General features: G+C 38.7%; 10 protein-coding genes and 1 pseudogene across 10 annotated transcripts; 2 read left to right on the top strand and 9 right to left on the bottom strand.

Annotated features, from left to right (window-relative positions):
• Positions 1-8,859: 8,859 nt before the first annotated feature.
• Positions 8,860-9,507, bottom strand: LOC131299893 (uncharacterized). The gene has a single exon (XM_058325466.1). The coding sequence runs from the start codon at positions 9,505-9,507 to the stop codon at positions 8,860-8,862; it is 648 nt and encodes a 215-aa protein (XP_058181449.1).
• A 7,598-nt stretch (positions 9,508-17,105) lies between these two features.
• On the bottom strand, positions 17,106-20,460 carry LOC131299892 (uncharacterized). The gene is made up of 6 exons (XM_058325465.1): positions 19,035-20,460; positions 18,737-18,914; positions 18,636-18,668; positions 18,146-18,535; positions 17,701-17,997; positions 17,106-17,592 (listed from the first exon to the last, which is right to left on the bottom strand). The coding sequence occupies exons 1-6, from the start codon at positions 20,458-20,460 to the stop codon at positions 17,106-17,108; spliced, it is 2,811 nt and encodes a 936-aa protein (XP_058181448.1).
• Positions 20,461-31,237: 10,777 nt separating this feature from the next.
• LOC131299891 (late embryogenesis abundant protein At1g64065-like) lies at positions 31,238-31,906 on the bottom strand. The gene has a single exon (XM_058325463.1). The coding sequence runs from the start codon at positions 31,904-31,906 to the stop codon at positions 31,238-31,240; it is 669 nt and encodes a 222-aa protein (XP_058181446.1).
• A 3,369-nt stretch (positions 31,907-35,275) lies between these two features.
• LOC131299890 (late embryogenesis abundant protein At1g64065-like) lies at positions 35,276-36,168 on the top strand. Its single transcript, XM_058325462.1, has 2 exons — positions 35,276-35,872; positions 36,106-36,168. The coding sequence occupies exons 1-2, from the start codon at positions 35,276-35,278 to the stop codon at positions 36,166-36,168; spliced, it is 660 nt and encodes a 219-aa protein (XP_058181445.1).
• A 7,148-nt stretch (positions 36,169-43,316) lies between these two features.
• On the bottom strand, positions 43,317-43,985 carry LOC131299889 (late embryogenesis abundant protein At1g64065-like). Its single transcript, XM_058325461.1, has one exon. The coding sequence runs from the start codon at positions 43,983-43,985 to the stop codon at positions 43,317-43,319; it is 669 nt and encodes a 222-aa protein (XP_058181444.1).
• A 1,245-nt stretch (positions 43,986-45,230) lies between these two features.
• LOC131299888 (uncharacterized) lies at positions 45,231-46,261 on the bottom strand. Its single transcript, XM_058325460.1, has 2 exons — positions 45,638-46,261; positions 45,231-45,353 (listed from the first exon to the last, which is right to left on the bottom strand). Exons 1-2 carry the CDS (start codon positions 46,259-46,261, stop codon positions 45,231-45,233), a joined length of 747 nt encoding a protein of 248 aa, XP_058181443.1.
• A 2,528-nt stretch (positions 46,262-48,789) lies between these two features.
• Positions 48,790-49,440, bottom strand: LOC131299887 (uncharacterized). Its single transcript, XM_058325459.1, has one exon. The coding sequence runs from the start codon at positions 49,438-49,440 to the stop codon at positions 48,790-48,792; it is 651 nt and encodes a 216-aa protein (XP_058181442.1).
• A 5,573-nt stretch (positions 49,441-55,013) lies between these two features.
• LOC131299886 (late embryogenesis abundant protein At1g64065-like) lies at positions 55,014-56,757 on the bottom strand. The gene is made up of 2 exons (XM_058325458.1): positions 56,156-56,757; positions 55,014-55,104 (listed from the first exon to the last, which is right to left on the bottom strand). Exons 1-2 carry the CDS (start codon positions 56,755-56,757, stop codon positions 55,014-55,016), a joined length of 693 nt encoding a protein of 230 aa, XP_058181441.1.
• Positions 56,758-58,892: 2,135 nt separating this feature from the next.
• On the bottom strand, positions 58,893-59,543 carry LOC131299885 (late embryogenesis abundant protein At1g64065-like). Its single transcript, XM_058325457.1, has one exon. The coding sequence runs from the start codon at positions 59,541-59,543 to the stop codon at positions 58,893-58,895; it is 651 nt and encodes a 216-aa protein (XP_058181440.1).
• Positions 59,544-63,554: 4,011 nt separating this feature from the next.
• LOC131300265 (late embryogenesis abundant protein At1g64065-like) lies at positions 63,555-64,558 on the bottom strand. The gene has a single exon (XM_058326003.1). The coding sequence runs from the start codon at positions 64,398-64,400 to the stop codon at positions 63,852-63,854; it is 549 nt and encodes a 182-aa protein (XP_058181986.1). The 5' UTR covers positions 64,401-64,558; the 3' UTR covers positions 63,555-63,851.
• A 948-nt stretch (positions 64,559-65,506) lies between these two features.
• LOC131299884 (glutamine synthetase cytosolic isozyme 2-like) lies at positions 65,507-66,253 on the top strand (annotated as a pseudogene).
• Positions 66,254-70,935: the final 4,682 nt, after the last annotated feature.

Raw genomic sequence — 70,935 nt, 5'->3', positions numbered from 1 at the left:
GTATTGCGATAATTTGAGATGCAAACTGATCAATTACGATATAAACATATGCCATACCCAACAAGAATATAATACGTGCTCTTTCTTCCTTCGATACATAATGAAAACTGATTTGGTCTTCAACCAAGATCTCAGGTCCTGTAGATGATCGCTGTTAACATAATATTAGGAGATATTATTATGTTACTATGGTTTGTAGATTCTATTAATTCTTCTTGCTTCATAGAAAGTTTATTATTGATGCTTCGTTGTTAGACGAGGGTGAAGATAAATGAAAAAGAAGAGAGAGAGAGTGTGTGTGGGACCCACACAGTGGATCTACACAGCCATTTCATTTTTTGGAAATTTCTGGGCTCCCCTTTTATTGGAGCGTAGGAACCAGATTAAGGAAATTAATTCACAATAAAAAAAAAGTTGCTCGTTCAGAAAACCAAAAAAAGCTTAAATTTATAATCTTAATTGCCCGTACGTGCACTGCCTGGCAACACTTAATTAGTACTCCATTATCATGAGACATATGAGTGGAGGTGGAGCCAATTCACAATGTTAGTCTATGAGTCTAGGCTCGATTCGTTTAAAACTATAGTTTGACTCAAACACAACTCCACATATCATCAATTAGATTTCATACATAAATATCCGTGTTGAACCGAACTTTAACAACCAGAGCTCTGCTAGTTTACCAAATGAGCTTAAAATCTTGGCTCGAGCTAATTTAGTAACTTAGCAAACTGAGCTACAATGAACCCTGGCCATGCAAATCAAACTACTGAAATGATCCTACAAGAGCAATGAAGGACATTGACTCCGAAATATGAAATATCCATTACAAGAAAATCATACGTTTAATGCAATCTTGTTTATTCAAAACACAACTGGAAGAATATCCATGCGTAAGTGACCAACGTACATGGGCTATAGTAGCCGATCAAAAAAAGAACAAAAAAATTATTAGTATTGAATATCAACAGAAAAATTAACACTAGCTAGCATCAGTTGCACTGGATATTCTGGAGTCCCTTCGTCGGGATATTGACATCCATGGTACAATCCAAATTAATAGCTTTCTTCTTCTTGAAAACGAACATGAGCTCCACCTTTCCGTTCAAAGTCGATTGGCCAATCAGAGGCAGAGTACCTGAATTCAAAATATTAAACATTAATTCGGTACTGTTCCCTGCAGCTGCTGGGTCAACCAGGTTTGCCGCAACATTGATTTTTTTGGTTGTTCTGAAACCAGCCTTTGAATCTGGGATTTCAGCGCTCCCGACTCGTGTACCGTTGTAGAAGAAGTAGATAGTGGAGTTTTCATATTTATAAGGGCCGAAATTGGTGTTCTTCACTCCTAGTACGGCGTTCAACATCAGGTTGTACGAAGGGGGGTTTGTCGTCCCGTTTGTTTGGACACTGAGAAGGCCGGACCTAACCCGGAATTGTGGCGTTCGGACTTTCATAACCGTCAGTGAGAAGAGCACGATGATTCCGGTTTGGAAAATGACAAAGGCTACGCCGTACAACAGCCATTTCTTACGTTTCTGGCTTCGGAGCTCGGATGAGGTCGGTCTGCCCGCCTCTTGGTCACTCCGGTAATAACCGTTGGCGGGTGCCAAGGGGGACCCTGCTTTGTATTCCTCTGCCATATATAGAACTTGTTCGGGAAATGGGGTTTTCTTTTTGTGTGTGAATGTGGAGGATATTGTTGGTTGGGGTAGTAGTACTGACAATGGTTTGAGAGCATACAGTTGTATACACAATATATATAGAGGTAAAGTTTCAGATGAAAAACACCGGCTTAATTTGAACTGGTCTGGGGAAATAATAGTATATGGTTGCCAAAAGCGCGTCTGAGGGCCTGTGTTTGAAGCTTGACTTTGGAGCTTAGTTTTGTTCAATTCAACATTTGTCTGCATTTATATATTAACACTTAATTTACTTATCAAAATATAGTAATGGTATGTAACCTTTTACGTACGCTGAGTTTTGTCATTGTAGTTGTAAAAATGGTTTGTCGAGTTGGGGTGAGGTACATACATAGCTTTTAATTTTGGTTATAAAAGAGAGAGTGTGACACGACTTCCCCGTGGATGAATCATAAGTTTTCTTGCCTATTCCCAATATTGTATACATCAGCGGGAATTAGCCGAATATATATTAGTAGGTTAGTTTATAAAAGATTTCAGAGGCTAATTCATAGCCTTGAATCTCAAATGCTCACGATCGGACTTGAACATATGGCCAACTGACTAGGCGCACTAGAGCCCATTGGCATACATGTAATAGTTGGCATAGCCAAAATCCGCGACGTTCTCTAGAATTTTCAAATGACTGAATGAGGTTAGCTAGGTTGTTGACCTCTTCTTACTTTCAACCTTAGAAAATTATTGTTACTTTCAACCTTAGAAAATTCCGACGTGCGATAGAGATGGCAGCTGTAGACTTACGTACACAGCTCTAAATTCAGACGTGTGTCCCGGCCCCTTGGGAAGCTAACGGAACAGAGTAAACTTAAGCCGGCCGTGTTGGTTTGGAGAATATGTTATCCGGCGTTTTAGAAACATCCTCTCTTGTAGTGTTTCAACTTTTAAGCCAATGTTAAACCAACGTATTAATTTACTAATATCCTTTTAAAAGAAATTGTGCCAATAGATTGAGACGGACCCTTTTGAACATATGCTCTCCGTTAGGATGGTATGGCAACATAAAGTCTTGGATTCGAAGGAAGATTAATTTTTTTAGTTAACAGAGTTTTGCTATATGTAGTTGAATTTTCTTTTTGTAGCTAGTCCATAATTTCACAAGCTAAACAAATAAAAAAAATTTAATGCTGTTAATTTCATGAATATGAAATTAATACATTTAGCCCATCCGCAATGGACATAGAGCACAATACCTACACCAATAAAAAAAAAATTTGTTTCTCGTAGTTTTTACACACACACACGCATATATATCTTTCAAAATGAGTGTGAGCTTTGTTCAAGTTAATATTTTTAGGTGTTCAAATATGTTTTACCTAAATTTATGGGTGTTCATAATGTATTGATTGAGTGTTCAAATAAAGCGTAAACTAAAAATATTGCTACAAAAATTCCAAAAAAAAAAAAACTTTAGGTATTCAACTGCAGCCGCAGCCGATAGTGAAAATATGAACAGAAGTAATTTTTTTTATTTGGAATATTGCATGTCTTTTCCTAATAAAGTAAATTTGTGGAATAAAGGGAGTACTATTTAAAGTTCATTTGGACTAGCTTCGAGTATCTTTATAAATAAATAAAAAAATCAAATTTAAGAAAATAACAATCTAAAACTAAATGACGTGATACTACGTAGGAACATTGATTGTAATCTACCTCATAATAAATTTATCATAAATATCTGCTCTATCGCAATCAACCCACCTTTACTCATGCAGGAACAAACACTGAATTTCCGTTGCCTAAAGTCGTATAGGATTTGGTCTAACCTTTATTCAGGAACGAATGCAAAATTTTAACGTTTAGTGGGCTAATTAACATTAAAAAACAATTATAACATATGCAAGGCCATATTATATTTTCCAATACAAATCGTAAAAATCCTAGTACAAATATGATCACACACACACAAATGTGTGTGTGTTTATATATTTGTGTGTGTGTGTATTTATTTATTTCCAATAAACCTATTCAATTACTTAAATATGCTCATCTATGATCTCAGGTGAATACAATCATGTGTATTCCTATCCACCGAAAAAGCAAAACAACATAACAAGAATACAAATATTGCTAAAAATAACAACCCTACTTCCATAAATTAAGGAGTGTTTTTCATCTGTGAAAATTTCCCTCTTTATATTCCCCTGCTCCTAAACCATTTTCACTTCCACCACCAACGTTTCCGTCACCTTCCCAAAGAAAGTATCCAAAATCCCTTCACTACTTTCTAAGCCAACCCGGGAAACAAAAATCTAGTATTTCCGAACAAGTTTATTGGCAAGGGAGTTAATCCGATCTCTGACGCCAACGAAAGAAGAAATTGTTGTTTTACTGCGTGGACTTTGTTATTTTTCTCACCGGAATCATCATACTCTTCTCAATGACGGTTCTGATCTCCGAAGTCCACAATTCCAGCTTAGATCCGCCACGGTTGATGCTATCAATGCCCGGACTTCTTTTCTCGACAACACCACCTCCATGCCTTCATTGAACGCAAGGATCAACGCCGTACTTGCAGTGCAGAACACCTATCACGGCCCTTACAAATATGAAAACTCCACTATCTACTTCTTCTTCGATGGTACGCTAGTTGGTGGGCTGAACCAGAATTACGTTGCGGTCAAGACTCACCACCCTAAAGTCATGACTGATTGTGGATTTCCTTCATTTAGGCCTTCAATTTAATATTTTTCAATTACTCTTAGCGTACAATTCCGTTTCAGTTGGGAAAGTCTAATTTTTCTTTCTAGTTTCCAATTTTCTTAGTTTACTTCATTTTTTTATGGTAGTTTTGCTAGGATATATTACGGCCTTTTTCTTATAAAAAGGATTGTAATCATATTATGCAGTCAATTTTTTATCAATAATATTCTCAGAGTTTATCTTTTAATTTCTCGAATCCCGATGCGTCACTAAGATAATATAATATATGGGCCCCCTTATGATGTACTCCAAGTCAAGGGATTGCCAAGTCCTTCCATAGTTTACCAGAAGTTCTTGGGGTCAAATTGTTGGCTCTTATTCTTTTTCCCCCTCTTTATATATAGTACCCACCTTTTATATACTATAATTGGTTTCGTTGAAAAAGAGTCACATTGTCTATTCACAAATACAATAAATAAACAAAAATATATTAGCATATAGCTAGGAAACGGTCTCCTCTAATAAAGTCTCCTTAAATATCCTTCTACACTACTAAATTAATGAAGCACGCGAGTCTTATATATGAACTGTATTAACGCATAGTAAGACTATATTTTACGAAACTGAATATTAACATACTCCTAATTTTAAAAAATAACATGCAGTCATGCACGTACATCATATTGATGTGGGTAACGTCATTCTTGCTTAATTATATATGGATAAATATGTAGGCAGCATGACCTCAGGTCCAAGCTCCTCTTTGGTAGATATGATGAATGGTTGGTGTCCTAGCCCTTCGACCTAGTTTGCACAAGCAATGCACGTCTAAAGGATCTGGCCGAAGGTTCTCCGGGAAGACCCTCCGGCGAGAGGATGAGAAAGTGTAGAGAGAGGGCAAAGTATTCTAGGGTTTTTAGTGTAAGTTATAGTGTACCTCTCTAGGGTTGCCATCACTTGATATTTATAGGGTACCTACTTGTTGCTTGCTCCCCAAGCAAGCACATGTGCCTCACACGAGTCGGTCGACGTCACTCTGACGTCAGGATTAGGGTTCCGAAAGCATCTGAAATATGAGCTGACACCCCATGTGCATTCATGATTATCTGATTGTGTAACCGCTCGGATGACGTTACGGTCGAGGCGGTTGCAACCACGTGGGTGAGCTGGCGCTTCGTTCGTACCCGATCCTATCTGTCGGGCACACTCGATCCTATCTGTCGGGCACATGGTGCCGAGCGCTAAGGATTCGTTCTCAATCATGGTGAATCAGCCCCTAGTTAGTACTGCCAAGCACGCATGTTGCCGCTTACAGCCTGTCGGACCTTTATGTTCGGCGAACCCGACCTATCTGGCAAGATGGTTCGATTGCTTCACCGAACACGGATCTATCATGCTTGATCTGTGATGTTTGGCCTACTACAAAATATATAGATGTCACATTAGCCTGTTGTACGTGCACAATAATATATCCTTGAATGATCGTTTTCCTTCCATGTGGATCCTATATATTGTCTTCACATTACGCCAACAATTGGGGTCATTTTTCTTGGTTTGTGAAACCTAATTCAATCTTGGTTTGCTACTTCACCGACAATGTCGGAGTTAAGACCTAAACACCGGTATTACGGTAATTTGAGATGCAAATGATCAATTAGGATATAAAACTATGCCATACCCAACGAATATAATTAATATGTGCTCTTTCTACATTCGATACATAATGAAAACTGATTTGAGCTTCAGCTAGCCAAGATCCAAGATCTTAGGTCGTGTAGATGATGACTGTTAACATAATATTACGAGATGCAAGTTTCTTCTGCTGCCCGTTTACTGGATTTCAATGTTGCGCGTTTGCTGGAAAGTTTATTGTTGGCCATTTGCTGGATTCAATGTTCAGGATTATCACTATCTGTTGGCCCCTGTTGTCAAATTTGCACTGAATTCTGAAAGTGTGTAGTTGCTACTGACATAACTTGTTGCTGCTACTGATATACCTACTGTTGCTGCTGCTGATCTGCTCTTGCTTTAGTAAAAGCCTAATACTACCACCATTTTGATTACCCATTCGGAAAATCCATTCTGATGCAAGGGCTGCAAAGTGCCCTTCTGCCAAGTCGATTATCTCCAATTGGGTTCAATGGAATCTTGCTTTGACATTCTGTCCTAATCTTAATGGGAAGTTTTTCAACTTCCACTTATTGCTTTGTATGCCTAACTGGGTTCTCTAATTGTGTTTTGGTTGGGTTGATTTCTTATCAATCCTTGGGCTTGAATAGCATATGATTGTTGTGGGGTAGGGTGCCAACCTCGTTGGGATGTTACTCTCACATTGTGATGCTACATTTTCTCGCCCTTTTTATCGATGTACTTCATCCATTTTAATGAAATATATCTTTTTCGCCATTCAAAAAAAAAAACATAATATTACGAGATACTCCTTCCGTCCCAAATTCTTTGTCCGGTCCGCAAAACGGAGTGTTAAAAATAATACAATTTTTGCAACAAAAAAATCAAAAGTTTTTCAACAACTTACTAGATATCAATAAGTATTTTTAATTTGTGAAAAAAGTTTGAATTTTTTCTTGAAAAAATTGTATTATTTTTAACACTCCGTTTTGCGGACCGAATAAAGAATTTGGGACGAAGGGAGTATTATGTTACCATGTTTTTTAGGTTCTATTCTTCATGCTTCTTAATTAGTACTAGTTTATTATTCACGTTTCCTATAGTTAGTCTTGGTATCTTTATAATGCATGTTTCTTAGTTGGTTCAGGTTTCTTAATCACCAAGTCATGTATGTAGTCTATATTAAGAAATGCTAGGGTTATGTTTTAAAGGCAATCAATGGAGTGATTTTTCAGTGTCGAGCGGGTATATCCTAAATAGTACCCATTTGGCACATCCGAGCCGTCTGATACATTTTTGGACAGTTCAGATTGAAACCCTCTCTCTCCTCTCATTCCAACATTTCCTCTCTCCTTTCTCTCTCTCCAAATCTAAGCCGTTTAAACATGCAATGGATGGCTCGGATGCCCGACACTACAAGAAAAATTGCATTGGGTGACGAATGAAAATCGTCGCAAATTGTATGTTTTTCGTCACAAATAATATAGGTGACGAAAAAAAATTTGTCGACTAAAGGTTATCGAGGATTCCTACCTGGTGACGAAATCTATTTTTCGTCACCTATAGTGCCTTTTGGTGACGAAAAATTTCGTCACGGAAAAATGACTTGGTGACGAAATTTTCTTCGTCACCTATTAATATTGTGCTTTTTTGATGACAAAAAATTTCGTCACAAATTATTCTCTTTGACTCGTCAAAGGTGACCCATCGGTGACGAAATTTTTCGTCGCGAAAGACATTCTTATATGTGAAAAAAATCTCACTTTCTCGCTCCTGCGGGGTTTCGAACCCGAGTCTCCAAAGTTTTGCACACAATCTTTAACCAACTACACCACACAAACTTTTCAGCATATGTTTGAAATATCTAATATATAACACATACATTGAACATTAAAATATATTTTGAACGGTATTTTGAACTATTAAACATTAAAATTAGCAATTTTAATAAACATGAAAGTCATAGCTTTTTATGTTATTGGTCAAACCCAATTTAAATTATCTCAATCGGAGTTCTGAGCAAAGAGTTATGCCCGAAATATATGTGGTGACAAAGCGTAATTCATAAATTTCGTCACCAAAGGATAAATTTTTCGTCACTGAAAATGTAAAAAGAAGACGAAAATATTTTTCGTCGCCAAATTGGTTCATTTGGCGACAAAATATTTTTTCCGTCACCGAATAGTTATCTTTGGCGACAAAAAATAATTTCGTCTCCTTTTTTACTCTTTTGGCGACGAAAATTTTATTTCGTCACCAAATAGGAGCCTTTGGTGACAAAAATATCTTTTTCGTCGCTAAATAGTTATAATTTGTGACAAATTAATTTCGTCAAGGAAATTATCAAAACAGTAACGAATTTATTTTTTTGTCGCCAAATATACTCATTTAGCGACGAAATTAAATTTTGTCGCCACTTTTTCGTCATTAAACATACTTTTTCTTGTAGTGCGAGTGGGCACCACGTGGTAACCGCTCGGCACTGAAAAATTTTCCCATTCAATGATACATGAATGAAAGCACCTTTCTTGTCAAATCACTTTTCAAACAACGATGATGAGAGTTGTGTATCGTGAAAGAAGATGTTCAACCGAACTTTAACAACTGGCGTTCTTCTAGTTTACCAAATGAGCTTAAAATCTTGGCTCAAGCTAATTTGGTAACTTAGCAAACTGAGGTACGTACAATGAACCCTGGCCAAATCAAACTTCTGAAATGATCGTACAAGAGCAATGAAGGACATTGACTCTGAAACATCCATTACCAGAAAATCATATGTATAATGCCATCTAGTTTATTCAAAACACAACTGGAAGAATATCATCCATAAGTGACCAACATACATGGGCTATAGTAGCCGATCAAAAAAGGAACAAAAAAATTAATATTATCAATTGCACTGGATATTCTGGAGTTCCTTCGTCGGGAGATTGACATCCATGGTACAATCCAAATTAATAGCTTTCTTCTTCTTGAAAACAAACATGAGCTCCACCTTTCCGTTCAAAGTCGATTGGCCAATCAGAGGCAAAGTCCCTGAATTCAAAATATTAAACATTAATTCGGTACTATTCCCTGCAGCTGCTGGGTCAACCAGGTTTGCTGCAACATTGATTTTTTTTGTTGTTCGGAAACCAGCTTTTGAATCTGGGATTTCAGCGCTCCCGACTCGTGTGCCGTTGTAGAAGAAGTAGATAGTGGAGTTTTCGTATTTGTAAGGGCCAAAATTGGTGTTCTTCACTCCCAGTACGGCGTTCAACATCAGGTTGTACGTAGCGGGGTTTGTCGTCCCGTTTGTTTGGACACTGAGAACGCCGGACCTGACGTGGAATTGAGGAGTTCGGACTTTCATAACCGTCAGTGAGAAGAGCACGATGATTCCAGTTTGGAAAATGACAAAGGCCACGCCGTACAACAACCATTTCTTGCTTTTCTGGCTTCGGAGCTCAGACGAGGTTGCTCTGCTCGCCTCTTGGTCGCTCCGGTAATAACCATTGGCAGGTGCCAAGGGAGACCCTGCTTTGTATTCCTCTCCCATTGGGCTTGTTCGGCAAATGGTGTTTTCTTTGTGTGAATGTGGAGGAAATATTGTTGGTTGAAGTAGTAGTGGCAATGGTTTGAGAGCAGTTGTATAGGAGTATATATAGAGGTAAAGTTTCAGATGAAAAACATCTTCTTTGAACTGGTCTGGGGAAATAATTTATGGTTGCCAAAAGCGCATCTGAGGGCCTTGGTTCCGAAGCTTGACTTTTGAGCTTAGTTTTGTTCAATTCAACATTTGTCTGCATTTATTAACATTATCAATGGATCCTACTTATAAAAAATGGTATGGAACCTTTTATGCTGAGTTTTGTCATTGTAGTTGTAAACATGGTTGTCGAGTTGGGGTGAGGTACATGGCCATGGGGTTCGAATCTTTTAACTCCTTATGGACCTTACCTTTGAATCTCGAATCGAAAGCTAAGTGGTTGTCGTAAGTGTTTCCTCTATCCTAAGGTCTCAGGTTCAATTCTCCTTACCAACTACTCTTGGAGCTGCCTCACCCCACACATAAGCGTGTGAAACGGCAACGGAATGGGCTATAGAGATTAGTCTGAAGTGCGCGCAAGCTGGCCGAAACATCCTACATTACCCAAAAAAAAAATTAAAAATGTAGAGCGTTTGGGAGGCTAGAATACCCACATACTCCAATAAACTTCAAGAGCCAAACTAGATTAAGGGCGAGTTTCATTTGTGGGGTGGGGGCTAGAATACCCACATACTCCAATATAAACTTCAAGAGCCAAACTACATTAAGGGCGAGTTTCATTTGGGGGGGGGGGGGGGGAGGCTATTTTTCAACTTTTAATTAAAATTTTTAATTTTTTGACTTTTTGGATTATAATCAGAATATATTATTGAATCTGTAGAGTGTTTGAAAAATATATGCATAATGCATTTTGCAACACAAGTAGTGTTTGGGAGATAGATGATGGAAATGAACGATTTTAAGGGTACTGCAGACGTCAATGGCAGCTCCAGAAATTTTCGACAGGGTGTTCGAGAATTAGCTTAACTCTTGTAGCTCAATTAACCAAAAATATATGCACAAAATCGCATACGACAGGATGAAATGTGTGGTCAAAAAATATAAGCTTCACTCCAAAGAAATTGTCTATACTACGCAAAATGAGAAAATTAGAAATACTATTTTTTTCGGTTAATAAAACCACACTTTTTTTAAGTTCTCGCCTTGCATAGTTGACAATCTTTTGGAATGAAGGGAATGTAATTCTATAGAGAAAGGAGATAGAGATGGGCAACTGTAGACTCACACAGCTGTAAACTTAGACGCATGTCCCGGCCTCTTGGGAAGCTAACGGAGTTAACTTAACCCATGTTGGTTTGGAAGATACGTTATCCAGTGTTTTAGAAACGTCATCATTGGTTGGCCTTGTGGCGCTTTGGAAAAAAATGCCGGTAAATCCATGTTTTCTTTTAGTGCAATTTTCATATTAATTGTACGTCAATATTAAACCAACGTATTAATTTACTAATACCCTTTCGAAAGAAATTGTGCCGATAGGTTGAGACGGACCTTTTTGAATATATGCTCTTCGTTAGGATGGTATGTGTTATCAAAATTCTCGCTTTCTTTCCAATCGACGGAAAAATCGTATCGTAAGCTTGCTGGAATGTGGGTGTGAAAAGTGAAGTTTGGTTCCTTGCCGTATTTCAGGACTTCTTTGGAAACAAACAATGAAGTGGGTGAAGTATGGAAGAAGATTAACAAAATGGACTTTATTAACCCTCAAAGTAGAAGAACAATCAATCGAGATGATTGAGTGAACAATTACAAGTTAATTCTACTCCTAGAAAAGAAAAGATAAAAGCCTGATTGGCGTTGTTTGTCTGTGCTTGAAACTGCTACTAACTTGTACTTAAATAGGCCTCCTTACATTACATTTGAATTCAAAACTTCGAATTCCCCCCCAAAGTGGCAGTTGAAAACTTCTCGGATTCTGATTATGAACCTCCTTCAACTGCCGATCATGCCCACGTTGAGAAAATTGTCTCGTTGATTGCGGTTTCCATCCTCTTCAATCGTGGAATCATGGGATCCACGTCCATTTGACACCTGTCACCCGATCGACGGTCCAAAATGCCACAAGAATACGCCACGTGTAGGCCAATCGATGGACAAGACTTTTTATAGTTTCACCATCGATTCACCTCTACTCTGAATCATTAAGTTAAGTCCATTCTATCCTCACATTTGCTCATATTTACCCCTGCCACGTGTCACCTGATCGACGGGTAAAAATAGAAATCTTAATTGTGGTACAAACAATGCCCCCCTTATTTGTTTGAGTTAAAAAATCATTTAACTCGAATAAATAATTCCTTTGCCTTTTCCAAAAGGCGTGATTAACACACGAGGCTCTTCCAACGTATATATATTCTCTTGTTTATAAAAAATTAGGGCATCGTTTGAAACCATCAACTCCCGAATCGATGGCGCGCAAGAAAGCTCCTCAAGGCAAAGCAATGGCTTCCAAAGCTTTCTCCAAATCGTCGTCTCCTCAGTCAACTCAGAAGAAAACATCGAGTTCTCAGAAAAGGGAAACCCCAACAAAGTCCTATCCCCCAAGGTATCCTCAATGCCTACGGGAGGCACCACAGTTTCCTCTTTATTTTATTCCTGTAGTTGGTTGTCCCTCTAGATTCATACTGGGCCCTATTTACTCTCCAACCCCTCCTGATTCACTACCAACCTACTATCCGGTGAATTTTGATGAGCCCTTGCTCCTCTCGCTCCCAGGTCTCCTTCGCACTGGCTGGAATACCAGAGGGACAATCCGATCATGGCCCTCTGTATTTCCATCTTGGACCAAGTGGGTAGACCGTATGAGGGGATACTTACACCTCTCGTGGCGTGCCATGGGAATTTACGAAACCATAGACCTATCCACACAGGCTTTTGAATTTAACCCTAATTTGATTGCTGCTGCCGCCTGTTTTTGGTCCGTTTCATCCAACACCTTTGTTTTTCTGTACGGCCCCATGAGTCCCACAGTTTTAGACATTGCTCATTTGACTGGCCTACCGTGTATAGGTGCAGAAGTTAACGCTGCCTTGGATCATCGTCCTTGTGATCCACCGTTTGAGGCCTCTACTGATAATTCGTGGAGTTATTCACACTTTATATCCCTTTTTTGCACTTCTGATCTCAGAGAACCATCATTTACTGAGAAAGTGGCCTTTTATTTGTATTGGCTCAATAAATACGTGCTATGTGTGTCTGGTTTAAAGATCACCAAGGAATATGTCCGTTTGGCTATCTGCCTAGCTCAAGATGCACAGCTTGCTTTAGCTCCCTTTGTACTAGGGACATTATATAAAGGGTTGTGGACATTCACAAATAATAAGATCACCAGTAACTGTGGTGGCCCTTTTTGGATTCTCCAGGCATGGCTGTATGCCTATTTTTCATTTCTTAAACCCTTAAGTTATTTTCCAAGAAGGAAAGATGGGGGTAAGTGTTTGAGCTACGCAGAATATTTTTTAGCTCATGAGCCCAAGCATGAAGACTCATCCTTCAAAAGGTACTTCACAGCTTTCCATAGCCCTCTTCTTGAGGACTCTCCTACCTGGCTGCCTTTTAAGGACTTTCGGTACTCGTCATCACGAAGGATTGAACCTATCCTCAAATTTTTGGTGCCAGCCCAAACAGTTAATGAATTTTGGGCTAGCGTTTTGATATCAAGATTCCTGTCGATAGAATTCTCCCCCTCGACCACATGTTTTTCCAATTGCAGTTTCGAAGTCTACATGCCAAATCAGTGTGCTCGGCAATTTGGTCTGTCACAAGGGATCCCTGTCCCTCATACACATCCAAGGATTAAGGACTTAGCCAAAACGAGGCCAATTGTGACCCAGACCTCTCTAATTACAGAACTGATTGGACAATTTCAAGGCATCAAGGCCAGCTTCCAACTAGCAAGTTTTGTGGCCGAACCTTCTCTTACTTCAGAATTCAAATTGTTTTGGGACTGCATCAAACCCACCATCTTCAATAAAGATCTGAGCAACTGTCTCTTGAGACTTGATCCTGAAGAATCCTCGTCAAGTATCTTTTCATAAAATCATCCCTCTTTATTTTGTAGACATAGAGTCCTAAACCTTATTAACTATTTCTCATTGTTTTAGTTCCTGAGGAAGCTTATGTCTCAAGAGGCCCAAAAGGCCAAGACAAAGGGAAGCAACCTGAGGTTTCACTTCCCTCTAGGAAAAGAAGCAGGACTTCTCAAGCTCGGAGTGCTTTGCGAGATCCCCCACTGATGGCGGATGCAATGAAAGGTCTTGACTTGCCCGATCGACAAGCCAGTTCTCCAGAAATTGCTGAAGATTCTGAGACACTGGTGACATTTAAAAGGGTAAAAATTTCATCCTTCTGTCAATTTGGACTATAGATATCATATGTTACTCCTCCATTGATTTATTTCTTTCACATTTAGAAAACAAGGAGGAGACTGCAATTGGCACCCCAATCAGAGGATGAATGCAGTAAAGATGAAGGTTTGACTACAAACCAATTAATTCCTGTCAATTTCTTCTTCTATTGTTCAATTTGACCTTCCATTTAATGTCCCTTTACCTTTAACATGTCCAGCACCAATTTCGGATGAACATGTCCAAATTTCTGAAATGGACCACGAATCAACCTTTCCAGATGTTCAAACATTTGATCCAATTACTGAGCTCATCTTAAGCTCAGCACCTAATTCCCCTGTGACTCTGGGAGTTGATCCCCTTGTGGAACAAGGAACCACTAGTGTTGAGCAATCAGGAATCCACTCTCCTACTCAAGGAGACAGAGTACGGGAGCCTCCTTTTGATAAATCAAGAATTTGTTCTCCTATCCAAGGAGAATTTATGTCAGAGCCTGTAGAACTATTGGTTGAGGCTACTGAACTCTCAGGGCAACAGCAAGTTGAAAGGGAAGCCCTCACTCCAGAGTTGATCCTCATCCCTACAACTCCAATAACTTTTTCCTCACCTGCCCATGGGGCTGATGCTGAGTTACCAACCAATTCATCAAATTTTGATTTGGACCTCATGCTGACTAAAACCAAGCAATACTTTGAGTTCTATTCCAAGTCCATTTCTGAGTTTTCTGAATCTCTGACTTCTCCGCCATCATCTGAGCTTAGTGAGGAAACAAAAGGTGAGATAAAAACCTTTTTCGGGCTACTTGAACTTCCACTGTTGGAGCTTGCCACTAAACACTCTGCAGCTTTTTCTGGCTGTATCACTTGTTTGATATCCAAGAAAGTTTTCCCACTGTCTGAGCAAATCAAGCTTGAAGAATTTGGCTCAATTGTAAAGGAGAGTTTGACAGTAGCAGCCTACTGTCAGAAAGAAATGAAGAGCAAACAGGATACCCTTAATCAATTTGCAGCCATCTCAGCTAATTTGGACACAATGGGGAACAATATACATCAATTGAAAGATGAGTTGCAACAGATTGAGGACGAAAAGGCAGCCCTTCTTGCTCGTTTGAGTCAGCTTGACAATCACCAAAAGATCTTATTATCACGCAAGGAGTTGATCAGTCAAGAATTATCCAAGGTCTCCTGTGATGAGCAAAGCACTAAGGCCATCATTGCTATGGCCAACACTGATCTTTTGAAATATCAGGAAAAATACAATGCTACCAACAGCAAGTGGAGCTATTTCTCCCAGTTGCTCTTAGAAGCCAAACTCAGGAACCAATGATTAATCTGTATATTACAACTTATCATTTTGGCCTCTATGTTTCAGGCATCTCATTAGTTGGATTCTGTATTTTCTTGCAATGTTTAGCCTTGTTTGCAGGCTTTTACACTTCTTTTCTTGAAATATTGGTATTAATTTCGAAGTTTGTTTGTCTTATTCCTGTATTTATCCAAATTACTAGAATCTCTTATCAACTCACGTCCCTAATCGATAGGGAAAATCAACCCTGCTTACTCATTTCTTTTAAAATTTGAAACAAACCCACTGATAGGGTCAATTCATAGGAAATCACGAAACCACTAACCAAAGTTATTCCCTTCCTTGGTAATTGATATAAATTGTGGCTAACTATTTCCTTCTTTACCGATGGGATAAACCAATGACAAACCATGGAAAATACCAACCGTCATTTCCTCCATTTCCTGTTAGTGGGGGCTGATCATGGGTAATAACTGCTTTTAATTAACTGCTTGGGAACTGAACCATTGTTCATATTTTCCTTATAAATTGGACCTTTGTGGAATGATTATACATCGATCCTTTTCTTTTTAATTGACTTCTCATCTTCATAGTCAAATTAGCACCATGGACATCGATCTAAGCACTCCCTCGCCTTCTTTTGATACCATCGATCGGCCACTCTCTCCCACTACAGCCATTTCAGGCTGGGATGATCCTTTGCCTTCTAACCCTCCATCCAGTTGGGGTAACAATCCACCCACTGAAAGGGTTGTTGTCAGAATGGAGGATCCTCCTCTATTTCCTAATTCGAGTGTTCGAGGTTCACACGTCAAAGTCAGTTATCAATTTCCCTGGGTCAGAGAGGAACCCCAGGCAATGTTACTGGATTCACTACTTTCTATGCCATATAGGCCAATGCCCTTTCAGCTGGCAAAGGCAAGTGGCAAACCAAGCTTGGAGAATCATGAATCCCTTTTCAAGAGGGCCAAAAATCAACAAGCTTATTGGAAGGAAATGGCTAGAAAGCCACTTTTCCCTGTTGGCTTTTCTGATGACCAACCTGACATCTCCCCCCTACCTGAAAACCCTGATTGGTTTCAAGAGTTAGAGAATTTGAGGTATAATCCTCCACTATCTCAAGCCCATGTTGGGTATTCGATTTATAGAGATTCTGACGAAATTACAGCCAAAGAGCTATTGGCTGCTTTTGCCTTTTTGGATATTCACATTCTGGAGGAACATGTCCCCTATTTGAACTTCTTATGGGCATGTGAAACCCTTCAATTTTATGAGAGTAGCCTCATTACTACCCATCTTCATGGGTTCAAATCTGCACTGCCTCTTATAAGGCTTTGGATGAAGACCAGCACTGCTGCTTTCTATGATCCCTTTTGGGTTGATTATGAAGTTCAACATGACAAAGTGGTTAAACTTCATAACAAAGTGTTAGACTTAAACCACTCCAATTGGGAACTGCCACCAAACTCCTCAAAACCTCTGTTCAAAAAGCATCAAAACTGGCTTCGGAAGAAAAACCACAAGAGAGCTCACCTCTTGGCTCAAGCTGAAAAGAGTGTAATGGCCATGAGGCCATTAGTAGATAAAAAGATAAAGATGGATGCAGAGGCAATGGCTAGGGACAAAGAGCATCCATTCCTGACTTATGCTTGGGAAAAATTCCATGTTTTTGTTACTTGGAGTTTCCCACATTATTTTGAGATCATTCAGATTGATGCTGAGGGTAACCCTATCAATGCCTGAATTTCCTTTCTAAATAGGAAATTTATGTTTATTTCCTTTTATGAACAGGAAATGTAACTTGTTTTATTCTAATGAAAAGTTTAGCCTAAATTTATAGGCTTTCAGTGATGGTCTGTTTAAGTTTGAATTATTTTTCCATCCATCGATTTTATGTTTTCATTCGTCAATTAACTCCCAAGGGGATGGAAAATATGCCTTTAAATACTTTCCATTGATTGTTCTTTCATGGACACTTCCAAGAATAGATTCTAACTGATAAGCACCACCTCTTAGAACTTTTAACACACGAAATGGTCCCTCCCAATTTGGAGACCATTTACCAAAGTATCCTTTCTTTTTCTTATCTAAAGGCAAAATTGCTTTCCAAACCAAATCACCTTCTGCAAATGATTTCTCATGGACTCTTTTATTGTAGACTCTTTCTAAATTCCTTTTCTGTGCTTGTATGTTGTTTAAAGCATCTATTCTGGATTCTTCCAGTCCATCTAATTCTTGATACATTGCTTCCTCAAAATCCATATTGTTTGGGCCATAATGCTTAGCCACTCTGTGAGATATAATATTAACTTCGACGGGTAAAACTGCGGCTTGGCCATATACTAACTCATATGGTGTAGCCCTGGTGCTCTCCCTTTTTGAAGTCCTATAGGCCCACAACACTCTTGGCAATAGATTATGTCAATCCCTTGGATTGTCAATTATCATTTTAGATAAAGTATTCTTAATAATTTTATTTGTAGATTCTACTTGCCCATTTGCTTGGGCATAATAAGGAGAAGAATTCAAGATTTTAACTCCATATGAGTTAACATAAGTCATTACTTCATGACCATTGAACACAGATGCTTGGTCAACTGTGATTGTCTCAGGAATACCAAATCGACAGAAAATATGCTCCTCAATGAAATCAATTACTTGTTTCTGCGCTACATTCTTCAATGGGATAGCTTCTGTCCATTTTGTAAAATAATCCGTAGCCACCATTACATACTCATGCTGTTGAGAAGAATGAGGAACTATTTCTCCAATCATATCAATTGCCCATCCCCTGAAAGGCCATGGTTTAACAATTGATTGTAAAGGAAAAGCTGGAACCCTTTGAATAGGTCCATATTGCTGACATTTCTGACATCCCTTAGCATATGAGATACAATCTTTCCTTATTGTTGGCCTAATAGCCATATCTTTTGAGTAACCATTTCATTCTCTCTCCAGACTGGTGAGAACCACAAGTTCCCTCATGAACTTCACCCATAACCGTCATTGCTTGGGATTTATCAATACACAGCAATAATACTTCATCTGAAGATTTTTTGAACAAATCATTGCCTACTATAACATAGTTTATGGCCCTTTGCTTTATATTTCTGTCTGTTTTCTCCTTTGGGTTCTCTAGAAATTTCCTTATTGGAACCCTCCAATCATCAACCAGATTTATTTCCATAACATCAAAATCATTGCTATCTCTTTCAATAGAGAAAGGCAAGAATCTCTTTTGGACCTTTATTAATTTTTCACTTTGCCCTTCTGGAATCCTAATTCCAGAAGCAATTTGTGCCATCTGATTAGCATCACTATTCTCCAATCTATAAACATGTTGTAAATGCACTTCATCAAAATATGTTATCAGAATTTTAACTTTCTGTAGTTGTAATTCTAATAAAGGATGATTGCACTTATATTCACCTGTTATCTATCGAATTACCAATTGTGAATCTCCTGTAACATTTAAATACCTAATATTCAATTCTTTTGCAATCTCTAAACCAATAATCAAAGCTTCATACTCAGCTTGATTATTGGTCAGAATCCTGTTTTCATCTAACTGAAAAGAAAACTGTAAGAATTCTCCTTTTGGGGATGTAAAAACTACGCCTGCTCCAACTCCTCTGTCAGTCTTGGAGCCATCGAATGACAACTTCCATGGTTTTATTTCAACCATATGTATCTCAAATTCATCCTTTTCTATTAATATGTTAGGATGATTAGTTATGAAGTCAGCTAAAGCTTGCCCTTTTACTGCCTTTTGAGGCATGTACTGTAAATCATACTCTATTAAGGATAATCACCATTTTCCTTGTTTACCTCTTAATATGGGCCTTGTTAACATATATTTGATGACGTCCGTTTGTGCAATCACATATACCGTCGATGGTAACATGTAACATCTTAGCTTGGTGGCAGAAAAGTATAATGTCAAGCATAGCTTCTCAATAGGCTTGTATTTTATCTCACATTCATTTAATCTCCTACTAAGATAATATATGGCTTGTTCATGGCCATTTTCATTATCTTGAGCCAAAAGACAACCAATCGACTGGTGTCCTGCTGAGATGTATAATTTTAAAGGTTTTCCATTTATTGGTGGCATCAAAACAGGAGGCCTTACCAACGATTGCTTTAAAAACTCAAATGCCTTCTGATGTTCTCCTTCCCATTTAAAATCTTTCTGAGATTTTAACTTTAAGAGTGGGGAAAAAGCAAGAGTTTTTCCAGACAAATTGGAGATAAATCGCCTAAGAAAATTTACCTGTCCTAGAAACTGTTGGAGTTCCTGTTTATTTGTTGGAGGCTGTGCTTCTATTATAGCTTTTGCTTTATCTTTATCAACCTCAATCCCTTTCTTATGAACCAGAAATCCCAAAAAATTTCCAGCAGTAACTCCAAAAGCACATTTCATTGCATTCATTTTCAGCTTATATAGTCTCATTCTCACCAAGACTTGTCTTAAATAGTCTACATGCTCATCAAATGTATGTGATTTTACCACTATATCATCAATATAAACTTCCATAAACCTTCCAATTAGGTCATGAAAAATCACATTCATTGTTCTTTGATAAGTTGCTCCTGCATTCTTTAATCCAAACGCCATAACAATCCATTCAAATAATCCAATATATCCTGGACATCTAAATGCAGTTTTGTGTGTATCTTCCTCTGCAATAAATATTTGGTTATATCCAGAATAACCATCCATAAAGGAAAGAAATCGATAGCCTGCGGTTGCATCCACTAGATGGTCTACAACAGGCATGTGATACTCATCTTTTGGTGATGCTGTATTCAAATTCCTAAAATCAATGCATATTCTAACCTTACCATTTTTCTTGATTACAGGAACAATATTTGAAATCCATTCAACATACTTAACAGGCCTAATAAATTTGGCCTTAAATAATCGTTCCATTTCTTTCTTTACTTCTTTTTGAACTTCAGGTGTCATCTGTCTTGGAATCTGTTGATATGGGACAAAGTCCTCTTTAATAGGAATTTTATGTTCAACTAGTGATCTATTCAAACCAGGCATATCAGGATAATCCCAAGCAAAGCAATCCTTGAATTCTGACAACAAGTACTTCAAACAATCCTTCATTTCATCAGGTAAAGTAGCACATACATGAAGAATTCTAGGATCTTCCTCTGTTCCTACATTAAAATCCTCTAATGGATCTTTTACTTCTGCTTTATAATCATCAAGTTTAGCAGAAGCAGCTTTAAGATCTTCCATAGCTAATTCCTTAACAGACAAAGGGCTATCATCAACTACGCAGTCTGCCCAATTACAAGAAATAGGCTCATCAGCCTCTAATTTCCTAGATACAATGAAAGAAAATAATCTCTTAAAAGTAGCTTTTAAAGTAGCTAACTCTACATTCACTTGACTTAGATTGTCACTGATCATGGGAAACCTTTGATGTAGAACCACTAGACCTTAGTATCATGTTAGGTCTAACAAAATCTCCACTTATTTCTTTAAAACCATCAGTAATGTATTTAAGGAATTGGCTTTCAGTAACGCTTATCCCCATCGATTTCACTTCTGAACCTTCCACCTTGATTGGCCATAAGTCTTCATCATATAGACCTGCTTCCACATTGTTGGTATCTGCTTTAAATGGATGTTTGTCTGCCCAGAAAATTTCCATACCGTCGATATCTTTATCCTCTCCTTGTTTCAGAAATATTAATGCCTGATGTAAAGAAGAGGGAACACACCCATTTATATGAATCCAATCTCTGCCTAACAAGGCATTATAATTGGAAGAAGAATCAATAACAAAGAAAGTAGTATTCATCTTTCTGTTTCCAATCTGTAATTGTAAAGAAATCACACCTTTAGCAGGTGAACATCCTCCTGCAAAGTTTCCAACTGTCACTTCTGTTGGAATCAAGTCTGACTCATTTTTATTCAAAATCTTCATCATTTTCTAAGGCAAAATGTTTACTATAGCTCCATTGTCAATCAAAACCTTATTAATAGGTTGCCCATTAATGTGAACCATAATATATAATGGCTTTAAATGCCTGACCAAGGCATTTTCAGGAGCCCTCAAGACAACCACGTCTTTTCCTTTTGTGTCTTTCTCAATTTGAATAGACTTCTTTTTTGAGTCTTCCTTTTGCTCACTTATTTTTACTATGGCATCTGCTTTGTCTTCAACATCCCCTTCTAAGCTTGTGGGTTGATTAGGTTTTGCCTGAAAAGTTTTAGGCAAAACTAAAATCATGTTGCAATGAACTCTAGTAGGGGACACTGACCCGAATTGGATTGTATCCAATGCTTGACCAAAAGTAGTAGACTTTTGAGAATCTGCTTCATTCTTGTCATCTTTGAAATCTTCTTTCATCATGTCTGAACTGTTAACTGACAGAAGATCATCATCCTCATCATCTTCTAACAATACTTGTTGAAATTCTGCCATTTTCTTCTTTAAACACTTCTTGAATTTTGCCTTTTGCTCCTTAATTGATAAAACAGGAGAAACACTTGAGCCCTGCCCCCCAAGCCTTTGGGTGATGGCTGGTTTGATTGTTTGCCCCCCAGGTTTTTCAGCTTCCTTTACCTGTTGTTTAGGCACTGTTCCAGTTGGTACAGTGGACTCCCTAGTCCATACCATGGGAGCTGCCCGATTTAGAACTGCTCTAGCCTTCATTGCAGGCCACTGTGTTGAATCCATCATCACCTGTTGATCTCTCCTTTCTCTTTCTGAAATCTTCCTTTGTAACCTTCTTTTCTGAGTATTGGTAATGGGCTCAAATTCCCTTACATTTGGGAATTTAGGATGTCTTACTGTATCCCATCCATGATGCTCCATATTTGGTGGAATTACCATCCTCCCTTGATATCCACCTCTAACAAAAGGCATTCTTCCCCTTGATTTCATACCTCTTGGGTAAAAGCCTCTTCCCCTTCCATTCATAAATGAAGGTGGATATATTAGGCCCGTATCTGGCTTCCCTGGTAATGCTGGAATCACAGGATATCCTTTAAATAGGAATGGTCCATCATCTTCCCCGTACCATTTGAGTGATTCAGAGGGTATAAAAATTCCAGGGTCTTCACCTTCAAAAATCAACTTTGGTCCTACATAAATCTGCAAATCACTACTTCCCATGGTATTGAATCTAATGGAACCTTTAGCATAGGTACCATTGTACTCTTTTTCTGCGACAACCTCTTCCCCTTTTTTGATTTCCTCATCACATCTTAGGCAAAAATAATTCTCAAACTTCTGCCTCATCTGAACTTCCTCTTCTCCTTCCATAATTTCCTTTTCTTCTTGAATCCTTCTTTCAATGTGAGATGCCATTTTTCCTTTCTTCATTCTGGCAGTCACCATGTTGACCTCTACCAAGGGAAAAGGATCAATATCAATCCCCATTACTTCTTTATTTCCCTTAGCATACTGTAACAGACCTTTCTGGATCAGATCCTGCACACAATTCCGAAATGTAACACAGTTGTTAGTATTGTGTGTGAAAGAGTTATGCCACTTACAATAATCTTTTCCTTTTCTATCCTTTTCAGGACGGATCATATGCCCTGGTGACAAAGTTAAGAACTTTTGATTAATTAGTTCATCAAACAATTGATCAGCTTTGGACAAATCAAATGAGTATTGTCTAAAATTAGCTTGATTTCTCCTGTTAGGATGAGATGAGGGCATATTCACAGGCTTCTCAGCCTTTGTCAGAGTATCACAAACAATTGGTGTTTTTCCAATCACTTAGGCGACATCAATCTCCACATCACCTTCTATATCTTGGTAATATGTTCCAAGTGATTTGCTTTTCCTGTACTCTCCTTCCATCAGAATAGCCTCATATCCAATGGCTTTGGAAGTAAAATCAAATAAATCTCTAAATTCAGTTCCAGTAAAATGTTTCTTAAAATCATAATCTAACCCTTCCTGGGCTATCTTTACTATTTCAGATTCAGGGATGTAAAAATGACACTGATTCCTAATCTTTTTGAACCTGTTCATATATTGTTCAACAGACTCTGAAGGCTTTTGTTTGATTTTAGCCAAGTCTGCTACTGAAATTTCTGGTGCATGCCTAAAGAATTGAGTATGGAACTGTTCTTCCATTTCCCTCCACGAATGAACAGAATTTGGAGGCAAGTTAATAAACCAAGAAAAAGCAGTTCTAGTAAGAGAATGAGGAAACAATTTTAATTTCAGAGCCTCATCCAAATCCGCTTCGCCTATTTGCAGGCAAAATCTCCCAACATGCTCTATTGTTGATTGATTTTCCTCTCCATTGAAAAGAACTAAATCTGGGATTCTATAATGCCTAGGAAAAGGCACATTATCAACCCAATTTGGATATGGTTTTCTAAACATAGGTTTTTCGATTCTCCGTAATCCAGGGCCATACATGTCTTGCATAATATTCGTGAGTTGAGCCCTTAAATAAGGCTCTTGAATTCTTCCAGTTTGATTTGGAGGAACAAGAGTTTCAGGCCTAATATCATATCCATATGGATAATCTTGTCTTCTTACGTTTGGTGGATCATACCCATAAAGATTTGGATCACCATTAGCCATACCTGGAATATTCCTATTATCATTCCTAAAAATACTTGCATACGCATTTTGCCCTCCATGGGCATTATTTCCAATGTTCCCAGTCTCTGTTCCCATAGGGACAGTGGTTGGTATACTTTGATAAAAGCTCTGATTTTGACCATTGCTAACATTATTTGGGACTTTATTCATACCAGTAAAAACAGTTTCAAAAGTTGGATTTTCAAATACCTACGTAGAAGGTATTTCAGTACTTCGGTTAGCATATCCACTAGTCTGTCCAGGGTTAACGTGTACGTTAACTGGGACTTCCACCGTTGGTTGATTTTGTACCACTGCTGCCTTAAACATAGCCATCAAAGTTTTGGCTACTTCACTTTCTGGATCATTTAAAACTCTTGCAAATTTTTGGACCAAGTCACGTGATTCATTTTCTAGACCAATTGGTTGGCCTACTTCTGGACTTCTCTGGTCTGGATTCCCAGTATTGACTCCATTTGCATCACTTCTACCATTAGTGTTGGCAGAATTATTGTCATTGTTGCCATCTGTTGGCAATTGATTCCTAGTCTTTGGTGCCATTACTCACTTCCAAATTAGTAATGGGCCCTCCTTCTAGCGCCAAAATTGTTATCAAAATTCTCGTTTTCTTTCCAATCGACGGAGAATCGACGGAAAAATCGTATCGTAAGCTTGCTGGAATGTGGGTGTGAAAAGTGGAGTTTGGTTCCTTGCCGTATTTCAGGACTTCTTTGGAAACAAACAATGAAGTGGGTGAAGTATGGAAGAAGATTAACAAAATGGACTTTATTAACCCTCAAAGTAGAAGAACAATCAATCAAGATGATTGAGTGAACAATTACAAGTTAATTCTACTCCTAGAAAAGAAAAGATAAAGGCCTGATTGGCGTTGTTTGTCTGTGCTTGAAACTGCTACTAACTTGTACTTAAATAGGCCTCCTTACATTACATTTGAATTCAAAACTTCGAATTCCCCCCCAAAGTGGCAGTTGAAAACTTCTCGGATTCTGATTATGAACCTCCTTCAACTGCCGATCATGCCCACGTTGAGAAAATTGTCTCGTTGATTGCGGTTTCCATCCTCTTCAATCGTGGAATCATGGGATCCACGTCCATTTGACACCTGTCACCCGATCGACGGTCCAAAATGCCACAAGAATACGCCACGTGTAGGCCAATCGATGGACAAGACTCTTTATAGTTTCACCATCGATTCACCTCTACTCTGAATCATTAAGTTAAGTCCATTCTATCCTCACATTTGCTCATATTTACCCCTGCCACGTGTCACCTGATCGACGGGTAAAAATAGAAATCTTAATTGTGGTACAAACAGTATGGCGACATTTTTTATCGAAGTCTTGGATTCAAAGAAAGATTAATTTTTCTAGTTAACAGGGTTTTGCTATATGTAGTTGATTTTTTTTAAGCTAGTCCATAATTCCACAAGGTAAGCAAATAAAGAAATTTAATGCAATTAATTTCATGAATACGAAATTAATACATTTAGCCCATCGACAATGGACATAGGGCACGATACCTACACCAATAAAAAATTCTTCTTTTACTCCCATTTTAAACACATCTCTTTCAAAATGAGTGCGAGCTTTGTTCAAGCTACTGTTTTAGGTGTTCACATACGTTTTACCTAAATTTATGGGTTTTATGGGTGTTTATAATGTATTGATTAAAAATATTGCCACTAAAATACCAAAAAAATAAAAAAAAGGGTGTTCAACTGCAGCCGCCATTGAAAATATGAACAGAAGTAATTTATTTTTTTATTTAGAATATTGCATGTCTTTTCCTAATAAACTAAAATTGTGGAATGGATGGAATATTATTTAAGTTCATTTGGACTAGCTTCGAGTATGTAAAAATAATCAAAATTTAAGACAATAACGATCTGAAACTAAATGACGTGATACTACGTAGGACCATTGATTGTAATCTACCTTCGAATAAATGTATCATAAAAATCTAGTCCATCGCAATCAACCCACCTTAATTTACTCAAGAACGAACGCAGAATTTTCGTTTGCTAAAGTCGTATAAGATTTGGTCTAAGCTTTACTCAGGAACGAACGCAAAATTTTAACGTTTAGTGGGTTAAAAAACAATTACTATTACATATGCAAGGCAATATTATTTTTGCCAATACAAATCGTCAAAATCCCAGAAAAAAAAAATGATCACACACACACAATGTGTGTTTATGTATTTATTTATTTCCAATAAACCTATTCAATTACTTAAATATAGTCATGTATAATTTTAGGTGAATACAATCATGTATATTCCTATCCACCGAAAAAGCAAAATAACATGACAAGAATACAAATATTGCTAAAAATATCATGGTTTTCCAAGAACTCTTGGTTGGGTGAACCTTGGATTTCTTCAAAACAATCTTGGGCCGGCAAACTTACATAATTTCTAAAGTCTTTCGAACAAAACTAGTATGATAATTCTATTTAAAAATAAATAAATAAAAAAACATGAGTAGGACGGTCACCCGACTCAACCGTCCCTCGGTCTGTCGTCTTTTTTCTTCAAACCTTCCGGGCGCTGTTAGCAACCATAAAGTATTTTCCCCTAATCATTTCCCTCCATTTCATAAAGGAGTGTTTTTCATCGGAAAATCTCCCACTTTATATTCCCCTGCTCCTAAACGCTTTTCACTCCCACCACCACCATTTCCGTCACCTTCGCAAAGAAAGTACCAAAATTCCCTTCACTACTACTTTCTAAGTCAACCCGGAAAACAAAAATCTATTTCCAAACAAGTTTAATGGCAAGGGAGTTTAGCGCAGGGTATCCCTCGGCAGCCCCATCCGAGCTCCGACGCCAGCACCGAAAGAAATTGTTGTTGTACGGCGTGGCCTTTGTCATTTTCCTAACCGGAATCATCGTACTCCTCTCAACAACGGTTCTGAGAATCCGAACTCCACAATTCCAGCTTAGATCCGCCACGGTTGATGCTTTCAACTCCACTATCAATGTCCAGGGAACTTCGTTTCCTGAGAAAAATAACACTACCACGCCTTCATTCAACGCAAGGATCAACGCCGTACTTGCAGTGCAGAACACCAATTACGGCCCTTATAAATATGAAAAATCCACTATCTACTTCTTCTTCGACGGTACGCCAGTTGGGAGTGCCGAAATCCCAGGTTCAAAAGCCGGTTCTCGATCTACTGAAATATTCAATGTTGCCGTAAGCCTGGCAGACCAAGCTGGGAATAATAGCCAATTGGAAAACTATCTGACTATAGGGTTTCTACCTCTGACTAGCCGATCGACTTTGAACGGAAAGGTGGAGCTCATTATCAAGAAGAAGAAAACTGTTAATTTGGATTGTGCCATGGATATTGATATCTTGGACAAGGTACTCCAGAATGTCCAGTGCAGTGGTGTTAATTTGTATTGATATTGCATGTTTGATACGATTAACGGATTAAGTAATAGCCCCTGTTTTCGCTTTTCGATCGGCTACTACAGCCCATGTTGGTCAGTTATGGATATTCTTTCAGTTGTGTTTTGAATCATAAGATTGGCATTTTACATATGATTTCCTGGGATTGAATGTTTCACAATCAATGTCTTTCATTGCTGTTATAGGATCCTTTCATATGTCAGACATATATAGTAGATAGGGCTGCAACCAAATTGAGTCCCTCGTGATCTTTTCGTAGTCTCGGCAATGGTAGATTATAGCTTGATTGGTTAAATTAGCAAATGAACATGAGCTTATACTTTGCATCCATAGAAATTTCAGTTTCAACACTTTTTGTGTTTCTTAATTATTTCTCAAGGGTTCTGTATGTTCACTCTTGGCATTAATGACTGCAAAAGTTTATAAGTACTTTTTGTATCAAAAAATGATAACAAAATCCAAGACAGTTTTTAAGAGTAGTATTTTAGATTGACACAAACTGTTTTTTAGAACAGTAGTGAAGATTTTATTTTGTCTTTATTTTACGATTTTTTATGCGTCGGTTAAAAATAAAGAGAATTAAGAAATAAAAAGGTAAACTCCAAACACACAAGCAATTTATAAACCAATAACTATAAGTGAATCATACAACGAAAGTTGAAGCATAAATGATTCAGTAGCTTTATTTTCGAGATATATACAAGTGTGCAAGCTAAATATAGTCGAATATTTACATGATTATTAAGTAATGCTTGTTTTAATATAGTAAGATCTAATATTGTTGACTATAAAAATAAATTTTCTCGATCATGATTAATAAGGTGCCTCAGAATTGGGGGATGGTATTGTGCAGTAGTGTGCGCAGCACCGTGCTGTGCACCTCCGAGTCCGACGGCTCGGATCTCATCTCGGCAATGAACGGCTCTCGATCATTGGTTACCAAAGTCCAGTGCCTCACTAGACTAAATTTCTGGATCCGTCCCTACAATGGTGGGCCGTTGATAAGTTTATAGCTCTACAATATCGTATTTGTAGTGTAATTTGGAGCTGAAAACTAAGCGTGTTGCGAAATCGATTCTTACGGACTTCAGTATAGATACTTTTGCCTTTTTCACAGACTTGTAACTCTAGCATAACAGATATATATACATCTATATAATATATGTGGTAGTGTACGTACCGTACTCGTATATATATGTAGCGTAAGACAATTATGTATTGTAAGATACTTTTATACGTTGTAGCGTAAGTAGTGTAAGATACTCGTATATGTTGTAGCGTAAGACGATCGATCTGATGTAAACCTTATGTTATTTTGCATCGTGTTGAAATAGTCGTAGAACCGTGGACGTTGGCTTGATTGAGTGATCTACATAAACTTGTGCCGGCCGGCCTTCTTGGGATGTGTAAGTAGTGTAAGATATTCGTATATGTTGTAGCGTAAGACGATCGATCTGATGTAAACCTTATGTTATTTAATTTGCATCGTGTTGAAATAGTCGTCGAACCGTGGACGTTGGCTTGATTGAGTGATCTACGTAAACTTGTGCCGGCCGGCCTTCTTCTCTAATGTATTACGTATGCATTTGAGTCTTATCGCGACTTAGCAACATGCTTGGGATGTGCTCCGGTAACAATTGAAAGAATATAAACCATCAGGATTTACCGATAGAAAGAATATAAACCATCTTCTTGTATGTATTCCATTACCTTTTCCTTTGCTTGTGTTCAGGTCGGTTTTCTTTGGCCTTATGGTGTTCGGTTGGCGTCTTGCCTTCCTTGCCGTTGTTTTTCGGTGGTCTTAGATAGCTTTTGCTGGTGTGTCCTTATTCCGTTTAATCTTTGTAATCGTTTATAGAGATTAATAAAATCTTTTTGCTGTTGCAACAATATATATATACACCACGGATCCAGTGAGGGATCCCTTACCAGTCTACCGTGCGGACCTCCCCTTTTCCGATCGAATTGCGACGATCCAAGCCGCTCAATGTGTTCAGAACGTGATTTTAAGGGTACCCGCGAGAAATCAGCAAAAAAAATGATCGGGAATGGCTTGATCCGAGCAGTTTTTTACTGAACCGTTCAATAAAAAACTGCTCGGATCAAGACCTTTCCGATGATTTTTTTTGCTGATTTCTCGCGGGTACCCTTAAAATCACGTTCTGATCACTTTGAGCGGCTCGGATCGTCCCAATGCGATGGAAAAATGGGAGTCCCGTGCGGGATCCCTTAAGGGAACCGAACTATATATATATATATATATATATATATATATATATATATATATATATATATATATATATATATATATATATATATATATATATGGTTGAATCATAAGGTCTCTTGTACCAATTGTATGGTTCCATGCTATTGTGGCAACTGAATCCAAGTCTAAAAGAAACCTTACCCTATTGGTTCAATAATAACAAACAAACTTGCATCGTGTAAGACAATTATGTATTGTAAGATACTTTTATACGTTGTAGCGTAAGTAGTGTAAGATACTAGTATATGTTGTAGCGTAAGACGATCGATCTGATGTAAACCTTATGTTATTTAATTTGCATCGTGTTGAAATAGTCGTAGAACCGTGGACGTTGGCTTGATTGAGTGATCTACGTAAACTTGTGCCGGCCGGCCTTCTTGGGATGTGTAAGTAGTGTAAGATATTCGTATATGTTGTAGCGTAAGACGATCGATATGATGTAAACCTTATGTTATTTTGCATCGTGTTGAAATAGTCGTAGAACCGTGGACGTTGGCTTGATTGAGTGATCTACGTAAACTTGGGCCAGCCGGCCTTCTTCTCTAATGTATTACGTATGCATTTGAGTCTTATCGCGACTTAGCAACATGCTTGGGATGTGTAAGTAGTGTAAGATATTCGTATATGTTGTAGCGTAAGACGATCGATCTGATGTAAACCTTATGTTATTTTGCATCGTGTTGAAATAGTCGTAGAACCGTGGACGTTGGCTTGATTGAGTGATCTACGTAAACTTGTGCCGGCCGGCCTTCTTCTCTAATGTATTACGTATGCATTTGAGTCTTATCGCGACTTAGCAACATGCTTGGGATGTGCTCCGGTAACAATTGAAAGAATATAAACCATCAGGATTTACCGATAGAAAGAATATAAACCATCTTCTTGTATGTATTCCATTACCTTTTCCTTTGCTTGTGTTCAGGTCGGTTTTCTTTGGTCTTATGGTGTTCGGTTGGCGTCTTGCCTTCCTTGCCGTTGTTTTTTGGTGGTCTTAGATAGCTTTTGCTGGTGTGCCCTTATTCCGTTTAATCTTTGTAATCGTTTATAGAGATTAATAAAATCTTTTTGCTGTTGCAACAATATATATATATATATGGTTGAATCATAAGGTCTCTTGTACCAATTGTATGGTTCCATGCTATTGTGGCAACTGAATCCAAGTCTAAAAGAAACCTTACCCTGTTGGTTCAATAATAACAAATAAACTTGGAAGGTCTATTTCGTGAGAAAATTTTTAATGCAACGGTTATTTGCAACACTTCTTTCACGGTTATTTTTGCATCCTTAACACTATGAGGAGGACCCTTCTTTTTGGTCATTAATAGGGATGAGAAACCTCATTCCCCTTAAAATTGTATAATATTGCATCGGGAAGACAGAGTTTTGGAATCATTTTAATTACCACTACTGTAGCAAATCACTATGGGAAAATAAATACAGAGACTTCAAAAAGTAGAGAAACAAAAGAATTGGGAACTTGTTTCACAACAGCGGGCGCTGATGCTGCCCCTTTTCCTTAGTAGACGCCTATAATTGTCTGCTACAGCCCACTACTACGAGCACCACTTCTCCCTCGGCAGATGGGCCGCCGTACCTACTCTACTGCGCCTTCACAGGTCCAAGTACCTCGAACAACACGGACATCCTTGTGTCTAAAGCCGAACAAGTAATCGCATATATGAGACGTACGTTGCGGCTATAGATACAAAACACGACATAAATCCTAAAAATTTAACACTGAGTGCAGATATCAATTGCATATGATAGTCGTGATCTCCTGTGCCCCTGAAAGGATGTCCACGTAGCAATTCAGGTCTATAGTTTTCTTCTTCTTGACCCCAAACATTAGCTCCACTTTTCCATTCAATTCGGATTGGATGGTTAAAGAAATTAACCCGGTACCTATCTCAAATCCAATTAGGGAAGACATTGATAAATTGGTTGGCGAGACCAGGTTTACCGGGACGTTGATCTTTTTAGTAGACCGGAAACTAGCTTTCGATTTCGGGATAATTGCACTCCCCACTTGAATACCGTTGTCAAAGAAATACACGGTAGTGCTATCATATTTGTACGGGCCGAAATTGCTGTTCTTGATCCCCAGCACAGCGTTCATCGACACATTGAACGAAGGGCTTTTGCTTTCATTAGCGGCATCAAAAAATTGAACATTGAAATAGCCAAACGTGCCCGACTGAAACTGGATTTCGGGAGTTCTGATTTTCATAAATGTCGTTGAGAAGAGTACGATGATGATTCCGGTTAGGAAAATGACAAAGGCTACGCCATACAACAAAAGTTTCTTTCGTTTCCGGCGGCGGAGCTCATTAGAGGTTGCTTCGCCCGCCTCTTCAGCGCTCCGGGAAGAACCGTCGGCCGGTGGTGCCTTTGGATAGCCTTCTTTGTTCTCCTCAGCCATATGACTTGTCTGGGAAGATGGGTTTTTCTTTCTCGGATTGAATAACTTGAATGAGTAAGCTGTGAAGGGATTAACGAATTTGTTCTTAATGAAAGGAGAATTTTGTTGGTGGTAGTGAAAAGGGTTTGGGAGAAGTGGTACGTATTATATAGAGGGAAATTTTCAGATAGAAGTCACCTTACCTTGGAAAAGGGTTAAAAACTTAAAACAGGGGGCAAAAGGGAAGAGAAATAATTTCAATACTTTATGATTGCCAAGCGAGTCTTGCTGCTATGAAGCTTGATTTTAAGCTTATTATATTTGTAATGGTCTGATCTGATGTAATCTAACGGAATGATACCAATGTTTTCTATATTGGAGTACAATACAAAGCGACTATGGTAAAATATCTCACACACTAGTGTTCGATCTCAGTCGGCAAATTATATGGATGCATGAGATCATCTATCTATCTATCTTTATATATTATTGCAAAGAGACTTTTCGCGAAGAGAAACATGGGCGTCACTTGTGGCGCTCTAACTAATCCTTTTGGTAATGAGACAAGTAGTTAGGTCATGCAAAATTTTAAACACGTCTGATAATTTACAGAATCACTATAAGATTTACAAGTAAATTTTCCGTTGTTGGACGGGCGTGGGTTTTGCTTAACGGCTGTTGTGGGTCTTTTCAGCCGGAGGTTGGTCGTGGAAGGTTAGGGCAGGTGGTGGTCAACACGGCGGTGGTTTCGGTGTTGACGTATGGAAGTGCTCAGCTTCTGGCGTCCCAAATCGTTTGTGAGGATCAAATCGTCAGCTCCTCTGCTAATCTCGGGTACCAGCTGCTCGCGGGGTTCGCGTCTACGTCGAAACTTGCTTGCCGTCTGTTTGGTGGGTGGTGGTGGCCGTAGGTTGTGACTAAGGGTGGAGGTGGCTGGTGGTGATTTGGGCAGGTGGTGGTGTGGTTGGAGGCTGCTGGTGTGGGGGCGGCTGGTGTTGAGGATCGAGTTGGGGCTCAGGTGGTTGGTGGTGGTGGAGGTTGTGTACTACGGCGGCGGTGGCGGCGACTGTTCGTATTTTGCTGGTGATTGGAAGAGTTCTGGGCTTAGTGTTTGTTTTGGCTCTTTTTGGACAAGGCCCAGGTAGTTTCTAGGTTTATCTTTTGGGGCCTGGCCCTTTGGGTGTTGGTGGGCTTTGTCCCATCATTTTATTTTCTTTTTTTCCAACTCTTGGTTGGATTCCCCTCCCCCTCTCCCCCACTTGATTTACCCTTTGTCAATTTTTCTTATTAAAACTTGTGTTGCCTATCAAAAAAAAAAAAGATTAATTTTTCTAGTTAACAGGGTTTTGCTATATGTAGTTGATTTTTTTTAAGCTAGTCCATAATTCCACAAGCTAAGCAAATAAAGAAATTTAATGCAGTTAATTTCATGAATACGAAATTAATACGTTTAGCCCATCGGCAATGGATACATAGCACGATACCTACACCAATAAAAAATTCTTCTTTTTCTCCCATTTTTTACACATCTCTTTCAAAATGAGTGTGAGCTTTGTTCTAGCTACTGTTTTAGGTGTTCATATACGTTTTACCAAAAATTTTGGGTTTTATGGGTGTTTATAATGTATTGATTGAGTGCTCAAATAAAACGTAAACTAAAAATATTGCCACTAAAATTCCAAAAAAAAAAAAAAAAAAAGGGTGTTCAACTGCAGCCGCCATTGAAAATATGAACAGAAGTAATTTATTTTTTTATTTAGAATATTGAATGTCTTTTCCTGATAAACTAAATTTGGGGAATGGATGGAGTACTATTTAAGTTCATTTGGACTAGTTTCGAGTATGTAAAAATAATCAAAATTTAAGAAAATAACTGACGCAGCGGAATTAACAAAGAGATTAGTTGCATACTAATTAAACGAATGATAGGTACTCGTAACCACGAGCAGTTCTTGAATCCACAAGAGAAAGAGACAAAGTCTGAATAATATTGATAAAAAGCTCCATAAACATTAGGTTACAACTCCTTTTATAGGAAAAAGGTGTAACCCTAGCAAAACCCTAACTCAAAAATGAAAATTCCTAAAATTTGGGAAAAATAATAAAATTGGAAAAAGGAAAGAAAAACATGACTTTCCCAAAAAGAATCAACTCCTACGGAATTATACGTTAAAAGTTATTAACGAAACAAATATTTTTTAAAACGGCAAAAACTTCTAATTGGAGGCCTAAACGAAGGAATTAGGCCGAAAAACATCATCATTCACGACTTAGGGTGGTGAGTATTGATCGCAGCGCGAAAATAAGTCAGCCCACCAAGTTTGGGCCCAAACCGAGCTCGTCCGAAAGTTGCCAAATTGGGTAATGTGTAATTAAACAACGTTTGGACTTCCGAGGCTTCGACCGGTCCAATTGATTATAAAATTGAGCCTCCACGTGTTCTACATCAATAACAATCTGAAATTAAATGACGTGATACTATGTAGGAGCATTGATTGTAATCTACCTTAGAATAAATTTATCATAAAAATCTACTCCATCGCAATCAACCCACCTTAATTTACTCAATAACGAACGCAGAATTTTCGTTGGCTAAAGTCGTGTAAGATTTGTTCTAAGCTTTACTCAGGAACGAACGCAAAATTTTGACGTTTAGTGGGTTAAAAAACAATTAATTACTATAACATATGCAAGGCAATATTATTTTTGCCAATACAAATCATAAAAATGATTTTAATATTCGCGCCCCAATTTTTACTGATGGCGGCCCACTTTGTTTATAAGGTTACTAGTAACTTCACGTTAAAAGTGAAGCGTCATCACTAAAAAATGAAGTGCGAAAATCAGTTTCCCATAAAAATCCTCAGAAAAATAAGATCACACATTCATAAATGCATGTGTGTGTATGTATTTATTTATTTCCAATAAACCTATTCAATTACTTAAATATGGTCATCTATAATTTTAGGTGAATACAATCATGTGTATTCCTATCCACCGAAAATACAAATATTGCTAAAAATAACATGGTTTTTCAAAACTCTTTGCTGAGTGTCTCCAAAACAATCTTGGGCCGGCAAACTTACATAATTTCTAAGTCTTTCAAATAAAACTACTGATAATTCTATTAAAAATAAAAACGTGGATATGACGGTCGCCCTGACTCACCCGTCCCTTTGTCCATCCTTGTTCAGACCTTTTAGACGCTTTTAGCAACAATAAAGTATTTCCCCCTAACCATTTCCCCTGACTCAACTCTACTTCCATTTCATGAAGGAGTGTTTTCATCTGAAAATTTCCCTCTTTATATTCCACTGCTCCGTCACCTTCCCTTCACTACTACTTTCTAAGCCAACCCGGAAAACAAAAATCTATTTCCAAACAAGTTTAATGGCAAGGGAGTTTAGCGCAGGGTATCCCTCGGCAGCCCCATCCGAGCTCCGACGCCAGCACCGAAAGAAATTGTTGTTGTACGGCGTGGCCTTTGTCATTTTCCTAACCGGAATCATCGTACTCCTCTCAACAACGGTTCTGAGAATCCGAACTCCACAATTCCAGCTTAGATCCGCCACGGTTGATGCTTTCAACTCCACTATCAATGTCCAGGGAACTTCGTTTCCTGAGAAAAATAACACTACCACGCCTTCATTCAACGCAAGGATCAAAGCCGTACTTGCAGTGCAGAACACCAATTACGGCCCTTATAAATATGAAAAATCCACTATCTACTTCTTCTTCGACGGTACGCCAGTTGGGAGTGCCGAAATCCCAGGTTCAAAAGCCGGTTCTCGATCTACTGAAATATTCAATGTTGCCGTAAGCCTGGCAGACCAAGCTGGGAATAATAGCCAATTGGAAAACTATCTGACTATAGGGTTTCTACCTCTGACTAGCCGATCGACTTTGAACGGAAAGGTGGAGCTCATTATCAAGAAGAAGAAAACTGTTAATTTGGATTGTGCCATGGATATTGATATCTTGGACAAGGTACTCCAGAATGTCCAGTGCAGTGGTGTTAATTTGTATTGATATTGCATGTTTGATACGATTAACGGATTAAGTAATAGCCCCTGTTTTCGCTTTTCGATCGGCTACTACAGCCCATGTTGGTCAGTTATGGATATTCTCTCAGTTGTGTTTTGAATCATAAGATTGGCATTTTACATATGATTTCCTGGGATTGAATGTTTCACAATCAATGTCTTTCATTGCTGTTATAGGATCCTTTCATATGTCAGACATATCTAGTAGATAGGGCTGCAACCAAATTGAGTCGCTCGTGATCTTTTCGTAGTCTCGGCAATGGTAGATTATAGCTTGATTGGTTAAATTAGCAAATGAACATGAGCTTATACTTTGCATCCATAGAAATTTCAGTTTCAACACTTTTTATGTTTCTTAATTATTTCTCCAGGGTTCCGTATGTTCACTCTTGACATTAATGACTACAATAGTTTATAAGTACTTTTTGTATCAAAAAATGATAACAAAATCCAAGACAGTTTTTAAGAGTAGTATTTTAGATTGACACAAACTGTTTTTTAGAACAGTAGTGAAGATTTTATTTTGTCTTTATTTTACGATTTTTTATGCGTCGGTTAAAAATAAAGAGAATTAAGAAATAAAAAGGTAAACTCCAAACACACAAGCAATTTATAAACCAATAACTATAAGTGAATCATACAACGAAAGTTGAAGCATAAATGATTCAGTAGCTTTATTTTCAAGATATATACAAGTGTGCAAGCTAAATATAGTCGAATATTTACATGATTATTAAGTAATGCATGTTTTAATATAGTAAGATCTAATATTGTTGACTATAAAAATAAATTTTCTCGATCATGATTAATAAGGTGCCTCAGAATTGGGGGATGGTATTGTGCAGTAGTGTGCGCTGCACCGTGCTGTGCACCTCCGAGTCCGACGGCTCGGATCTCATCTCGGCAATGAACGGCTCTCGATCATTGGTTACCAAAGTCCAGTGCCTCACTAGACTAAATTTCTGGATCCGTCCCTACAATGGTGGGCCGTTGATAAGTTTATAGCTCTACAATATCGTATTTGTAGTGTAATTTGGAGCTGAAAACTAAGCGTGTTGCGAAATCGATTCTTACGGACTTCAGTATAGATACTTTTGCCTTTTTCACAGACTTGTAACTCTAGCATAACAGATATATACATCTATATAATATATGTGGTAGTGTACGTACCGTACTCGTATATATATGTAGCGTAAGACAATTATGTATTGTAAGATACTTTTATACGTTGTAGCGTAAGTAGTGTAAGATACTCGTATATGTTGTAGCGTAAGACGATCGATCTGATGTAAACCTTATGTTATTTTGCATCGTGTTGAAATAGTCGTAGAACCGTGGACGTTGTTAAAAAATGTAATTTGTAATCTTTTAGAATAATGTAGAATAAGTGTCTAAGTTAAAAATAATTAGAAGTGTGTGGAAGTAATAATTGTATTAGAAGTGTGTAGAAGTAATAATTGTATGGGTAGAATTAGATGATTCTAGAAGATGGGAGATCTTTCATGAAATTAAGCACATGTGCTTATCTCTAGACAATTCTAGAGAAGTGTAGGTTGGTAGAAGTGCTCTATAAATAGAGCCTTGTTGTACTCATTTTGTGTAATGAAAATCTACTAAAAGCCTTTCACAACTCCTCCTTATAACATCTCTCACTCATCCTTTCCCACTCTCTTGTCCAATTTACTTCAAAATATAACCAAGCACCCCAACAATTTTGGTATCAAAGCAGGCTTAACCGATCCATCCTTGTCCTTGTTTCATCCACCATGGAGACCAACTCTTCCACTTTCAACTATGCACAAAATCTCATCCCTATATTTGAGGGAGAGAACTATGACTATTGGAGCATCCAAATGCATACTTTATTTGTCTCACAAGAATTGTGGGATCTTGTTGAAAGCGGATACGAGGCACCGGCAAATGCCGAAGAAGAAGCAACTTGGACGGAAGCAAGGAAGAAGAAATTCAAGGAGAACAAGAAGAGAGATGCTTTGGCCCTCCTCAACATTCAACGTGGGGTAAGCAAATCTATCTTTCCACGAATTATGGGTGCAAAAACTTCAAAAGAAGCATGGGAGACATTAAAAATTGAATATCAAGGTTATGATAGGGTTATCTCCATTAAACTTCAAACACTTTGGAGAGACTTTGATAATCTAGCAATGAAGGAAAATGAATCCGTTCAAATGTTCTTTTCCCGAGTTGCTGGAATTATCAATCAAATTCGAAGTTATGGAGATACCCTTCCGGATAAAAGAATCGTTGAAAAGGTTCTTAGGAGTTTGCCTCCAAAGTTTGAACATGTTGTAGCCGCTATTGAAGAATCCAAGGATTTGTCTAAACTTACTCGACATGAACTAATGAGTTCTCTCGAGGCCCATGAACAAAGAATGAGCAGGTTCACAAATCAATCATTGGAGCAAGCATTTCAAAGCAAAATCAATTTTGGAGGAAAGAATCAAGAAGATCAAGAGAAGGGCTCATCTCGAGGAGGAGGCATGAACGGACAAAGACGAGGAGGCCAAAATGCATTTCAAGCTCGGAACAAAGGAAAAGGATACGACAATCAGAGAAATCCTAATGGCGGTAACTCTAACTCTTCTTGCATTATTTGCAAAAAATCTAATCATGCATCCAAAGATTGCAGATTTAAATGCAAGAGATGCAAGGTTTCTAATCATTCTGATCGAGATTGCTGGTTCAATCAAGAAAAAAACAAAGCTAATTTTTCAGAAGAAAATGAAGCTGAACACCTATTCTCTTGCATGAATGCTCAACAAGAGTCAGATAACATTTGGTATTTGGATAGTGGATGCAGTAATCATATGACAGGCGATCGTAAAAAGTTTGTGCAGCTGGATGATAAAGTTTCTTCACAAGTGAAGCTCGGAGATGGAAAGCTGCAGAATATCGAAGGAAAAGGAGTTATTGCTGTCTATACCAAGGGAGGTAACAAAAGACTAATTTCTGATGTCTTTTATGTTCCGGGGCTTACTCAAAACTTATTAAGCGTGGGGCAATTACTGCAAAAAGGCTATGCACTTAACTTTGATAGTGATGAGTGCACCATCATTGACAAAAAGAAAAATTTTAAAGTGGCAACAGTCAAAATGACTCCAAATAAAGTTTTTCCGTTAATAATGCCACTTAATGAAAATTTTGCCCTTAAAGGAGAAAAAATTGATGACTCATATTTGTGGCATCTAAGATATGGCCACTTAAATTACAAGGGCATGAGATTACTAAAGGAGAAAAATATGGTGAAAGGGCTACCAAATATTGATAAAATTGATAAAGTTCGTGAGGGATGTATATATGGAAAAATGCATAGACTACCATTTCCAAAGTTCGCTTGGAGAGCTAAAGCGCCTTTGGAATTGGTGCATTCTGATATTTTTGGCCCTACCAGAACACCATCTCTTGGTGGAAAAAGATATTTTCTCCTCTTTGTTGATGACTATACAAGGATGATGTGGCTATACATCCTTGACAAAAAATCAGAAGCTTTCTCTGTATTCCTCAAATTTCAAGCCTTGGTGGAGAGACAAAGCGGAAGACAAATAAAGACACTTCGGACAGATCGTGGTGGCGAATTCATCTACACTCCATTCATGGACTATTGCCAGGAAAAAGGAATCAAGAGGCAACTTACAATCCGGAAAACACCTCAACAAAATGGAGTGGCAGAACGAAAGAACCGGACAATTGCAGAGATGGCACGGAGCATGCTTAAAGGCAAAGGGCTTCCTAACACATTCTGGGCCGAAGCTGTCAATACTGCTGTTTTCATCCTCAACCGTTCTCCCACTAAGGCAGTTCGAAACAAGACACCATATGAGGCGTGGAGCAAAGAGAAGCCTCAGGTAAATTTTCTAAAGATTTTCGGATGCATTGCATATGCATTAGTTCCCTCAGAGAAAAGGGAAAAATTTGACGAAAAAGGGGAGAAATATATTTTCATCGGATATAGTGACGAATCCAAGGGCTATCGTCTCTATAATCCAAACACAAATAAATTTACTATTTCTCGAGATGTAATATTTGATGAAGCTGCGGCGTGGAAGTGGGAGGACAATTCCTTCCAAGAGCCAAAGCTTTTTGAGGCTGATAATGCAGGACATGAGCAAGAAGCTTTGACTCCAGACCCAGGTCCAAATCAAAGCCCACGAACCAATCCAGAGAGCTCATCGTCGGATGATCTCAATCCAATAAGAAAGGTACGTTCCTTACGAGATATATATGATTCTTGTGATTTTGCCTTCTTCACTTGTGAACCACATAATTTTGAGGAAGCAGCAAAAGAAGAAATTTGGCTAAAAGCAATGAATGAAGAAATTGCAACTATCGAGAAAAATCACACGTGGGATCTTGTGGAGCTACCAAAAGGAAAGGACGTAATCGGACTCAAATGGGTCTATAAGACAAAATACAAAGAAGATGGATCAATCCAGAAGCACAAAGCACGCTTAGTAGCAAAAGGCTACTCACAGCAGCCTGGAGTGGATTTCAATGAAACATTTGCTCCTGTCGCTCGCATGGAGACCATCAGAACAGTTCTTGCCTTGGCAGCACATCACGAGCTTCCCGTATATCAGCTCGATGTTAAATCTGCTTTTCTCAATGGTGAACTAGAAGAAGAGGTTTACGTGGAGCAACCACAAGGCTATACAGTCAAAGGAAAAGAAGGCAAAGTGTATCGACTTCGGAAGGCCCTCTACGGCTTGAAGCAAGCACCGCGAGCTTGGAATAGCAATATTGACAAGTACTTCTATCAAAGCGGATTTCAAAGAAGCCAAAGTGAACCATCCTTATATGTCAAAAAAGGAGGTACGCAAGATTTTCTCATTGTTTGCCTTTATGTTGATGATTTAATCTACACAGGCACCAATGTAGCAATGCTCGATGAATTTAAAAATGCTATGATGAAGGAATATGAGATGACAGATCTAGGCCTTATGAGATATTTTCTCGGCATTCAAGTAAGGCAGTCTAAAGGAGAGATTTTTATCTCTCAAGAAAAATATCTTGAAGACTTATTAAAGAAATTCCGCATGAGCGACTGTAAACCAGTCTCTACACCCCTCTCTTTAAATGAGAAGTTGCAATTAAATGATGGAGCGGAGAAGGTCGATGCTACGGCCTATCGAAGATTGGTTGGATCGCTAAACTATCTCACTTATACAAGGCCTGATATTGTGTATTCTGTAAATCTTATCTCGAGATTTATGCACGAGCCGAGCAAGCTACACTATGCAGCAACCAAGCGGATCCTCCGTTATCTCCAAGGGACGAAGAAATTTGGCATCAAGTATACAAAAGAGAATGACTGCAAGCTTATTGGCTACACCGATAGTGATTGGGCCGGATCAATTGACGATCGAAAGAGCACATCTGGCCAAGTATTTTGCTTGGGAACTAAAATTATATCTTGGAATTCCAAAAAACAAAAGACAATTGCCTTGTCCTCAGCAGAAGCAGAATATATTGCAGCAACAGATGCAGCATGTGAAGCTGTATGGCTCAGAAGAATACTTTCTGATATGGAGCATAAAGAAGAAGGCCCTGCAGTCATCTACTGCGATAATATGTCAGCCATAGCAATGAGCAAAAATCCAGTCTTTCATGGCAGGACAAAGCACATTGAGCTCCGACATCACTTTATCAGAGACTTAGTGCAGGAAGGAGAAATTCAGCTTGAGTTCATCAACACGAAGGAGCAGCTAGCTGACATAATGACCAAAGCAGTGGCAGCAGATAAATTCTCTCAATTTCAAGAGATCATGAAGATTACAAATTAAGGAGGAGTGTTAAAAAATGTAATTTGTAATCTTTTAGAATAATGTAGAATAAGTGTCTAAGTTAAAAATAATTAGAAGTGTGTGGAAGTAATAATTGTATTAGAAGTGTGTAGAAGTAATAATTGTATGGGTAGAATTAGATGATTCTAGAAGATGGGAGATCTTTCATGAAATTAAGCACATGTGCTTATCTCTAGACAATTCTAGAGAAGTGTAGGTTGGTAGAAGTGCTCTATAAATAGAGCCTTGTTGTACTCATTTTGTGTAATGAAAATCTACTAAAAGCCTTTCACAACTCCTCCTTATAACATCTCTCACTCATCCTTTCCCACTCTCTTGTCCAATTTACTTCAAAATATAACCAAGCACCCCAACAGACGTTGGCTTGATTGAGTGATCTACGTAAACTTGTGCCGGCCGGCCTTCTTGGGATGTGTAAGTAGTGTAAGATATTCGTATATGTTGTAGCGTAAGACGATCGATCTGATGTAAACCTTATGTTATTTAATTTGCATCGTGTTGAAATAGTCGTAGAACCGTGGACGTTGGCTTGATTGAGTGATCTACGTAAACTTGTGCCGGCCGGCCTTCTTCTCTAATGTATTACGTATGCATTTGAGTCTTATCGCGACTTAGCAACATGCTTGGGATGTGCTCCGGTAACAATTGAAAGAATATAAACCATCAGGATTTACCGATAGAAAGAATATAAACCATCTTCTTGTATGTATTCCATTACCTTTTCCTTTGCTTGTGTTCAGGTCGGTTTTCTTTGGCCTTATGGTGTTCGGTTGGCGTCTTGCCTTCCTTGCCGTTGTTTTTCGGTGGTCTTAGATAGCTTTTGCTGGTGTGCCCTTATTCCGTTTAATCTTTATAATCGTTTATAGAGATTAATAATAAAATCTTTTTGCTGTTGCAACAATATATATATATATGGTTGAATCATAAGGTCTCTTGTACCAATTGTATGGTTCCATGCTATTGTGGCAACTGAATCCAAGTCCAAAAGAAACCTTACCCTGTTGGTTCAATAATAACAAACAAACTTGGAAGGTCTATTTCGTGAGAAAATTTTTAATGCAACGGTTATTTGCAACACTTCTCTCACGGTTATTTTTGCATCCTTAACACTATGAGGAGGACCCTTCTTTATGGTCATTAATAGGGATGAGAAACCTCATTCCCCTTAAAATTGTATAATATTGCATCGGGAAGACAGAGTTTTGGAATCATTTTAATTACCACTACTGTAGCAAATCACTATGGGAAAATAAATACAGAGACTTCAAAAAGTAGAGAAACAAAAGAATTGGGAACTTGTTTCACAACAGCGGGCGCTGATGCTGCCCCTTTTCCTTAGTAGACGCCTATAATTGTCTGCTACAGCCCACTACTACGAGCACCACTTCTCCCTCGGCAGATGGGCCGCCGTACCTACTCTACTGCGCCTTCACAGGTCCAAGTACCTCGAACAACACGGACATCCTTGTGTCTAAAGCCGAACAAGTAATCGCATATATGAGACGTACGTTGCGGCTATAGATACAAAACACGACATAAATCCTAAAAATTTAACACTGAGTGCAGATATCAATTGCATATGATAGTCGTGATCTCCTGTGCCCCTGAAAGGATGTCCACGTAGCAATTCAGGTCTATAGTTTTCTTCTTCTTGACCCCAAACATTAGCTCCACTTTTCCATTCAATTCGGATTGGATGGTTAAAGAAATTAACCCGGTACCTATCTCAAATCCAATTAGGGAAGACATTGATAAATTGGTTGGCGAGACCAGGTTTACCGGGACGTTGATCTTTTTAGTAGACCGGAAACTAGCTTTCGATTTCGGGATAATTGCACTCCCCACTTGAATACCGTTGTCAAAGAAATACACGGTAGTGCTATCATATTTGTACGGGCCGAAATTGCTGTTCTTGATCCCCAGCACAGCGTTCATCGACACATTGAACGAAGGGCTTTTGCTTTCATTAGCGGCATCAAAAAATTGAACATTGAAATAGCCAAACGTGCCCGACTGAAACTGGATTTCGGGAGTTCTGATTTTCATAAATGTCGTTGAGAAGAGTACGATGATGATTCCGGTTAGGAAAATGACAAAGGCTAAGCCATACAACAAAAGTTTCTTTCGTTTCTGGCGGCGGAGCTCATTAGAGGTTGCTTTGCCCGCCTCTTCAGCGCTCCGGGAAGAACCGTCGGCCGGTGGTGCCGTTGGATAGCCTTCTTTGTTCTCCTCAGCCATATGACTTGTCTGGGAAGATGGGTTTTTCTTTCTCGGATTGAATAACTTGAATGAGTAAGCTGTGAAGGGATTAACGAATTTGTTCTTAATGAAAGGAGAATTTTGTTGGTGGTAGTGACAAGGGTTTGGGAGAAGTGGTACGTATTATATAGAGGGAAATTTTCAGATAGAAGTCACCTTACCTTGGAAAAGGGTTAAAAACTTAAAACAGGGGGCAAAAGGGAAGAGAAATAATTTCAATACTTTATGATTGCCAAACGAGTCTTGCTGCTATGAAGCTTGATTTTAAGCTTATTTTTGTAATGGTCGATCTCAGTCGGCAAATTATATGGATGAGATCATCTATCTATCTTTATATATTATTGCAAAGAGACTTTTCGCGAAGAGGAACATGGGCGTCACTTGTGGCGCTCTAACTAATCCTTTTGGTAATGAGACAAGTAGTTAGGTCATGCAAAATTTGAAACACGTCTGATAATTTACAGAATCACTATAAGATTTACAAGTAAAATTATCATCATTATATAATACCAAAAGAAGCAAGCGCGTACGTAGCACAGGAATACCGCAACATGAATGATCGATGGTTCTTCTCAAGGAGAACAAGTCAATGGAATACCGAAAGAAGGCACGCGCCATTAGATCATGTACCGACCCTACGCGATAAGAAGTTTAGCCGTGAAAATAACATCCATCACTCTCTACGCAAGGGTCGCTTTATTTCTATTCGCTTTTGCATCCTTCGAAAATTCTAACGGTTGGAGGTGTGTAGTACGGAAAAGAACGTGTAGATAATAATAGCCATATTTTGGCATTCTTTCAGTAAATTCCGTGAATGTTGACAATAAAGTTGTCACCTCTAAACTCTTTCATGTTGGCTCAACCCATGCAGCCATGCTATCGCACACGGAACACTTTAATGTAAACTCACAACCTCACTTTACAGGAGTCAAAATATGAACGGTTCAGATCACAAGAATAGACACTCGTTGGGGTTCATAATGGGCGGTGGTGGAAAAATGAGATTTAATTTTTCAGTGCCGAGTGGTACCACGAAGTGCCCGCTCGCACATTCGAACTGTCCATTACGTGTTTGAACGGCTCAGATTTGGAGAGAGAAAGTGCTGGGGTAAGAGGAGAGAGAGGGTTTCAATCCGAGCCGTCCAAAAGTGTATCGGACAGCTCGGATGCGCCGAGCGGGTACCACGTAAGATATACCCGCTCGGCACTGAAAAATCACCTCTTTCACACGACATCTAGTTCAGAGGACTTCGCATTTTTGTACGATAAGTGGGAGCTGAAATGCGAAAGTCCATTCTCTACGTGAAAGTTATATACCAGTTCAACCTCAATGTTGCCTTTAATAACCTGCAATTATGAGTAATTTAATCTGAATTCTACCTAGAAAAGGATAAGCCATTTTTTCTGTGATTTTTAAAAAGCGAGAAAGTGTTGGCTGGTGAATGTTACTGAAAGTTTTAGAAGCATTCAAAAATACATAGTTCTATTGCATCAGGAAGACAGAGTCTTGGAAGCATTTTAATTTCCAGTGATCAAATCACTTTGGGAAAAATAAATACACAACAAACGTGAAACGTCCAAAAAAACCAAAAAAAAGTGCAAGCAGACATTATTTATCAATTGCATTGGACACTCTGGAGCTCCTGCGATGATACGACGACGCCCATGGTGCAATTCAGGTCTATAGCTTTCTTCTTTTTGAACACAAGCATTAGCTCCACTTTTCCATTCAATTCAGACTGGCTGGTTAAAGGCAAAACCCCAGAAGTTATATCAATTGCCATTTGGGAGTTACTGGCTAAATTGGTCGGCGAGACCAGGTTTACTGCAACCCTGACCTTTTTGGTGGATCGGAAACTGGCCTTCGATTTCGGGACAAATGCACTCCCGACTGGAATACCCCTGTGGTAAAAATAGACGGTGGTGTTATCGTACTTATATGGGCCGAAATTGGTGTTCTTGATTGCTAGCACAGCATTCATCGTCAGATTGTATGAGGGGGTGGTTGTTGTTTGAACATTAAAAACGCTAGCGGATTGAAGCCAGAATTTGGGAGTCCGGACTTTCATAACCGTCAAAGTGAAGAGTACGATGATGCCGGTTTGAAAAATGGCGAAGGCCACGCCGTACAACAACCATTTCTTCCACTTCTTGCGACAGCGTTTGGAGGAAGTAGCTCCGAACGCCTCTTCGTCGCTCCGGGAATAATCGTTGGCGGGTGCCAACGGATAGCCTGCTTTGTACTCCTCTGCCATATGACTTGTTTGGGAGATGGTGGTTTTTTCTTTCTTGTGTTGAATTATTCGAATGCGAAAGTTGTGAAGGGAATCAGAAATTTGTTCTTGTTGTAAAGGAGAATGTTAGTAGGGAGGTGGTAGTGAAAAAGGTTTGGAAACAGTGGCATTATATACAGGGGAATTTTCAGATGAAAATCACCTCCCTTGGAAAAGGATGGAAACAGAGAAAACAGGGGAGGGAAATATTTTATGGTTGCCAAACGCGTCCTGCGTCAGCACGGCTTTGAAGCTTGACTTCGAGTTTATTTTGATTTTGGAATGTTTTAAGCTAAGGTACTTTGACTAATTAAGCAAAGAGGGCAAAAATAAATAAATAAATTGAATAAGTAACATTGAACCCAACTTATTTAAGTTACGTTCAACTTCTTAAAAAAAAAAAAAAAAAACACCCTTATTCAACGTAACTTATTTAACTTCTTCTTCTTCTCTTTCGGGAATTTTCCGGGAGTAAAACTCCTTCTAGGGCACGACCCATGAGAGGTTTTTAGGATTTTTATTTCTGATAGCTGTTTTTCGGTTAGAGCTTGTTCATCTTCTTATTGTTTGGTTACAACCATACCCGAATTATGTTCGGTCTGCTCTGCAGCATGTAATATTTCGGTCCTAGTGATGTGAATTTTTTTTCTCTTTCCTCTATTTCTGTTATGAATCCTCTTTGTAGATGTTGTGAGGCTTTCTAATTTCTGATGATAAAAAAAAAATCATCCAACGTGATTATGTCATAGGATATAAAGCATTAAATTATCCTAGTCATGGAACCTTCTATGTGGAAATGGTCAATGTTAAAACATGGTTGCCACGTGGAAAAATTAAAAAAAAAAATATGTGGTTGCCGAATGTGTATAATTGTGGTTTCTCCACTGGGTCCCATGTGGTGTCCCATTCAAAGTCATATATTGGCGAGTCTTTACTCTTTGGTCTTCCAGATGTAATTTATCCCAAAGTTTTAGTCAAATATTTCGCATTTTGGGGGACCTGGAATGCCACCTGTACTGGTTTCAATGGAAGATACAATAATATATTCGGTGAGCTATGCGATTGTTCCCCTAAATCATTCATCTTGGATTTTTTTTTCTTTGTTCAAAAAAAATTTACATTTGTTAGTTTTTCGTCAATTTTTTTAAGATTATTACTTCGTCATGATGAAAGGAATTTAAAAAGTAAAAAAATTATGATTCAAATTCAAATTTTTTTGAATAGAGACAAAAAGAAGAAAAAGTGTATAGCTCTGTTCTCGTACAATATTGTAGTGGGATTGCGCAAAAGTATCTTAGCTCTAGGATTGCAGCTAAAATACTTTAATTTGTGTAATCACGCAGTTGAAATTATACAGAAACAAAGGTACAAATACTTTTTTGCTACAGGTGACCTGGTCTACATTTTGTGTCATAACAGTATATCTTTGTCTCCTTAATTGGAATATATTTGTCCTACTAATTAGTCAGGAATCGAACAAGTCCTAAATTCAATGGGTTTTTTACGCTACGATTTAGTTAGGAATTATGTGTAAAAAACACCATCCATGATCAACTTTTAGAATTGCAAATTCTAATTAGTGTACTGTACCAGTATCATCTTTACAGGGGGAGCGTTCCAGGGACACCAACAAAATCACACAAAAAAAACACTCCATCTCAACCATTGAAACTAATGGCTGAGATTAGAAGTTCTCAAAGAAATTACTCCTGACCGGAAAGATTACTCATGGCCGCAAATAATTACTCTTAGCCGCTAATAATTACTCTTGACCACAAATAACTACTTCTGGCCGCAATTCTTTACGGCCAAGAGTAATTATTAGCGGTCAAGAGTAATTCTTCGTGAATCTCTAATCTCAGCCATTGGTTTCAATGGTTGAGATGGAGTGTCTTTTTTTGTGTTTTTGTTTGTGTCCCCGAAACGCTTCCCATCTTTATATATCTAGTAATGTAGTCAATTAATGAGTGAGAAGAAATTTAAGTTATATGATATTTTTATTGATACACTAACAACACAACATTTATCATATTGTACAACAATTTTCACAATATCCTCACGTGAAAGACAAGAAAGATAACAATCCATCCATCCATATACTAATGATGTGATGTCACATACACATGTTGTCCAATTACAGTCGTAATTGCAAAGGTTGTTGGAGGCGTAATTCATATAGTGATCCAACAATTTTTTATGATCTTTTTAACTACTTAAAAAAAAATTCCAGAGTATAGTGTCACCAAGTGGCTTTCCGCTATATTATTTGACTACAGGCTAATGACAATAGTCAATATATCTTTTATGCCTCAATTTCTAGGAAAAATTGACATAGAAAACTAACCGGTAAAATAAATTAGAATAAAAGTACACACAAAACTCGAAAAACAAATAAAAGAATAGGCATAACCAATGGGACCATGGTATAACTGTCCCTATCAAATACTCCCAAAACACATAAATCCTACAAAACACAATCCATACACACTAGTAGATGACATAGAAAACTATCACTTGCACTTGATATTCTGGAGGGCCTGTGCAGCGATGTTTACTTCCATGGTGCAATCCATGTCGACAGGCTTTTTCTTCTTGAAAATCAACATCAGCTCCACTTTCCCGCTCAATTTCGATCGGCTACTCAGAGGCACAATCCCTGAACTCATATCACTTGCCAATTGTGAATTCCCGGCTAGACTTGTAGAAGCAAGATCCACCGAGACGGTAAACTTCTTTGTTCTTCGGAATTGGGCTTTTGATTTGGGAATAACAGCACTTCCAACTTCCGTTTCGCCGTAGTAGAAATACATGGTGCTGTTGTCGTATTTGTAGGGGCCGAAATTGGTGTTCTTGATTCCAAGTGCGACGTTGGTCCTCAAATTGAACGAGTGGTTGGTTGTTTGGACAATATCAAAGGTGTCGAACGTGGCGGATCGAACCCGGAATTTGGGATTACGGACCTTCATAACTGTGAGGGAGAAGAGGGCTATGATTCCGGTCTGAAAAATCACGAAAGCTATTCCGTAGAGCAGCCATTTCTTCTGCTTTTGGCGGTGGGCTACTTTGGATTGCTCCGTGGTGGTTGCCTCTACGTCACGTTTGGATTGAGGACTATAAGATTCAGGCTGGATTGGGTGGATCTGTTGATCTTTCTCTGCCATTTAATGGCCGGATTCTTGATAAATTCAAGGAGAAGAGAAAGAGAGAAGATGGTTGAATTGCTTGAGGATGTGAAGGAGATGATGGTATTGGTGTTATGAAGTTGAGAGCATACCACCATAGGGCTATATATAAGGAGGAAAAATACCTACATACTACTACAGAAGAAGATTTGGTTGTGATTCTTTTTTTTCCAACGGTGAGGGGGTGTCGGGCCAGTTTACTCGCACCGCGACTAACCCCCTTCTCGTTTGGTCAAAAACAGATCATTCACATCCGGACTAGAAAATTTAGAAGAAATTATGCAATCTGACCCCAAGAATCAAACCTGATCAATTGAGTGGATCGAAGAGCGAACCCACCAACCAACCGAACTAGCTCTTCGAGCGGTGAGGTTCTAGAAGATGATTAATTAATAGGAGAAGGACATGTGATGCCAAGGGGTGTGTAATGAAGAAGTCAAGTTGGCCAACGTACGCGCCCCATGAATCAGTGGCGTGTGGAAAAGATAAGGTCCACTGCTTTGTCAACTTGACGCGTCTTTAATTAATTGTTTAGGATTTGATAACATGTGATTAACGGTGACGCATCAGAAGCATCTTTAGTACTCCATTATTTGAATGTATCCGTTGAGATTGGGAAATCTTTCAGCCTTCTAGATGTTTAATTAGATGCCATTTTTTACACACTGTTATAGATGGGTCTTTATATCTCGCTATTTTCTGTTAATTTTTTTACGGTTATGAATACGACCTATGCTTGTTTTAGTAAAGAGAAGACTAGCCTCGCGAAATATACGTAATTTTATGACACACGTTGTTGGTTTCATATCTTGATGTCGTGGGTCGGGCGAGCCTCTGCTTTTTTGAATGGTAATTAAATTATACATGTCGCAGTCAGCTGTTATGTGATATATTACGTATATTATAGCAATTATTATTATTATTATTATTATTCTGAGTCCCACGGAGTCACTTTGTTAATGTTATTGAGCTTTTCTTTAATTTCTACTAGTATGTTTCTACACTTGAATTCAACTAACAATTAAAATTAAGTTTAACAAGTTTTATTATTTTCAAATGGCGATGACAACTACGACTGAAGCTTTTTTTTTTGGGTAAGATAAAATTTTATTAGAAACCCATATTACACAAAATAGGGGCATATCTCTAACCAACAAAACAACCCAGACCTAAGGGACATTCCTTAGAAAAAAATATATAGAAATTAAAAGTTGACAAAAACCCTGCCTGAAATGTTCCAAGTCAAGCAAAGCAGTCTATTCACATCAGACTTCCTAATGTTCCTCCAAGAGCTCACATAGCCACGTATATCAGAGGCAACTACACTAATAATCTGATTTGGAGTAGAACTTACACGTTGAAAAATGCGCCTATTCCTCTCCCGCCACAAGTGGTAAACAACTGCGGCACAAGACAACTTCACCAAAAGAGTTTGGAGATTAGCACCACCTCTATGAACATTGATCCACTGGATCTCATTAAGCAAAGGCAAGCAAGGCCTGTGGATGCTATTTTTCACCAAGAAATATTGCCACACAGAAGTGGAGAATGGGCAACTGATAAGCCCTCGATAGTGTATATAAATGGGCTTATCGATACCAATTTTGTCCCTCTTTCATGCATAATTTACTTTAATTAGTTGATATTGCGCGGAGTTGGTGTTTTTGGCCTTTACAGGTTAAAGTAGAAAATAAGGCGTTTTGAACGCCAAGGAAATCAACCCGGGATCATCCAAAGAGCCGAGACCATGTGCACCCCGCTACCAAGTCCCAAGAATTGTTTAAAGAAGTGTCGAAGAGTGTTCGGGATGTCAAAGAGGCTGTTGGAGGCAAGAAACCAATTCGGAAGCTTTCTGCCAGCGATGTACCTGTACCGATAAAAGCTGTACCTGTACATCGCGGACAGATTTGGTTCAAAATGCTGTGAAACAAGCGATGTACCGGTACTAGGTTTGCACGATACCGGTACATCCTGGAAAAAAATCTACTTTTTGTGCCCGACTTTTGTAACTTTTTAGGGGCATTTAGGACCTTTGTAGCTCGTTTTTAAGGGGCTTTAAATACCCCCAGACCTGATGAGAGTAGGGGATCTTTCATTTTTGGACTTTCTCTCTCTACCTCCATTAATGGAGCTCCAACCTCTCTCCTCATTCAAGTCTTGAGCAAGGTTTTTAGGTGCGATCCATTTACTTCCGAAGCATTTCACCTTCATTAAAGTTGTAAGGAATCTTCTCCTCTTCGAGGATCTTGTCTTTATTTCGAATTTAATCAATGTTTAGTTTTCTCTTTATCTTTACCCTTGCTCATTTCATGTCTTCTTTCGATATGTGTGAGTAGTGTAGTAAGGTTAGGTTGTGGGATGGTTAGCATCCCGTAACCAAGGGTGTTGCTTGTTCTTCTCATGTAATTTTCTTTTTTCTAGCTTAAGCATGTGCTAGGGTCAATTTTATGTATCAAAACTTTGAGGTGTTAATCTCTTTGATCAAATGTAGGCAAGGGTTAAGCTTCTTGCCACATTTGATACTTGGAGCTATGTCCCTCTTTGTGTTTGTTAAAATGAATCAAAAGAGCCCTAGTCATGTTTAACACCGTTGTTAAGAAGAGAAGAATCGAGTTCATCCTTACGTTATGGGTGTTAATTATCCCTAAACCTAGCCTTTAGTCTAATCTCCAGTTAAAAAGCCGTAGTTAGGTTAAGTAGCCACTTTCTAAATCGCTCAGTTGGCCGTCTCAACGCCGAACTTTGGTTGGCGGTCCTAACGCTAAAAAAAAACCCTTCGTAAAGCAAACCTTCCGGCCTAGCTCCATTGGCTCCCTGTGGATTCGACCTCGGACTTCCGAGTTTATTATGCTACAACCGACCTAACCCTACGCTTGGGGCGCTCTTTATTACGACGCACTTTGGTCGAGCAAGCAGCAACCAAAGAACAAATGCTCATGTGACTCATCAGAGTTGGTACAAAGCACACATGTAGCACAATCAATAACTCCCCATTTATGCAATCGATCCCTAGTGGCAACCTACCCAAAATACACAGCCACTGGACTATAGCCCACCGCGGAACATGATGTTTAAACCAAACAACCTTATGCCAGTCAACTTCAGGAGCACTAAAGCGAAAAGCATTTCAAGCTGTCTTTATTGAAAAAATCCCAGAGGGAGACAAAAGCCAACGAATGGAATCTTCACACAACGCATTAGGCAAAAAAGAGTTCGGGGTAGAAAATAACAGAATAAATTGATATCAACAATAATAAATGATACTAAAAGACATGAAAAATCTTACGAGTATAAATTGTCCCTCCGAATTCAATCTATACAACAAGACATAGCAAAGTGTGTGCTGATCAATGCATAGTCCATTATTTTTCACTTTTTTTTCTACTGCTTATTCTCTAGAATAAAAATCTCTCCCCTTTTTCTTTTTTTTTCTTTTTTCTTTTTTCTAATAGTGTTTATTCTCTAAAACAAATATGGAAATCATACATTGATCAGCAGTTCGAGCTCATATCTCTGATATATGGACCCAACGTACGTATAGTTTGCAATTAACAATTTTAAAAGGTGTACAACATCCGCATCGTCTCACCAAATTTTGTACCAAATTAATCCTCAAAAATCACTTTTCTACTTTAGCTAGTCAATTTTTCAAAATTTCACAAAATCACGTTATTTATTCTCATTCTCTACTCAATTAAATAGTCAAATCCACCCAATTAAATATTTAAGTCTCACTCTCTTCCCCCTCTTGTTTTAGACACTTTCTGAACCAAAACCACATCCTCGCCTGTGGCCTTCAAAAGCGACCTTCTCTCATATCTCTTTGGACCTTCATCCAACCTTTTGGATCCATCTTCTCCCCTTCCAGTTTGATTTCAAGCGGCCATTGAAGCTCTCTCTCTCTCTCTCTCTCTCTCTCTCTCATCAGACGCCTATATACATATATGCGCGTATATACGAATCAGGCTCCGCCAGAAAATACTAATTAAGTAAGTAGTAGTAGTGAACAGTAACCAGACAAAGAAAACAAGTAACTGTGGCAATTTTTTTTAAAAAAAATTCAAAGTAGTGAGGGAGGAAGAAAGCCTGATAAAGGGGTGTTTTGTGGTGTTCTTCTTGGTTTTACTCGTTAGTTTAGTTTAAAGAGGCAAGTAGTGAGCCTAGTGTGGATACTCTAAAGACCGTTAATTGCAATTCATTTTAACTCTAGCTACTCAAACATTCATCTCTATCTATCTTTTAATGCTTATATTTTTAGTGGTACCAATTTTACTCTAGTAATTGGATCTAAATTATGAAAGTTACAATAATGTTAGGGAAGAGATAATGCCACGACAAAAAACTTTAATGCCACGACAGGTTGTGGTGTCTTGACCTTTATACCCTTGCAAGAACCACGATCCTGACTTTTTCTCTCTTTGGATCTTACACTTTCTTCTCGATTCTCACGTCTATCTCGCTCTCTGATTCGAAAGGAGCAAGCTCAGACTAACAACACAAGAGACCTTCAGCAAGATGGGAATTCCCAACCGACACCCTTACAGCGAGACCGAAATTCTCAACCGACACCGATTCGAGGAACTTCTGAAGATTACAGATCAAGATTTCTCTCCTGGGGGCTATGATAATATCGTCATACTTGCACTTCAAAGGTGGGAAGAGGTCGGAAAGGATAAGGACATTGAGAAACCCATCCAAAGAAGGTGATTGTGTTTCGATTTGCGATTCAGGAGATGGATAACAGAACGAGGTGTGAGAGAGCCGGACATGGAGGGGAATGAGGTGCTAGAGTCTAGAGAAGATGGAGACAAGTTGTACAAAGTTGAACATCTCTGGTCAGATTTTGATTGTCACTTGTCAGAGCTCTGTTTCTTGTAATACACAAAAAAATGGTGCTTTGTTAGTAATGAACCTAGATTATATGGTACAATACACAAAACTACACAGAGATCAAGGTGTGGAGCTTTATTGATATTGTGAAGGTTCTTCAATCCATTTAGGTTTCGTGTCCCAGAAAGGTTGGTCGGAGTTTGGGATTCGGAAGGGACGGCGGTGTTTCTTGCTTGTTGGGAGACAGTTGAGATGCTGTAGAGAGAGAGATCAAGAGGCCCATATGTGATTCCAGGGTAAAAAGGGAATATGCAAATAATGTTCGTGCCACTAAAGAATTCTGTCGTGGCATTATCATTTGCCAAACAGAGACTCATCATAAATGTTAACATAAATATTAGGAAATATTATGTTAGGAAACAGAGACTAATATTAGGAAATAGTATGTTACCATATTTTCTAGATTTCAATATTATGTTTCCTGTTTAGGCTAGGTAAATATCCATGTTTCCTTGCTATGAGTATTTCCTAGTTAGTTTAAGTTTCTTTAGTATTCATGTTTCCTAATTGGTTAGTTTTTGAGAAAAATCAGCAGCTTAGTTTTTTTGTCACCGAGACCTGTAGCCTATATAAAGGCATGTTAGGGTTATGGTTTGTACACAATCACTAATACATCATTTCGCTTTTCATAACATGGTATCAGAGTTAAATCTTAGGCGGCTTCACCTCTTGTGAAAAAAGTCTCTGTCATCTCTATCGCCCGAATCAAACCCACAGCGGTCTCCTGATCTGTCACCTGCACGTGCATCTGGACTGCACGTGAGAGGCAATTTAGACTTGTCTCACATTACTCATTTAAGTCACCCAAACTTTGTTAATATATTTTAGAGATTACTCCTTATTTTAGCTAGGATGGAACCCTTCAAAAAAAGCTAACAATAAATTTTGAGCGAGTTTACACATTCAAAATCGAATCTCTCTCATATATATACTCGTTTTGAGTTTGGTTGGAGCAAGCTGACAGTACACCACATTTGTAGAAATACAGACATTATTATAAAACTTGGTCCCAAATTATTTTCATTCCTTGTTTGGTTCGATATGCTTTCTGATCATGTTTAAAACCTGTTTAATAACATTCCTGCGTTTGATCGATATGCCTTCAACCCAGGAATGAATAATCTTTTGGTTTCGCAAAAAGTACGGGTGGGATGGAAAATTTATTACGCATTTACTTATTCCACTAAACCTTCTCAAAAAATAAGTATTTATTTTCAATTTTCAAGCTTAAGATAATGTGCTTACAAAAATAATCTTTCATTAAAAGATCTCATCGATATCAGATCCATATTGCATATTTTTAGATTTTAGTAAGCCCATTATTTTTAAGTTTGAAAATTGCAAAAAAAAAAAAATTTACTTATTTAAAAATTAGTACTTTTTTGAGTCTGTGGAACGGGAAAATTTTTGGACTTTGGGTTGGTGCTACAGCAACGTGTTGCGCACCTCCAAGCCGTCAGATCGTGCATCCAATGGTTCGGATCTCATCTCGGCAACCAACAATCAAGAGCCGTTCATTGCCGAAATGAGATCCGAGCCGTCGGATGCATGATCTGACGGCTCGGAAGTGCGCAGCACGGTACTGCACACACCACTGCACAGCACCATCCCCCAATTCAAAATTTTTATTGCATCAGGGAGATAAAGAATTAGAAGCATTAATTTTAACAAGTAGCAGAAGAAAAATTAAATTAAATGAGCACAAATGTACCAATGTAAAAGCAAGAATTAAAGAATAGGCATAACGCATGGGGACTATACATAATTCCCACAAACACAAGATCAAATAGCTATCGATATTCACTTGCATCTGACATTCTGGAGCTCCTGAGTCGAGATATTGACTTCCATGGTGCAATCCATGTCCACGGACTTCTTCTTCTTGAAGATCAGCATCAGCTCTACTTTTCCGCTCAGTTTCGATCGGCTGCTCAAAGGCACGATTCCTGAATTTATGTCACTCTCTAATTGCGAATTCGCTGCTAGGTCGGTCGAAGCAAGATCCAACGCGACGGTAAACTTTTTGGTTCTGCGGAATTGAGCTTTTGATTTGGGAATAATAGCGCTTCCGACTTCTATTTCACCGTAGTAGAAATACATGGTGCTATTGTCGTATTTGTAGGGTCCGAAATTGGTGTTCTTGATCCCAAGTGCAACATTGGTCCTAAGATTGAACGAAGGGTTGGTTGTTTGGACAACATCAAATGTGTCAAACGTTGCGGATCTCACACGGAATTTAGGATTATGGACCTTCATAACAGTTTGGGAGAAAAGGGCTATGACTCCGGCCTGAAAAATGATGAAGGCTATACCGTAGAGCAGCCATTTCTTTTGCTTTTGGCGTCGGAGCTCTTTGGACTGCTCGGTGGTGGCAGTCTCCACGTCGTGTTTGGATTGAGGCGGCATCGGGTGGACCTGTTGATCGTTCTCTGCCATCTAGAGAGAGATTAAAGAGTGAGAGTTTTGGTTGAATTGCAAAGGATGTTAATTAAAGGAGATGGATTTATGAGTTGTGAAGTTGAGAAGATGGTAACGGGCTATTTATATACGCTGAGGAAGATGTGAAACGTGTGATTCTAGAAGGCGATATTAAATTATTAACGGTTAGCAACGCCCTCCCTGAAGGTATGTCCAGGAAATTATTTAGAGGAATGTTAAGGGGTGGAATTCTGCTACAGAAAATAAGTATTTATTTTTTGAATTAAAGGTGATGTATTATGAGAGGACGATCTATCTCGTAAAGCGAAAAATAAATAGTTAAAAAATAAGAACCTTAGCGGAACGGAGCAAGTCCGATTAATCACGGGCGCGTGGAAAAGTTTTTAGACAAGCCACACGATTATGATCACTTTATTTTTATGAGTAATGCAGAGTGTTCCAGATTAGTTTGTGCACACCTCAAACTAATTTCTGCAGCTTCTCCCACAACTGTTTCACACGCTTGCGCTTGGAGGTTAGAAGGTTCCAAAAAATACTGGTAAAGGGAATTGAATCGGAGACCTTAGAGAAATTTGAACCCCTATAACCTTTTCTTTTTTTTTAAATCAGAAAACGATGATGAATTTTCTTTTTTATCAGAAAACAATCATGACTTCTTCTTCTTTTTTGAACTGCAGAAACTTCGAAAATGATTATGACCTCACTTTTGTCAATTTGGTGCGCGTTTATTTGAGTTGCTATTAATATTTGACAATTTGCACACGAGAATTGTATCCGTTGGTGTCGATAATGCTAGTGGACCCTATGCGTGTGGACTACCTCCAGGTGGGGTCCTTATCTAATGCTTTTCATTTTTCACCCCTTTCATTATTATTACATATTTTTATAAGTATTTTCAATTCTTTGACTTTAATTTCCTACACCAATGATTATAGTAAAATTTATTTCCTTCAAAATAAAAAATAGCACGACTTGTAAAAAGAAACTAAAATTATGATAGGTAGAGAGTAATGTTCTAGTTCAGTGTGCATGTTCAAGAAAAAAAATCTCCAAGGTTGATTATTGAGTTCACTAGTGTGTGTGTTTTTTTTTTTTTTTTTTTTGCATATGTTAATACCTTCGTAGCTCTCGATCGATTGATGCAACATGTGACCTATACCAAAATCCAAATATAAAGGTAGCTTTATAAATTAAAAAACGGAGTTCTCGTACAAGGTATTTCAATTTCAACCACATATCGCCAAGATAGAAGCTCAAAAGTTTATCTTGTGATTTAAAAAGGGTATGTGAATACCATTACTATCCATCACAACCGCGACCCAAATATTGGCTTTTATCACTATTTGCAATAATACACACAAACATTATCCCCATGCAGTAATCCCTACAAACATCACTCCACATCTCATTCAAAAGTTCAAATTTCATGTTTGTAGAAAATATATTCAATATGGATCCCATTTAAACGTTCTCAAACCTCACAAGTGTATTCTTACAAGTTTGAATCTCACAAATGGTTCTCCTTGTAGAAATAAATTAGTTAGTTAATCCCTCTAGAGTATTGCAATATCAATAAATCTTGATTCCGTGATATTAATCGCATTTAATGATATTCCGTCGTGAATAAGTCCATACGCACCAATGAGCTCGGAATTTATTGCATGCCTATTTTTATTTTATTTTTGGTTTAGTCTAGCCAATCAAGCAATCCTTAACTTTCCACCTCATTCACTATTTAGATGAAACTCAACATTTCATAATTCACCCAGCACTAACCGTATATAACCAATCAATTTTACTCAAGTTATACCGGGCATCACTTTGATCTATTTTTGGTTTCCATCTCTATTTTATCCCTGTTTAAAAAGTAAGAAATAGAGGGTGGTGGGAAATTTTATTTCGCATTAGGAAAGACGCAGAATTGGAAGCATTTTAACCAGTAGCAGAAGGAAAATGAGCATAAAGAAATCAATATTGTAACACAAGAATTAAAGAATAGGCAGAACATATGGGACTATACACGTATGGTATCAAGATACTCTGTCCCAACCAAAAACTACATATATATAACTCCTACGAACACAATATCAAACAGACATCTATCACTTGCATTTGACATTTTGGAGCTCCTTCGTCAAGATATTAACTTCCATGGTGCAATCCATGTCCACAGACTTCTTCTTCTTGAAAATCAGCATCAGCTCTACTTTCCCGCTCAGTTTCGATCGGCTGCTCAGAGGCACGATTCCTGAATTCATATCACTTGCCAATTGAGTGTTTCCCACTAGATTGGTCGAAGCAAGATCTACTGCAACGGTAATCTTTTTGGTCCTTCGGAATTGGGTTTTTGATTTGGGAATAACAACACTCCCAACCTCAGCTTCGCCGTAGTAGAAATACATTGTGCTGTTGTCGTACTTGTAGGGGCCGAAATTGGTGTTCTTGATCCCAAGTGCGACGTTGGTCTTCAAATTGAACGAAGGGTTGGTCGTCTGGACGACATCAAAGGTGTCGAACGTGGCGGACCTCACGCGGAATTTGGGATTTCGGACCTTCATAACTGTTAGGGAGAAAAGGGCTATGATTCCGGTCTGGAAAATGACGAAGGCTATACCGTAGAGTAGCCACTTCTTTTGCTTTTGGCGGCGGAGCTCTTTGGACTGCTCGGTGGTGGCAGTCTCTACATCGTGTTTGGATCGGGGATTGTGAGATTGATGGGGCATTGGGTGGACTTGTTGATCGTTCTCTGCCATTTTAGCCTAAGAGAGATAAAAAAAAGAAAGTTTTGCTAGAACTGTTAAAGGATGCGAAAGGGAATGGGAATTTGGAGTTGTGAAGTTGAGAGGATGGGAGGGGGTTATTTATACACAGATGCGTGAGATTCTAGAAGGTGGTATAGTACGCTTTGATGCGTTATCAGACGGTAACATGATGTGTTGTACTAATATTGGTACATTTATTGAGCAATGTGAAGGGGTGGAAGTGAAATAGGTCCAATAAATCAGGAGCGCGTTGAAAGTTTCCAATTTTACTGCGCGTTTATTTGACTTAAGATTGTCAAGTCGGACCATTCGAACCTTCTTTTGTCTCCATTGATGGAAATAATGTTAGTGGGACCCCGGTGAACTACCTCAAGGTGGGGCCTCTATCCATTGCTTTTGTTTTACTAATGTTCTTCTCTAGTGCGTCCTTATCCATTTAAATAAACGCCAAATTTTCGTAGTCATCCCTGTAGTTTTACGGTTATTTCATTTTCGTCCCTTTAATTTCAAAGTGTTCTAATTTCATCCCTGTAGTTTGTTTTACGTTCCAAATTGGTAAAATCGTTAACACCGTTAACGAAACTAACGGAAAAAAAAATAAGTGTTCCAATTTTCAATCCGTTTGAACCGGTGCAAATATCTTATTTTTCTGATCATTTTATCTTAAATGGTCATAATGAATTTTTGGCTCTAAGGCCTTTCAATGAGCACCCTAAGAGAGCCCTGAAACTAAATAAGGAGTCTTCGGGTGCTCGTTGAAAGGCCTTAGAGCCAAAAATTCATTACGACCATTTAGGATAAAATGATCAAAAAAATAAGATCTTCGCACCGGTTCAAACAGATTGAAAATTGGAACACTTTTTTTTTCCGTTAGTTTCGTATTTTACTAATTTGGAACATAAAACAAACTACAGGGATGAAATTAAAGCACTTTGAAACTAGAGGGACGAAAGTGAAACAACCGTAAAACTACAGGGACGAGTACGAAAATTTGCCCTTAAATAAATTATACGGCATCTACTATTAACATCGGATACAGATCAAGTCATACGGCCGGCAACTATAGTTTTTATCCGAATATAGAGATACAGAAACACAGCCAAGCCCTAAAACTAACGAAAAGACACGATGCTGATGTCTAGCGCCTAAGTAAGAGCCATCACTCATTTCACACCGTAATCAACAAAAATCAACTTAAATGGAGCTAGTACCAGACACTAGATGTCTCGGGATGGCAGAGCTCCATATCAAAGACAGCATATAATCTGAAAGAATCAAGTACCAGATCTGGAGTAACCAGACCAAAACAAAACCCCGGGAGAAAACCCGTCGGAACAAAAATCGGACCCAACATCCGAACAGAAACCGACCTAAACATCCCAACGAAACAAAACCAAAAAATTAGACTAAAAAACAAAGAAAGAACAGGAAAGAAACCTCTTGACTTTCTATTTGAAAGTCTATTTTCAAACTCTATAAAATTGAGTATGAGTTGTCTGGAGTTTGAAAATACACCTTCAAATAAAAAGTTGGGGAGTACCTCCCTCCCTCCTAATTTTTTTAAAGGTATTTTCTAAACTTTTATTTAGTTTTTTGTCACAATTTTTGAGATACACCATTCGTCTTGATGAGAAAAATCATAAAGTAAAAAAAAAAAAAAAGTTGACCAAAATTGAGAAAAAATCATATAAGACGATAGTAAAGACAAAAATACCAGTTGTTTGATATTTTTTCCTGTTATAGCGAACTTTTTTTTTGCTTCATGTAATTATTTTTTTCTTTTTAGACTCCTCTGATCGAGACGAATAATTAATTCAAAAATCATAACATGAATCTAACGAAAATTCACCATCTAAATGGTAGTCTAGTTGTTGGAAGCTCACCACCTCTCTTTAACACCTGCGCCGGTTCGAGCCCCGGGAGGCACATTTGTGATGGTACCGGTGGTGTCACTAATAGGCTTTATTTCGAACCCGTATGTGGATCGAAGAGGGGGATTTCTCGCCGCTGTGCACCAGGTAGTGCCGTGGCGACGGCCCATTCTCATGGACGGTAGCTATGGCTCGAACCAGACATTTCATTAGTGGGTAGGGAAGCCCCTATGGTTACGATAAAGGATGAGTTACTACGCTAGTCACCCCCACCCACCCTTTCTCTAAGTCAAAAAAAAAAAAAAATTAACGAAAATTCAAAAACGGTAGTGAAAGTGGTATCCAGCTGTAGTGAATGGATCGAATATCAGGGTACGTATATAAAGTGGTGTCCAACTGTAGTGAAATATATTAGTTGATGCTACTTAGGATTTGTTCTTTTGAAGGTATCCAGTGATTCTTGTAGGATAGTTCTTTCTGTTCCACTTCTCTTAATAAAAAAAGAATCATCTAAACTCAAAAAGTAAGCAAGCAAAACAAAAGGAACCAAAAAAAGGAGTAACTTAATCATAATATCTTCGTGCTCACTGCTCAAGCATATCATTGCATAAAGAAAAAGAGAAACGTGATCACGAGGAATTCACAGTTGGAAGGATCAAAAGCAGCAAGTGGACACATTATTGTCTTCGCATTTCCTTTTCATTTTTTTTTTTTAAACAGTCAATTCATTTCAAGCCCGAAGACAAAGATTACATCGCAAAATACAAGAGTGCACCAAACTACCTACTCCGGAATTACAGAACACCTTGCAAAAACAAATCAGCACCAGGTACCGATATGAGAATCCCATCCAGAACTAGGCAGAGAGAAATCAAATAAAATTCCAGTACAAACCAGTAAACAATAATAACGGATGTAATCAAAACAACAAACAGATCACAAGTGAAAGAAGAAATCTAATCCCGTGCCGAAAACCAAACATTGCTTCACGCCTGGAACTGCCGTTGACGGCCCAGAACAAGGAAACAACACCAGCGAACAAACAGGCCGGAGCTGCTACCAGAAAACCCCAACAACAGCGACACTGCTACCACTGCCGGAAACCTCCAAAAAGCACCACCGACACCATCGTCAACCACCGCAGACCTCACTCCGAACACCCACCAAAACCCTAACTAAAATTATTCACCCATCACCCAACACCCACCGGATCTAGAGCACTAGACCGGTACAAACCAGACTGGGGGAGACCCAGCCGGTAGAAATCGAGCCAAACGGCCAGAAAAAACAAAAAAAAAAAACCCTAACCCCATCAGAGCCTAACCCCAAACCGCCATTATTACCACCCCCGACGGCCACTAAACTCTGGATTCTAGGAAGACAAGGTGGAGCGGTGATGAATCCAGCCCACAAGTCACCGGCCGGAGGTCGGAACACCTGAAGCAAGGTCACCACGAACACTGCAGCACATGCTCCCAAACCGATGAGAAGATACACTGACGAAGAAGAGAGATGAGGAGGAAGGGAGAGGAGGAAGGGGGAGGAGGGCGGAGGAGGCGGCGGTGGCCCCCCTCCCCCAAAACCAGATCTGCTTTGGGATTTTTCTTTTTTTAGAGAGAGAGAGTCGCTAAAGACACCTAAGAAAACATGTTACTCTTACACATTCTTTTTATAGATCATATCTCACGTCATGTTAATTGTTCGCACCTCGACTGATTTTGAGGGACTAATTTCACCGCTCATTTGTAGGGCGGTACTACATGCAAGGGTGGGTGCCCAAGCACCCTCTCTTTGGCTATTACCTCTACATATATGTATTGCAAAAATGTAATACAACATTTTAGAGAACGTTAACAAATTGGCACCCCCACATGCAAAGCCCAAACCCCATATATGCACTAGTGTAGTAAGATTTGTGGTTGAACTTTTAATTTTCGATCCCCTCTTTTGAAAATCCTAGTTCCGCCATTGAGTCGAAGTAAAACCCGAACACCTAGTTAGAAAGCAAAAAGATAAAAAGAAGAATGTAAACTTGAATACCAAGCATGCATGAAGCGTAGCATCAAATTGTTCAAAAGATGAGATGTTGCAGTGGAAATATGAAAGAAACATTCAGTGCCTACTCAACGTGAAAGAACACAACAACAAATATTAAAATCAAAACTCAAACACACAAGAAGGGTTCATGTTTTCAGCAATCAAACCTCAACCTTCTTCTAGAAAACCCAAACCAACAAACACACCAATAAAAGAGATGCTAGGTACAAAGAAAATATACCCCGAAATCGCTCAGAACAGGAATTTCTTACTGCTAATAAAAATCTATTAACAGTTATAAATACCTTTAAAAGTGTATTCAGGGTAATTTCGGGTATACTTTCTTTGTACCGAGCACTTTTGTACTCCAAAAAGACAGAAGAAAAATTCATCACTTGCAATGCAAATTCTCAACCGCCTTTGTCTTGGTATTAACATCCATGTAGCAATTCATTTCCGCAGTTTTCTTCCTCCTAATCACCTTCAACAAATGCACCTTCCCTTTCAACGTACCTTGACTAGTCAACCTCAATTTCCCGGAATTCAAATCACTCGCCAAATTCAAATTCCCCGATGTCACCTTATTCGAGCTCAAACTCACACTGACATCCACTTTCTTGGTCGACCGAGCCTTCGCTTTCCCTTTACCGATAGCAGCTTCGCCGATGGGGATTCCTTTGTAATACATCGTGGCGGTGGAATCGCCGAATTTGAATTTGCCGAAGTTGGTGTTTTTTACTGTAATTTGGGTGTTTAGTTTCATGGTGAAGGAAGGGGAGGAAGTAGAGGAGTTGGTGGTGAGAGTTTGGACAGAGACTGAGCCGAACCGGAGTTTCGGGGTCCGAGCCCGCATGAAAGTCAGGACGAAGATGAGAATGATAGCTGTTTGGAGAATGATTCCGATTACTATGTACAACAGGCATTTGTGGGTTTTCTTCATTGTGTTGTGGGGAAGTTATGGGTGAAGTAGTTTGAGCTTTGCTGTTTGGGTTCTTTTGTTGAGTTGAGTTTGGAATGGGGATGAGAGAGAGAGAGGATCCAATGAAGTTTGTGTACACTGCTGCGTCCAGACTCTCTAGCTAAAGTGAGATCACGATCACCCCCAGCTTTTGTTTGTTGGTTTTTTTATAAATCACGTGTCTTGACCAGTTTACGTGCACCTCGACTAATCATGCGGCCCAATCACATTGCCCACTTACGGAGAGCTCTGCTCCCTATGGACTAACTCCAAAAAAATTAATAGACACTAAAGGAAGTTTTGAACCTAAGACATGAGGAAACAAAACCCGGCCCCAAGTCTAGGGCTTGACGGTTAGGCCAACCCGGGTTTGATCACCATTTGCTTTAAGAAATTAAAGAGAAAGAACTCCTAAATCTGGAAGGCCCTACCAGTACTTTGGTTTCAATTGCTTTAGCCCACTTGCCAAAAACTAGAAGGGAGATGAGAGTTCTTTTTGTGTGTTGTTGGAAATTTTGAAAAGAAAGGCCATTAACTTAATTTAATGAAAAACGAATCTTACAGGCTAAATGGGAGATATTATTCCTTTGCCGAACATAAAAAAGCAGAACAAAAGGAATTCAATTAAATTACCAAAATGTAATTGGGCTTTAAAGTATCTTCACAATGTACAAATTGACTAAACCAGCCGAGACCAAACAAGCCAAGCCTCGAGCTCGAGTAGCTTGGTTCATTTGCCTCCCCAAGAATGGAATCCCCAATGAGGCCAGAACGAGGCCGAATTCCACAGGGAACTGGAATTTGAAATGTAACATCCAATCCTGGCCCAAGCGATCGGCCTGGGTAACCAAGCTGAACCATCTATTCACCGAACTTTCCAAACCAAACCGAAGGCATATATGCATGTTCTTCACTATCACACCTTAACTCCCACATTTGATCTCCAACAGTATTGTTGCATGACAAACAATCACGCATTTGAGATGCTACTCAAATGCAGTACAAAATGTGATCACAGTTCCATTATTTATATCCATCCATGTATGGATGATAGAGTCCAAAATATGACAAATTAAACGACTGCTAAAATGATGCCAGGCTAGTGGGGGTTTCAAGTTGGACCGGCCGTTGACATCTCGGCCAGAGATGAATCGTGGGTGGCTTGCTACATGCATCCTGTAGAGGGTTACTGAGATAATTGCTGGGGTTGTGGTTTCTTTCGATCCCAAACCTATCTAGGGTGATTTGTGCTGTAGAAAAAAAGAATGGAGCTGGTTGTCATACCAATTACAGCACCATTAATCACCCTGGATAGGTTTGGGATTGAAAGAAACCACAGCAATCACAGTAATCTCCAGGATGTAGCAAGCCACCCACAATTAATTCATCTCAGACTGAGATGCCAATTACAGCACCAAGTCCATGAGGGAAGATGAAGGTTATGAGAGAATCAAAAAGGCTATTGAAAAGCTTGGGCTGAGGCACAAAGAATGTATTGCTGCTTATGGTGAAGCGTCTCACTGGACGACATGAGACCGCTGTCGTAAACACCTTATTATGAGGGGTTGCAAACCGTGGCGCATCAATTAGGATTGACCAAGACACCGAGAAAGCAGGCAAAGGGTAACTTTGATGATCGGAGGCCTGCTTCAAATATTGATCCTTATGTTGCTTAGATGATTGCAAATACCACCATTCTGTGGAAACCGTACGTGAGTGTGTCCAATGAAAAACGGGAAACAAGATTCGTATCTCAGAACCCACCCCATCTGTGGCGCCTCAATAGTGGCTGTGGTGGTGGAGTGGAGGGCGGTGATTATGGGGTGCTAAAATGATGGTGTTGGTGGAGGTGTAGTAGTCAAGGTGGAGTTCCATGTGGAGCAGTGGAGGAGTGATAGTCGTGGCGTTAAAGTGGTGGTAGGGTTAAATGAATGTAGAGGCGGTCGGGTTGAGGTGTGGTGTCAATGGTGGTAGCAAAGTGGAAGTGCGGTGGTAGTGGTGGTGAAGTGAGGGTGGTGGTGTTCCGATGATCTTTGTGATGGTCTACTTATACTACCAACTCTTCATAAATTAAACACTATTATAGTTATGATTGGATTTTGCCATCTTTTAATACTTTGAAAATTCTTTTTATCAATACATAATAGGTCTTTATCAGATTTAAGGTGAGGGAGACGCCAGCTCTTTACTTGAATGATTTACTTTTCGACTTACTGAGGGTAAATTGGTCATGTCTATTGTTGCACAAATATTTTAAGATTCAAACTACTTGGGTTAGAAAGTAGACTTAACGAGCTTTTTAACGGTTCAAACCTTGCAAAAATTGGAGTTTAGGAGTGTCCGGGACAGACTTGCAAAGTTTGAGCAATTGTGGAGCCTTAATGCGCCCCAGGCGCAATACCATGCTCCCCGGGCGCAAGGGATTGCGCCCGGGCGCATCTTAGGAATTTCAAAACCAACCGAACTTTGCGATCTTGCTACAGACACTCCCGAACTCCGATTTGGACGTGGTTTGAACCGTTGAAAAGCTTGTCTAGCCTAATTTCTAACCAAATTAGTTTTATTCAAAAAATATTTATACACCAAAAGATGGGACAATTTTACCCTCATCAGGTCGAAAAGTAAATTATTTTGGAAAAATCATTGAATCACACTAACTTTAAACTGGATTGAAACCTATTTTATATGGATAAAGAGGTATTCAAATTAGTAAAATATGCTGAAATTGAACCATAAAAATAATAGATTTTGGTTTATCGAAAGTTGGACGAAAGTAGACCAATTCAAAGATTGCCAGAGCCACTAAGGCTAAAACATGTTTTCATGCCCTTCCTCTGATTCTATGTTCCATTCGGTACTCGCATTAATAATTCTAAGGCATTCGTTCATTTCTTAAGAGCTCCCGAAACTACAATTTGAAACTTATATCTGAAGTCCGAACTTATCTAGATACTTCAATTTGAAGCTTGACTTTGAGAAAGAGCTTTAGGAAGCAACTTCGAACAAAACATGACTTGGCCTTTGAACTCGAAATAAAGGTTCAAAGGGCATGGGATTAGGTCCCGTTTTTCCTAGTGACTAAACGGGATAAGAATCTAAATAGCCATTCTTTAGGTTTTGGACTTTTTGTAACGTAGACTACATTGGTGAGCATATTCACGATTGAAGCTCAAATATCTGTACTTCTATACCTGGGATGCCGCCACCTTGTATCCATTTCGTGATGAGAACGTAGCAATCAGTGTTCCGTTCATATCTGTTGAAGGCTGTAAATGAATCCAAGGATTACCCCAAGCCCTGTTGCAAGATATTAGACGGAGTGAGATAAAGCACTGAATATGCTCTCGTGTTGGTTTTTTATAACATCAGGTGAGCCATGGATGTGGGGAATCTTGTGGAACCACATAAAATGGCGAGTGTACGCTTCCTTCTCGTGATTGGTTTTAGTCTTCGTGCTATTGTGCGTGCTCACGCGCTCGTGTTTGGTTCGTTGCACAACAACACGTACTCCATGTGTCTACAGTTATGAAGGAAATAGTGAATGTGTTCAGGAGCTTGCCTAGGAGCCCGTCCAAATCATATTTGCGGTTCTGTATAGTTGTCTTTTCCTGTTATGATTCCTTTTTTCCCATGCTGCAACGTAGGGTCTTGGCTTTCTTGGGATGTTTCTGGAAAGAAGTAACAAGACCAACTAGAGCGTGATGGCCCTAAATCACCGCAGACACAAAGAGCAATCCGTAATGATGAGCAATCTAGCAATATCACTGAAATCAGATGTCAGGGAAGGAAAAGAAGTATGAACGAATTACTACAAACTCATACCTCTACACCCATCGTGGTCTGCCCGATTAAAGTAGTTTGTAACAAGGACCCTATTTTCATTGATAGCAATAGCAAGAATTCCACACATTTCGGCAATCTGGGCTCCCATCATACCAAGTCGTGGCAGCGTCTCCCAGTCAGCTACAAGAAACTTCACATTAGGATCATTGCAGTTCAGAGGATGCTGATGAATCCATATGTCTCGCTGCACTTTCCTAGTGAATGGATAGTTTTCTTCATCTGACCCCGTTAGCCGGGATAAAAATATAAGAAAGAACAGCTGACTTCTTGTATTTTTAATTGTACCATCAATTTGATATCACACCAACAATTGCTCATTTAAATTTTCAGAGATTCACCTCATTCCTATTGCAGTAGACAAATTGAAGCCTTTAAATGTCAAAAAAAGGAAAACCAAATCATTTCATTCCCTTGAGTTTGCTTTTCCTTTGTTTTCACAGAATTCAGAGCTAAAACACTGCAAGTCAGAGAATAGCAGAAGGATGACAACCTCCAGAATAGGAAATTTTTTGGACTTGCACAATAAATATGTTAACACAAACAATCATTCTAGCTGCTTTTGAAAACTATATGAATTCAGAAAGAAGAAGATGGATAGATCAACCGAAATGCTACAAAAGACATACTCGCAAAAAAAAACCAGCAAATTTTTTTTGAGAAATGATTGACTTTCTTATGCATATTCCGTATGGAAGTGCAGTGGTAGTGATGTTCGTGTAGGGGGTGGTTGTCACGCCCCAAATCCGGGAGCATGACCGGCCGTGTACAATGAAGCAATCATGGGACACGAAGCCTAATTAAAAATATTTTTAGCAACTTGAAACAAATAAATAATAAAAAACTAGATATTTTATTACAATAAATGTGCGACACGAAACCAATATTTTTCTTCAGCAAATGACACGATATCCGATATTCCAATCTCCAAATTTCACAATGAATTGCCAATAAATAAAAGTGCGGAAGCTAATTAATAAAAGTACTGGAGTGGTTTGACACGATAAAAGAAATAAAAATGCAAACGCCCTAGAAGTCCAAACACAAGGTCCCAACAACGCCGCAGAGTCCACTATAATGCTCCATGAACTAACCTGAAAAATAATGTGGAATAAATCCGTCAGTTGACGAGCTCAGTAAGTAGTTAAGCATGCTAAGAGTAATAATACAGAGTGGCATACGTATAAATCAATGATAACAAGGGCTCCAAACAAATGGTATCAAATTAAGAAAGGTCGAAGGTTCAACGAATAATACCAACAAACTAACAAAGTCAATGGCTCAGCAAATAGTATAGAAAGATGAATGACTGAATAACGAATTATCACAACAACAATCAAACTATGATAACAACCATTTAATACCAACAGCTTGCTCGACAATATCGGAACAAGGAACAACAATAATGAGGTAGTCCAAACCAAAGTGGGAACCACAATTACCAATTACCAATTATCAACTGCCAAATATTTTCTCAGGGCTTAGCCCGTTGGATCCAACACCGTACTTAGAGTCACCTCAGGATGGCGCCTGGGACCTTTTCCCTAAGCCGATCCGGAATAGAGTCACAGGGTATTTCACAAGTCTTTTCCCTATCCGTTGAGCACTAGAGTCACATGGTATTTCACAAGTCTTTTCCCTAGCGGCCAAAGTCACCACGATATTTCACGGGTCTTTCCCTTGGACTTTCACAAATTAATATAAACGTAATCCATGGTCCCAAACATACAAAACAACGGCGAACCGGAGTCACCTGCACCAGGATTATTCCCCGTGTCTTGCATAGTCACAAAAATATGATGAGTCAACGAATCGACGACAATAAAAGTACGGACAATCGATCGATCAAAAATATTATCAAATAACCTTGTATGCCAAAGGGTACATCAATCGTCAATGAATATGAGAACACGAATAAGAATATCACTTATCGAATCAATAACGAATAAACGAATTGTCAAGAATAGATAGGCTCAAGAGGATTCCAAAAGAAGGGATCACATACTTAACCACTCACCTCGACCCAAAGATAATATGTAACTTGAACACGCAAAAAGGATTAACCTGTACAAAATCGCAACGTATGAAGTCACTGCCTATTTGAAATATAATAACACTGCCTATACAAACCTAGCAATACCATTTATTATGTACATGAAACTAGATCTAAACCATGTAACAGCATCACACCATTTGTCCACCACCAATTTCTCCTTCCTAATTCACACACGGCATCCACACACAGCACCATTCACACACAGCACCACATACACGCACCTCTCTCTCCCCACCCCACCGATTCACTTCTCAAACAACAAATTAAACCCATATTCCATTATATGATCATAAAAGCCAAAAGGGTAAGTTACATAATATAATATCTAAAAGAAATTAATTAGAAGACTTACCTAAGAATTACAACTCCGGTGAAAATCTTCCCACGCCGCCGCACTACTAGCTCTCACAATTCTCTAGAGAAACTAAAATAACCTAGGTCTCTCAACACTTATATATGCAAATAATGGCCCACTCTCCCACAACCCTTAAAACTCTCTCACACGGATAAATAACTATACACATATTATAAACTGACATTTAGTATAAAAACACATATAAGAAAAATAGCCTCGATATTATGAAATTTGAAATAGAAGTATTTTATTTTATTGAGAAGTTT

This window comes from Rhododendron vialii, chromosome 9a, assembly GCF_030253575.1.
Source record: "Rhododendron vialii isolate Sample 1 chromosome 9a, ASM3025357v1".
In the NCBI taxonomy this organism is placed as follows: domain Eukaryota; kingdom Viridiplantae; phylum Streptophyta; class Magnoliopsida; order Ericales; family Ericaceae; genus Rhododendron; species Rhododendron vialii.
The sequence above is the reverse complement of the archived record's forward strand: the minus strand, read 5'-3'. Positions and strand labels throughout refer to the sequence as shown.

Bases quoted from the DNA above. Each gene is read 5' to 3' on its own strand.
- LOC131299893 (XM_058325466.1), bottom strand. From the start codon at position 9,507: ATGGGAGAGGAATACAAAGCAGGGTCTCCCTTGGCACCTGCCAATGGT.
- LOC131299892 (XM_058325465.1), bottom strand. From the start codon at position 20,460: ATGGAAGATCTTAAAGCTGCTTCTGCTAAACTTGATGATTATAAAGCA. The intron at 18,669-18,736 runs GTATGAAGCTTT...TAAATGTTACAG, and splicing joins CTGACCAATAATCAAGCTGA to GAGATTCACAATTGGTAATT. The intron at 17,998-18,145 runs GTTACTCAAAAG...ATGGCCTTTCAG, and splicing joins TCTGGAGAGAGAATGAAATG to GGGATGGGCAATTGATATGA.
- LOC131299891 (XM_058325463.1), bottom strand. From the start codon at position 31,906: ATGGCTGAGGAGAACAAAGAAGGCTATCCAAAGGCACCACCGGCCGAC.
- LOC131299890 (XM_058325462.1), top strand. From the start codon at position 35,276: ATGGCAAGGGAGTTTAGCGCAGGGTATCCCTCGGCAGCCCCATCCGAG. The intron at 35,873-36,105 runs GTACTCCAGAAT...TTGCTGTTATAG, and splicing joins ATATTGATATCTTGGACAAG to GATCCTTTCATATGTCAGAC.
- LOC131299889 (XM_058325461.1), bottom strand. From the start codon at position 43,985: ATGGCTGAGGAGAACAAAGAAGGCTATCCAACGGCACCACCGGCCGAC.
- LOC131299888 (XM_058325460.1), bottom strand. From the start codon at position 46,261: ATGGCAGAGGAGTACAAAGCAGGCTATCCGTTGGCACCCGCCAACGAT. The intron at 45,354-45,637 runs GTCCAATGCAAT...TCATAATTGCAG, and splicing joins CATCGCAGGAGCTCCAGAGT to GTTATTAAAGGCAACATTGA.
- LOC131299887 (XM_058325459.1), bottom strand. From the start codon at position 49,440: ATGGCAGAGAAAGATCAACAGATCCACCCAATCCAGCCTGAATCTTAT.
- LOC131299886 (XM_058325458.1), bottom strand. From the start codon at position 56,757: ATGCCGCCTCAATCCAAACACGACGTGGAGACTGCCACCACCGAGCAG. The intron at 55,105-56,155 runs GTGAATATCGAT...TCTCACGTGCAG, and splicing joins CTCCAGAATGTCAGATGCAA to TCCAGATGCACGTGCAGGTG.
- LOC131299885 (XM_058325457.1), bottom strand. From the start codon at position 59,543: ATGGCAGAGAACGATCAACAAGTCCACCCAATGCCCCATCAATCTCAC.
- LOC131300265 (XM_058326003.1), bottom strand. From the start codon at position 64,400: ATGAAGAAAACCCACAAATGCCTGTTGTACATAGTAATCGGAATCATT.